The sequence below is a fragment of the Bos mutus genome, chromosome 18 (assembly GCF_027580195.1).
Source record: "Bos mutus isolate GX-2022 chromosome 18, NWIPB_WYAK_1.1, whole genome shotgun sequence".
Classification (NCBI taxonomy): Eukaryota; Metazoa; Chordata; class Mammalia; order Artiodactyla; family Bovidae; genus Bos; species Bos mutus.
In genome coordinates, this window is record NC_091634.1 from 5194785 (window position 1) to 5266394 (window position 71610).

General features: G+C 47.5%; 3 protein-coding genes and 1 pseudogene across 3 annotated transcripts; all 4 read right to left on the reverse strand.

Annotated features, from left to right (window-relative positions):
* Window positions 1-1395: 1395 nt before the first annotated feature.
* On the reverse strand, window positions 1396-24030 carry LOC102280334 (killer cell immunoglobulin-like receptor 2DL5A; annotated as a pseudogene).
* Window positions 24031-24486: 456 nt separating this feature from the next.
* Window positions 24487-30806, reverse strand: LOC102275967 (putative killer cell immunoglobulin-like receptor like protein KIR3DP1). The gene is given in 10 exon segments (XM_070386793.1): window positions 24487-24886; window positions 25627-25677; window positions 26647-26946; window positions 27987-28024; window positions 28026-28231; window positions 28234-28286; window positions 29187-29369; window positions 29372-29452; window positions 30594-30629; window positions 30773-30806. Coding segments are annotated over 10 exon segments (1140 nt in total). The 3' UTR covers window positions 24487-24728.
* A 31256-nt stretch (window positions 30807-62062) lies between these two features.
* LOC102277532 (leukocyte immunoglobulin-like receptor subfamily A member 2) lies at window positions 62063-65730 on the reverse strand. The gene is given in 7 exon segments (XM_070388393.1): window positions 62063-62755; window positions 62885-62935; window positions 63724-63856; window positions 63858-64024; window positions 64305-64583; window positions 64791-65096; window positions 65721-65730. Coding segments are annotated over 7 exon segments (1068 nt in total). The 3' UTR covers window positions 62063-62633.
* A 1006-nt stretch (window positions 65731-66736) lies between these two features.
* On the reverse strand, window positions 66737-70911 carry LOC102271687 (leukocyte immunoglobulin-like receptor subfamily A member 6). Its single transcript, XM_070387200.1, is given in 8 exon segments — window positions 66737-66937; window positions 67906-68208; window positions 68416-68712; window positions 68931-69232; window positions 69379-69664; window positions 69838-69873; window positions 70029-70163; window positions 70573-70911. Coding segments are annotated over 7 exon segments (1380 nt in total). The 5' UTR covers window positions 70063-70163; window positions 70573-70911; the 3' UTR covers window positions 66737-66815.
* Between the last annotated feature and the right edge of the window lie 699 nt (window positions 70912-71610).

Below are 71610 nucleotides of genomic sequence, written 5' to 3' on the forward strand. Positions count from 1 at the left end.
ATTTATACCAAAGAATAAAGGGAAGTATGACTTACAATGTATATATCTTAAGATATATATTTTATATATGATATGTGTGTATGTGTATATTTCCATGTATGTATTCCTCTCACAAATATGAATATATATATACAGTCCAACTCTAGTCAAAGCTATGGTTTTTCCAGTAGTCATGTATGGATGTGAGAGTCTGACTATAAAGAAAGCTGAGCATCAAAGAATTGATGCTTTTGAACTGTGGTATTGGAGAAGACTCTTGAGAGTGCCTTGGACTGCAAGGAGATCCAACCAGTCCATCGAAGAACTGACTGATTTGAGAAGACCCTGATGCTGGGAAAGATTGAAGGTATGAGGAGAAGCGGATGACAGAGGATGAGATGGTTGGATGGCATCATCAACTTGATGGACATGAGTTTTGAGTAAACTCTGGAAGTTGGTGATGGACAGGGAGGCTTGGCAAGCTGCTGTCTGTGGGGTCGCAAAAAGTCAGACATGACTGAGCAACTGAACTGAACAGTCGAACTCAGTGACTAAACAACAGCAACATATGTATATGTATATATATGCATGCACATCTATCTGTCTATCCATTCATCTAATAAAATATGACTTTGAGGACTTCCTGGTGGCCCAGTGACTAAGACCCTGCACTCCCAATGCAGGGGTTGCCAATGTTCAATCCCTGGTCAGGGAACTGGATCCCACATGCCAAAACTAAGATCCCTCATGAGCAATGAAGACCTGGTGCAGTCAAATAAATAAACAAACAAACAAATAACATTTAAAAAACAAACAAAAAAATCATGGCTTTGTCATTGTAAAAAATGAGCCTATCCCAGAATATGCTCCATGTTGCAGGGGGTCATGGCACACTGAACAGCTGGTTCTACAATACTGAGAGAGGCACAGACATTACATCCTAGACAAGGGCTTCTCAACCTCAGTACTCCTGACATCTGTGGCTAGACGATGATTCTCTCTTGGGGGTGGTGGGCTGTCCTTGCATTGAGGGTGCTGAGTAGCACCTCTGCCTTTACCCACAGGTGCCCCAGCAGCCTCCCCCACGGTCATGACAAGCAAAAACCGTCTCCAGACACCGACGAATGGCCCCTAGTGGGCAACGTTGCCCCAGCTGAGAACCATTGTCTGTAGCGTCTGCTGACACGTACAGGCTGAAGAACCAGAGACATCACAAACCTCTGTGCACCCCGCAGCATCCCACGTCCCTTTCTTGGGACATGTTATAAGGTTCTACAGGACATGGACACAAAGATCAGCCCGGGAGAAGCTCCCTAGAACATATTTCCAGGCACAAATCTCCGAAGAATTCCTTTAATCTGATGTGACCCAGAGTCTGAACAACCAAGTACCCGCCCCCTCCCCCCACCCCCACCAACACACACACATACTCAGAAACAAACCCAGCCTAGACACACTTCTCTTTCCTTCCAGCTCCTTCAGGAGCCCCTTGCTGCTCTGACAACAATGAGGACCTTGCGGTTTGGAAAAAGAAATTACTTTGTCATACTGATTCATAACGCTGTCAGCAACCCACATGGAAATTTAACTTCCCTCCAAAACTCATGTCTTTTTCTTTTTTTTTTTCATAACCCATTGGTTAATATGTTTGAAGGACTTTAAAAAAAAAAACCAATACAATATTGTAAAGTAATTAACCTCCAATTAAAATAAATAAATTTATATTAAAAAAATCTCCTAAACTCTGATGCCTTAATTTCTTGTATTCTTCTGTTCTTCCAACATCATCCAGATACAGCTAGCCCTTCATACTGGAGCTCCTTGTTTTGAGCCTTGGGGATAATTATCAGCAACGAATAGAGACACAGGGTCCACTGGGCCCCCTACAGTGCACCCGGAGGTGGTGGCTGTGAATGTGGTGAGAGTCACACCCACGTTGGCTGGGCCAGCAGGGCCCTTTCCGGCAGTCAGGGGTCTCTCATCTGAGGATGCCCAGGCCTGCCTGTGCATAACCTTTGAGATCCCAGTAGACATGGGAAGATCTTTACGGAGGATAGACATGAATTTAAGCAAACTCCAGGAGATAGTGGAGGACAGAGGAACCTGGTATGCTGGCGTCCATAGGGTTGCAAAGAGACACGGCTGAGAGGCTGAACGACAACAATTCCGGAAGATTCTAACAGGACAAAAGAGTACATGAAATTAAGACATCAGAGTTTGGGAGACTCATCAGGACTGGATGTACAGTTGTGACATGTTCATACAATGGATTCTTACATAGGAGGGAAAAGAAAAAATAGACTCACATGTAAAGGTATGATTATATCTCAAACATACAATGCTGAATGAAAACGTCTGGTCATGAAAGCACAGATTATATAATTTTATGCAGATGAAAATTCAATAACAACAGGGAAGGGAGATGATAGATAGATATGTGTGTGTTCAGTTGCTCAGTCATGTCCGACTCTTTGTGACCCCATGGACTGCAGCCTGCCAGGTTCCTCTGTCCATGGCACTCTCTAAGAAAGAATACTGGAGTGTGTTGCCATTTCTTCCCCCAGGGGATCTTTCCGACCCAGGGATCAAACCTGCATGTCTTGCATTGGCAGGTGGATTATTTACCGCTGTGCCATCTGGGAAGACCCTTTCTCTCCTATAGATAGCTTTCAATGGTTTTACGTGTTTGCATCTCCCACTGGACCAAGATCCACAACAAGATGAAGTTTTCTTCACTAATATTTGCTTAGAGACTTAGAATAGGCTATGCCGTACAGAAAACTATTGGAGGAATTAATTCATTGATTAAATATATCATGATTTCTAGGAGTTTATCAGCTGAATGTCAGAGAAAGTGTGTTATTTATGGTTTGCTTTCTAGAACACTTCGGTGATTTTGTTGATAACATTGGAAATGACTGAATCATCATGATAACCCCCTAGAATGGCTGGGGGAGGTTTCCAAGGGATTCTGAGGGTTTAGAGATAATCCTCTGATGAAGAGGGATGACCCTAAAGATGTTTATGTCTTCAGATTCCAGCTGTTGTTAGGATGGAGCTCTCAAGCTGAGTTTGAGAAAGTGTTACAGCTTCCATTGAAGACCTCCTGGGCATGTTACAGGGATAGGATTCAAGCTTTGAACTGCTCTTAGCATGTTGCAAGATCCATGTACACACTGGCATTAGTTGAGGGCTCTCTGGGCCTCTGGGACGTGGGACTAATGATTTTCTGTGTGAAAACTGAACAATCCAAGTCAGTGTATGTCACCTCCTTCAGTTCCTCTGCATCAGGGTCCTGCATAAAAGGGAATGACGAGTGAGGGTGTGCAAACACTTAGGGGAATGATGGGGGAAATGAGACTGCATTCAGAGGTTGTACCAAAGAGAACCTACCTCCCGATTCACCCTTCTGCCCACCTCAGGCTGGCTGTTCATTATAACAGCATCTGTGGGTGATAGAAGTCATTAAGACACTTGGGGGGGGGGCACTTCTGGATTCTCACTTTATCCATACAACACCAGTGGACAGAGAGAGACAGTGGATGTCTGAGATGACTCATCCTCCCCACAGTGTCGCTCAGTCGTGTCCAACTCTTTTCGACCCCACGGACTGCAGCACGCCAGGCTTCCCTGTCCACCACCAACTCCTGGAGTTTACCCAAACTCATGTCCATTGAGTTGGTGATGCCATCCAACCATCTCATCTCCCGAAAGCAGAGTCCGAGATTTTACCTCTTTGAAGTTCAAACGCCCACCGCATTGATAGCTCACCCCCCAATCTTTTAAAATATTTTTTGATGTGAACCATGTTTAAAGTCTTTGTTGAATTTGTTACAATTTTGCTTCTGTTTTGTGCTTTGGTTTTTTGGCCACCACGGGGCAGGTGGGACCTTAGGTCCCCGACCAGGGATCGAACCTGAAACCACTGCACTGCAAGGTGAATTTGTAACCACTGGACCACCAGGGAAGTTCCAACAACTGCCTACCTCTATCTCACTGGTTCTCTCCCCTGATTTCTCCCTTATGTCGATCCCTTCTCTAAATATTACTGGCTGCACTGGACCAGTGGAGAAGTATGCAACGACCTGTAAGCTGAGAGGAGGGGCAAGGGCATTGATGTTCCCTCTTGAAAGCTCTATCCTGGGACTTCCCTGGTGGTCCAGTGGTTAAGAATCTGCCTCTCGGGGGCGGAGCCAAGATGGCGGAGGAGTAGGGCGGGGAGAACACTTTCTCCCGCACAAATTCATCAAAAGAGCATTTAAACGTCGAGTAAATTCCACAAAACAACTTCTGAATGCCGGCAGAGGACATCAGGCACCCAGAAAAGCAACCCAACTCTTCGAAAGGAGGTAGGAAAAAATATTAAAAACAAAAAAAAAAGAGACAAAAGAGGGAGGGACGGAGTTCCGTCCCGGGAAGGGAGTCTTAAAAAGAGAGAAGTTTCCAAACACCAGGAAACCTTCTCACTGCCGAATCTGTGCCGAGCTTTGGAAGCACAGAGGGCAACATAACAGGGAGAAAAAATAAATAAACAATTAAAACTCGCAGATTGCGAGCCCTACGGTAACTCCCCCAGCGGAGAAGCAGCGCAGACGCCTGCATCCGCCATTAGCAAGCCGGGGCTGGGCAGGGAGGCGCGGCGCAGGCTGCATCGCTGAGAGTAAGAATCTGGCCTGAATACCCTGAGCGCTATCTGAGCAAAATAATTTGGGCTAGCAAACCAGACTGTGGGATATCTACCACGCGAAAAGCCAGCCCTAACCTAAGACCGCCAGGCCCGCGCACGGAACAAAGAATTGAACAGAGATAGCCGGCTGCAGATCTTCCCCCTCCGGTGACAGGCAGCCAGAGCCGGAAGGGGGCAATCGCAGCCCCAGAGAGACATTATCTATAAAACTGTAAGCAGGCTTCTTTGCTAACTAAAACTTCTTGGGGGTCTGGATGGTCAACATCTGCCTGAGAAGGTGCGCCGGTTTTACACCCAGATAACCGAGTGGCGGGGAGGTGATAAGTCGCAGCATTGGCGCTCGCCAAACACCTCATCACCTGAGCTGCTCGGACCTGGGAAGAGCACAAAATGCAGGCCCAACTGAGTCTGCGCCTCTGAGGACTACCCGAGTGCCTGAACCTGAGCGGCTTGGACCTGGGAGGTGCATGCAGCCCAGGCCAGCCTCGGATTGTTCCCGGTGGAACAACCTAGAGTCCAAGCAGTGTGGACAGGGAGGCTACACGCGCCGTGAGCGGGGGCATACCCAGGGTGGCTGAGGCACTGCGAGCCCACGCCAGTGTTATTTGTTTGCAGCATCCCTCCCTCCCTCCCCACAGCGCGACTGAACAAGTAAGCCTAAAAAAAAAAAAAAAAGTGTCCTCCACCGTGCCCTTTGTGTCAGGGCGGAAACCAGATGCTGAAGAGACTAGCAAACAGAAGAAGATATAACAGAGGGAAACGCCTTGGAAGCTACAGGCAATAGATCAAAACCCTGTGGTTACTACGGACTACATAGGAAGGGGCCTATAGATCTTGAGAAATATAAATCTGACCAAGGAACTAGCCAAAAATGAACTGAACCCACAACACCCACAAAAAAAAAAAAGTCCTAGATATATTTTTATTATTTTTATGATCATTCTTTCTTTCTTTTTTTTTTAATTAAAAAAATTTTAAGTCCTCTATTGTTCCTTTAATTTTCACTTTTATAACCTATTACTTTGCAAAAAAAAAAAAAAAAAGACCCTATTTTTTTTCTTCTTCAGCAAACTTCATATGTATATATTTTATAATTTTTTGACCTTGTTTTTTTTTTTTGTTTGTTTGTTTTGTTTTTGTTTTTGTTCTTTTCTTCTTTTTTTTAACATTATATTTTTGAAATTCCAAACTCTACTCTAGATTTTTAATTTTCGCTTTTTGGTATATGTTATCAATTTTGTACCTATAGTTTTTTTAATATAATTTCTGTGACTTTTTTTTTTTCTTCTCTGTTTCTTTCTCTTCTTCTTTTATATAACATTGTATATCTGAAATTCCAAACTTTACTCTAGATTTTTAATTTATGCTTTTTGGTATTTGATATCAATTTTGTACCTGTATTTTCTTTATAATTTTTGTGACATTGTTCGTATTTGTTTGTTTGTTTTCTCTCTTTATTTTTCTTCTTCTTTTTTTTTTTTTAACATTGTATTTTGAAATTCCAAACTCTACTCTAGATTTTTAATTTTTGCTTTCTGGTATTAGTTATCAATTTTGTACCTGTACTTTCTTTATAATTTTGACCTTGTTTATTTTTGTTTGTTTGCTTTTTCTCTCTTTCTTTCCTTCTTTTTCTTTAACATCGTATTTTGAAATTCCAAACTCTTTTTTAATTTTTGCTTTCTGGTATTAGTTATCAATTTCGTTTTATAATCTTTCTTTATAATTTTTTGTTGTTTGTTTTTTGTTTTTTTTTCTTTTTCTTTCCTTCTTTTTTCTTTAACATCGTATTTTGAAATTCCAAACTCTACTCTAGATTTTTAATTTTTGCTTTCTGGTATTAGTTATCAATTTCATACCTGTACTTTCTTTATAATTTTCATGACCTTGTTTGTTTTTGTTTGTTCATTTTTTCTCTCTTTCTTTTCCTTCTTCTTTTTTTTAACATCGTATTTTTTGAAATTCCAAACTCTACTCTAGATTTTTAATTTTTGCTTTTATGTATTTGTTACCAATTTTGTACCTTTAAGGACCCAATCTTCAGGACCCATTTTTCACTAGGGAGTGAGATTACTGGCTTGACTGCTCTCTCTCCCTTTGGACTCTCCTTTTTCTCCACCAGGTCGCCTGTGTCTCCTCCCCCTAACCCCTCTCTACTCTACCCAACTCTGTGAATTTCTGTGTGTTCCAGACGGTGGAGAACACTTAGGAACTGATTACTGGCTGGATCTGTCTCCCTCCTTTTCATTCCCCCTTTTATCCTTCTGGCCACCTCTGTTACTTCCTCCTTCTTCTCTTCTCTGTATAACCCGTGAACATCTCTGAGTGGTCCAGTTGTGGAGTGCACATAAGGAAGTGACTACTGGCTAGCCCACTCTCTCCACTATTGATTCACCTCATCTCATTTGGGTCACCTCTAACTCCCTCCTCCCTTCTCTTCTCCATGTAACCCTGTGAACCTCTCTGAGTGACCCTCACTGTAGAGAAACTTTTCATCTTTAATGTAGATGTTTTATCAATGGTGCTGTATAGAAGGAGAAGTTTTGAAACTACTGTAAAAATAAGACCGATAACTGGAAGCAGGAGACTTAAGTCCAAACCCTGACTCCAGGAACTCCTGACTCAAGGAACATTAATTGACAGGAGCTCATCAAATGCCTCCATACCGACACTGAAACCAAGCACCACACAAGGGCCAATAAGTTCCAGGGCAAGACATACCAAGCAAATTCTCCAGCAACAAAGGAACACAGCCCTGAGCTTCAAGATACAGGCTGCCCAAAGTCACCCCAAAACTATAGACATCTCATAACTCATTACTGGACATTTCATTGCACTCCAGAGAGAAGAAATACAGCTCCACCCACCAGAACACCGACACAAGCTTCCCTAACCAGGAAACCTTGACAAGCCACCTGTACAAACCCACACACAGTGAGGAAACGCCACAATAAAGAACTCCACAAACTGCCAGAATACAGAAAGGACACCCCAAACTCAGCAATTTAAACAAGATGAAGAGACAGAGGAATACTCAGCAGATAAAGGAACAGGATAAATGCCCACCAAACCAAACAAAAGAGGAAGAGATAGGGAATCTACCTGATAAAGAATTCCGAATAATGATAGTGAAATTGATCCAAAATCTTGAAACTAAAATGGAATCACAGATAAAAAGCCTGGAGACAAGGATTGAGAAGATGCAAGAAAGGTTTAACAAGGATCTAGAAGAAATAAAAAAGTCAATATATAATGAATAATGCAATGAGTGAAATTAAAAACACTCTGGAGGCAACAAATAGTAGAATAACAGAGGCAGAAGACAGGATTAGTGAATTAGAAGATAGAATGGTAGAAATAAATGAATCAGAGAGGACAAAAGAAAAACGAATTAAAAGAAATGAGGACAATCTCAGAGACCTCCAGGACAATATTAAATGCTACAACATTCGAATCATAGGGGTTCCAGAAGAAGAAGACAAAAAGAAAGACCATGAGAAAATACTTGAGGAGATAATAGTGGAAAACTTCCCTAAAATGGGGAAGGAAATAATCACCCAAGTACAAGAAACCCAGAGAGTCCCAAACAGGAAAAACCCAAGGAGAAACACCCCAAGACACATATTAATCAAATTAACAAAGATCAAACACAAAGAACAAATATTAAAAGCAGCAAGGGAAAAACAACAAATAACACACAAGGGAATTCCCATAAGGATAACAGCTGATCTTTCAATAGAAACTCTTCAAGCCAGGAGGGAATGGCAAGACATACTTAAAATGATGAAAGAAAATAACCTACAGCCCAGATTATTGTACCCAGCAAGGATCTCATTCAAGTATGAAGGAGAAATCTGAAGCTTTTCAGACAAGCAAAAGCTGAGAGAATTCTGCACCACCAAACCAGCTCTCCAACAAATACTAAAGGATATTCTCTAGACAGGAAACACAAAAACGGTGTATAAACTCAAACCCAAAACAATAAAGTAAATGGCAACGGATCATACTTATCAGTAATTACCTTAAACGTAAATGGGTTGAATGCCCCAACCAAAAGACAAAGACTGGCTGAATGGATACAAAAACAAGACCCTACATATGTTGTCTACAAGAGACCCACCTCAAAACAGGGGACACATACAGACTGAAAGTGAAGGGCTGGAAAAAGATTTTCCATGCAAATAGGGACCAAAAGAAAGCAGGAGTAGCAATACTCATATCAGAAAAATAGACTTTAAAACAAAGGCTGTGAAAAGAGACAAAGAAGGTCACTACATAATGATCAAAGGATCAATCCAAGAAGAAGATATAACAATTATAAATATATATGCACCCAACACGGAGCACCACAGTACGTAAGACAAATGCTAACAAGTATGAAAGGAGAAATTAACAATAACACAATAATAGTGGAAGACTTTAATACCCCACTCACACCTATGGATAGATCAACTAAACAGAAAATTAACAAGGAAACACAAACTTTAAATGATACAATAGACCAGTTAGACCTAATTGATATCTATAGGACATTTCATCCCAAAACAATGAATTTCACCTTTTTCTCAAGCGCACATGGAACCTTCTCCAGGATAGATCACATCCTGGGCCATAAAGCTAGCCTTGGTAAATTCAAAAAAATAGAAATCATTCCAAGCATTTTTTCTGACCACAATGCAGTAAGATTAGATCTCAATTACAGGAGAAAAACTATTAAAAATTCCAACATATGGAGGCTGAACAACACACTGCTGAATAACCAACAAATCACAGAAGAAATCAAAAAGAAATCAAAATTTGCATAGAAACGAATGAAAATGAAAACACAACAACCCAAAACCTGTGGGACACGGTAAAAGCAGTCCTAAGGGGAAAGTTCATAGCAATACAGGCACACCTCAAGAAACAAGAAAAAAGTCAAATAAATAACCTAACTCTACACCTAAAGCAACTAGAAAAGGAAGAAATTAAGAACCCCAGGGTTAGTAGAAGGAAAGAAATCTTAAAAATTAGAGCAGAAATAAATGCAAAAGAAACAAAAGAGACCATAGCAAAAATCAACAAAACCAAAAGCTGGTTCTTTGAAAGGATAAATAAAATTGACAAACCATTAGCCAGGCTCATCAAGAAACAAAGGGAGAAAAATCAAATCAACAAAATTAGAAACGAAAATGGAGAGATCACAACAGACAACACAGAAATACAAAGGATCATAAGAGACTACTATCAACAATTATATGCCAATAAAATGGACAACGTGGAAGAAATGGACAAATTCTTAGAAAAGTACAACTTTCCAAAACTAGACCAGGAAGAAATAGAAAATCTTAACAGACCCATCACAAGCATGGAAATTGAAACTGTAATAAAAAATCTTCCAGCAAACAAAAGCCCCGGTCCAGACGGCTTCACAGCTGAATTCTACCAAAAATTTAGAGAAGAGCTAACACCTATCCTGCTCAAACTCTTCCAGAAAATTGCAGAGGAAGGTAAACTTCCAAAGTCATTCTATGAGGCCACCATCACCCTAATACCAAAACCTGACAAAGATCCCACAAAAAAAGAAAACTACAGGCCAATATCACTGATGAACATAGATGCAAAAATTCTTAACAAAATTCTAGCAATCAGAATCCAACAACACATTAAAAAGATCATACACCATGACCAAGTGGGCTTTATCCCAGGGATGCAAGGATTCTTCAATATCCGCAAATCAATCAATGTAATACACCACATTAACAAATTGAAAACTAAAAACCGTATGATTATCTCAATAGATGCAGAGAAAGCCTTTGACAAAATTCAACATCCATTTATGATAAAAACTCTCCAGAAAGCAGGAATAGAAGGAACATACCTCAACATAATAAAAGCTATATATGACAAACCCACAGCAAACATTATCCTCAATGGTGAAAAATTGAAAGCATTTCCTCTAAAGTCAGGAACACGACAAGGGTGCCCACTTTCACCATTACTATTCAACATAGTTTTGGAAGTTTTGGCCACAGCAATCAGAGCAGAAAAAGAAATAAAAGGAATCCAAATTGGAAAAGAAGAAGTAAAACTCTCACTATTTGCAGATGACATGATCCTCTACATAGAAAACCCTAAACATTCCACCAAAAATTACTAGAACTAATCAATGACTATAGTAAAGTTGCAGGATATAAAATCAACACACAGAAATCCCTTGCATTCCTATACACTAATAATGAGAAAACTGAAAGAGAAATTAAGGAAACAATTCCATTCACCATTGCAATGGAAAGAATAAAATACTTAGGAATATATCTACCTAAAGAAACTAAAGACCTATATATAGAAAACTATAAAACACTGGTGAAAGAAATCAAAGAGGTCACTAATAGATGGAGAAATATACCATGTTCATGGATTGGAAGAATCAATATAGTGAAAATGAGTATACTACCCAAAGCAATTTATAGATTCAACGCAATCCCTATCAAGCTACCAACAGTATTCTTCACAGAGCTAGAACAAATAATTTCACAAATTGTATGGAAATACAAAAAACCTCGAATAGCCAAAGCGATCTTGAGAAAGAAGAATGGAACTGGAGGAATCAACCTACCTGACTTCAGGCTCTACTACAAAGCCACAGTTATCAAGACAGTATGGTACTGGCACAAAGACAGAAATATTGATCAATGGAATAAAATAGAAAGCCCAGAGATAAATCCACTCACATATGGACACCTTATCTTTGACAAAGGAGGCAAGAATATACAATGGATTAAAGACAATCTCTTTAACAAGTGGTGCTGGGAAATCTGGTCAACCACTTGTAAAAGAATGAAACTGGACCACTTTCTAACACCATACACAAAAATAAACTCAAAATGGATTAAAGATCTAAACATAAGACCAGAAACTATAAAACTCCTAGAGGAGAACATAGGCAAAACACTCTCCGACATACATCACAGCAGGATCCTCTATGACCCACCTCCCAGAATATTGGAAATAAAAGCAAAAATAAGCAAATGGGACCTAATTAACCTTAAAAGCTTCTGCACATCACAGGAAACTATCAGCAAGGTGAAGAGACAGCCTTCAGAATGGGAGAAAATAATAGCAAGTGAAGCAACTGACAAACAACTAATCTCAAAAATATACAAGCAACTCCTACAGCTCAACTCCAGAAAAATAAATGACCCAATCAAAAATGGGCCAAAGAACTAAATAGACATTTCTCCAAAGAAGACATACAGATGGCTAACAAACACATGAAAAGATGCTCAACATCACTCATTATCAGAGAAATGCAAATCAAAACCACTATGAGATACCATTTCACGCCAGTCAGAATGGCTGTGATCCAAAAGTCTACAAATAATAAATGCTGGAGAGGGTGTGGAGAAAAGGGAACCCTCTTACACTGTTGGTGGGAATGCAAACTAGTACAGCCACTATGGAGAACAGTGTGGAGATTCCTTCAAAAACTGGAAATAGAACTGCCTTATGATCCAGCAATCCCACTGCTGGGCATACACACTGAGGAAACCAGAAGGGAAAGAGACACGTGTACCCCAATGTTCATCGCAGCACTGTTTTTAATAGCCAAGACATGGAAGAAACCTAGATGCCCATCAGCAGATGAATGGATAAGAAAGCTGTGGTACATATACACAATGGAGTATTACTCAGCCATTAAAAAGAATACATTTGAAGCAGTTCTAATGAGGTGGATGAAACTGGAGCCTATTATACAGAGTGAAGTAAGCCAGAAGGAAAAACATAAATACAGTATACTAACGCATATATATGGTATTTAGAAAGATGGTAACAATAACCCGGTGTACGAGACAGCAAAAGAGACACTGATGTATGCAACAGTCTTATGGACTCTGTGGGAGAGGAAGAGGGTGGGAAGATTTGGGAGAATGGCAACGAAAAATGTAGAATATCATGTAGGAAACGAGTTGCCAGTCCAGGTTCGATGCACGATGCTGGATGCTTGGGGCTGGTGCACTGGGATGGCCCAGAGGGATGGTATGGGGAGGGAGGAGGGAGGAGGGTTCGGGATGGGGAACACATGTATACCTGTGGCAGATTCATTTTGATATTTGGCAAAACGAATACAATTATGTGAAGTTTAAAAATAAAATAAAATTAGAAAAAAAAAAAAAAGAGACAAAAAAAAAAAAAAAGAAAAACAATTAAAAAAAAAAATCTGCCTCTCAAGGCAGGGGATGCAGGTTTGATCCCTGGTCCAGGAACTAAGATCCTACATGCCTTGGAACAGTTAAGCTTATGCACCAAACTAGAGAGCCCAAGTGCCAGAATGAAAGATTCCGTGTGATGCAGCCAAGTTCCCTGGTGCTGCAATGAAGACCCTATGCAGCCAAATAAAAAAGGAAGGAAGAAAGGAAGGAAGGAAGGGAGGAAAGAAAGACAGCTCTGTGTCTGTGGCTCCTGCCTTGAGCACATACCTGTACACTGTCTTCTCCCTTCCCCACTTTGCCCAGATGCACTGGCCTCTCTTCCTGAGACTTACCCTTTGCATCAGGGCACCAGTGATGGACGAGGAAGGAGATAAAGCTGACAAGGAATACGAAGGCCACAGAGGGTCCAACCAGAGCATGCAGGTGCCTGGGGTTACCTGGAGGAAGACGTGAATCCATTACGAAACAAACCATAGCAGCTCTTCTTTACTGTTTGCCGGGTAAATGAATGCAGTATCTCTACCTTCACAATACCCTTGAGTCAAACAAATTAAATTATCCAGTGGAAGAAAAAAGCGAAATAAAGATCAAAGTAAGGGCAGTTGTCTTATGTCACATGCCCAGGAAACGACAAGACAGTTGAGCCCAGGGCTGCAGAACGAAGCTTGGCTGTGGTCTCATGAGCTATATTTAGGCTGATGCTCTGCGGGTGAGGGAGAGAGAAAAGACCAACCCCTCTGCCAGCTATTGCCGGACATACTTTGTTGTCCATCCCCCGACCAACAAAACCAGTCCTTTCAGAAATTAGGAGGAAAGTTGATTGGGAAGTTGTGCTGTTTCCCACCTTTGAGTCCAAGATCTGAACTCACTCAAAAGAATACTGGCAGCCTTCCTCGATGGTCCAGCAGTTAAGAATACACCTGCCGACGCAGGGGACATGGGTTCCATCCCTGGGCCAGGAAGATTCCACGTGTCCCAGAGCGACTAAGCCTGTACTGAACTACTGAAGCCTGTGTGCTGCAACTACAGAAAGCCCACGCACAGCAACAGAGACCCAGAGCAGCCAAAAATAAATAAAGACATAAAATAACAAAAAAGAACATTGGCATTCACCTTCCAGAATCTATCTGCATCTACACATACAATTGGAATTGGGGTGAAGTAAAGGTTTTGGGGTGGGGAAATGGACAGGGGGAAGTTTTGTACCATGTATACAGCACTTTCTTTGATCCAGGACCTGTGCTGTGTGGGGTGGCGGTGTGGGGAGTAATGTTTTCACCTTTTTGATTTGATCCCATCCTCATAGACAGCCTCAAAGGGAAGAGGTTCAATCTGGCTCTATTGTGGATAAAATAGAGGGTCAAAGAGGTAATCTTACCAAAGTAGACTAATGATGGTTTGAACTCAAGTATGTTTGGCATTCTAGTGTTTTATAAGACGGGCTTCCCGGGTGGCTCAGTGGTAAAGAACCTGCCTGCCAATGCAGGAGACATGGGTTCAATCCCTGAGTGGAGAAGACCCTTTGGAATAGGAAATGGCAACCCACTCCAGTATTCTTGCCTGGAGAATCCAATGGACAGAGGAGTCTGGTGGGCTATAGTCCATGGGGTTGCAGAGTCGGACACAACTGAGTGACTAAACCACCACCACAAGCTGCTAAGACTCCAGGCTTCCAATGCAGGGGTTGCAGATTTGATCCTTGGTCAGGGAAACTAAGATCCAACATGGAGCAGCTGATTTTTTAAAAAAAGGTTTAAAATAGGGAGATTATCCTAGATTATTTGGATGATCCCAGTGTAAACATGAAGTTCTTACAAGAAAAGAGAGAGGGAGAAGAAGAGTTGGAGAGAGATGTGATGAAAGAAAGTGGGTCAGAGTGAGGCACTGGCAGGTAGACATGACCAACCACTGTAGCTGTGAAGTTGGACGACGTGACCGTGAGATGTAGGGAAATGTAAGAAGCTTCTAGAAGCTGGAACAGGCAATGGATTCTTCCCCAGAACCTCCAGAAGGAATGCAATCCTCCTGTCGTCTTGATTTTAGCCCAGTGTCACCCATTCATTTTAGAGGGCTTCCCTGGTGGCTCAGATGATAGAGTCTGCCTGCCATGTGGGAGACCTGGGTTCAATCCCTGGTTCAGGAAGATCCCCTGGAGGAGGGCGTGGCAACCCACTCCAATATTCGTGGACAGAGGATCCTGGCAGGCTACAGTCCATGGGGTCACAAAGAGTCAAACACCCCTGAGCAACTAACATTTTCACTTTTATCCATTTCAGACTTCCCATTTATAGAACTGTAAATACTTTAAAACACCATGGTGTTATTATCCCCTGAGCCTGTGGAAATTTGTTGAAGCAGCATAGGAAAGAATGTCCAATGCATATTGTACATCACTTAAACGAGTACTTAATGAGTAAGAACTTAAACTGGAACAGTACTTAAATGAGTAGGTTAATGAAGGAACCCTAAACATGGATGGATTCAGTTCTTACTGTAGCTTTTGTGCTACTGAGAACTTTTGGTTTCATCCCGACAGACAAGAGCTCATTTCTTTTTATTTTTAAAGATTAAAAAAATTTTTTTTGATGTGGATCATTTTTTAAAGTCTTTATTGAATTTGTTACAATATTGCTTCTGTTCTATGTTTTGCTTTTTTGCCATGAGGCAAGTGGGATCTTAGCTTCCTGACCAGGGATCGAACTCACACCCCTGCATTGGAAGGTGGGTTCTTTTTTTGTATATACATCCAAATGTATTCATTTATTTTTAAAAATTTATTTTTGATTGTAAATAATTGCTTTACAATGTTGTGTTGGTTTCTGCCATTCATCAACATCAATCAGCTGTAGGTATGCATATATCCCTTCCCTAGTGAACCTCCCTCCCACCTCCCATGCCATCCCACCCCTCTGGGTTGTCATGGAGACCTGGTTGAGCTCCCTGGGTTACACAGCAACATCCCATTAGCTGTCTGTTTTACATCTGGTAATGGATATGTTTCAATGCTACTCTCAATTCGTCCCACCCTCTCCTTCCCCTGCCAAAGTCTGTTCTCTATGTCTGTGTCTCTATTCCCACCCTGCAAATAGGTTCCTCAGTATTGTCTTTCTAGATTCCATATATAAGCATTGCTATATGAACTTTGTTTTTCAGAACTGACTCAAATGCGTTCCTTTTTATGGCTGAAGGAAGGTAGATTCTTAACCACTGGACCACCTGGGATGTCCCAGTGCTCATTTCTTGGCAGACAGAACTTCTCAAAGAACTGGGCCATCGCCCCCACCAGTTGCTGCCTTCTTTTCCCTTCCTGAAGCCTTCACAGTTCTCATCTCCAGTTAGCAATGCAGAGAGATTAGTCATGGCATTATTCCTGGTGGGGAGGGGTGGGGTGGGGTCAGGTTTATTCTCATCCTCCTCTCTTCTCCTCTCCTGTCTGAGGAGGAGACCTCAGCTACAGAAAATTAGAGATTAAGAGCCCTTGCTGGGGAAAAATGTATATATGTGTATAACTGAGTCACTTTGCTGTATACAGCAGAGATCAGCACAATGCTGTAAGTCAACTATACTTCAATAAAAAAAATAATGAGTCCTAACTGGACAACAATCCATGGGATCACAAAGAATTGGACATGACTGAATGACTGAACTGAACTGAACTGGACCAACTGCACACAGACCCTTTGGGGTACCCCCTTTTGATGTGGTAGAATCTGGGGATCAGACAGGGTAGATGACAAGTCCAAGAGCACAGAGCTGGAAAGGTGGCTAACTCAACACCTGCAGGCTCAGTCACTCAGTCGTGTCTGACTCTTTTTGACCCCATGGGGTGTAGCCCGCCAGGCTCCTCTGTCCATGGGATTCTCCAGGCAAGAATACCCGAGCGAGTTTGAGTAAACTCCAGGGGATAGTGAAGGACAGGGAAGCCTGGCATCCTACAGTCCATGGGGTTGCAGAGTCAGACACAACTTAGCAACTGAACAATACTGGAATGGGTTGCTGTTTCCTCCTCCTGGGGATCTTCCTGACCCAGGGATCAAACCTGTGTCTCCTGCCTTGGCATGCAGGTACTTTACCGCTGAGCCACCTGGGAAGCCCAGCTGAGTCCATAATCTATTCAAGAGTTTCTCCCTCCCAGGGTTCTGCAAGCAGAGATCAGAGGAATCAGTTACTCACCGCTGTTGGAGTTTGGTTTTGTGTGTAGTGGCAGACTACTTGAAGAGTTTCCTAGAAAGAGGAACAGGAGAGAGGTGAGGGAAGGAGGCTGCCTTTTGTTTCATGGAAGCTTCTTTGTCATCTAATGCTGAGCTCCTGAGAGTCTTAGCATCCCTTCTCCTAATCCCTGGGGACTTGACTGCCTCCCTGAGCTTCAAGATGCCGAGAGGTGGACTTCCCTGGTGGTCCTGGCGGGTAAGACTTGGCCTTCCAATGCAGGGGGTGTGGGTTCCATCCAAAGATCCCACATGCCTCGAGGCCAGAAAACCAAAATATTTAAAAAAAAGAATCAGGGCTTCCCTGGTGGCTCAGAGGTTAAGAATCCGCCTGCCAATACAGGAGACAGGGGTTCTATCCCTGATCCAGGAAGATCCCACATGCCGAGGAGCAACTAAGCCCATGCCCTACAACTACTGGGCCGGCGCTCCAGAGCCTGGGAGCCACAAGTACTGTGCCCATGTGCTGCAACGACCGAAACCCGCACACCCTAGAGCTTGTACTCCACAACAGGAGAAGCCGCCACAAATGAGAAACCTGTGCACTGCAGCTAGAGAGGAGCCCCCGCTCCTGAGAAAAGCCTGTGCAGCAACAAGACGCAGTACAGCAAAAAATAAATAAATACAATTATGAAAAAAACATTTAGTTTGAATCAAGAGGTTCCTCACCTGTGACAGACAGGTACAGTGGGTCGCTGGAGTCTGACCATGAGTAGGGAGAGCGAGTGAAAGAGCCATAGCACCTGTAGACCCCGCTGTGGTCTGGGGTCCCAGGACCCAGAGGGAACTCTGCCTGGAGTGCTCCATGGGGGCCCCGCCCTCCAGCCAGCGGGCGCCCAAGGTTCACCCCTCCCTGAGCAGATGGAACTGGTCAAAGGCGCTCTCGGAGCTGCAGACCAAGGTCACGTTCTCCCCTGACCTCACCACGGGTCCTCCCTGGGCTGAGAGAGAGGGTTTCTTGGACAGACCTGGAAGGAGAAGAGGCAGTTTCGTGAGACAGGCTTTTCCCAAATCCCATGTCCTTCATCCCTGAACTGAGAATTCACACCCGCAGTTCTTCTCAACTCTCTCTCTCTTGCTCTCACTCTCTAATTCTCCCCTATCTCTCTCCTACTTTCTCTCTCTAGGTCTCTGAAATTGCCTCCCTCCTAATTTTTTTCCTTCTTGTATTTTTTTTTAAACACTCTGTACTTCTCCTTGGATTGGTTGATTTGATCTGTCTTCTTTGATTCTGAGGTTCTCATTCTCTATCTCGTCTCTATCTTTCAGCATTATTCATCTATCTATTCTGTTATCTGTCTATATCTCCATCCACCATTTATCTACCCATCTTATCATCTATCTATATATCCATCCATCGTTCCACCATCTATCTACCTTTCTATGTATGTATCTATCTACCTATTTTATCATCTATGTGTATGTTCATCCATCATTTTACCTATCTATCTATCATCTATTTCCACTTCCATGACTTCCTCAGCTTCTCTGTCTCTCTGGGTCTCTTTTGTAATCCCTATTATCCACCCCCAGATCACCATCTTTCTCAATCTTTGCACCCATCCACCCTCCCAAGTCTTTTATTTTTAGGGCTTTTCTGTCCACTCCCTTCTTTCTCATTAATTCTCTATCCCTTTTTCTTTCTATTTACCTTTATTTTTTTCATGTTTCTCCCACCGCCCTCAGTCCCTCTGGCTTATTTTCTGCGTGTGCGCACAGCAACTGTGTTTCTGCCTCTGCTTTTTGATGACTCTGTTTTCTCTCTGATTCCATGTCTCTGTGGGCTTTGACCTCCATAATCTTACAACGTTTGGTGTGACCTTGCACGTGGGCTTGAAAATACAGCATGAGAACTCATGAAACACACAACATACAGGAGCTGGCGTTTGGCTCCGTCACCAGGGACCTTGGTGTCCTGGGGCACAGTGTGGCTCAACCACCTGGAACGAAGCCACATCTGAGTGAACACAGTATCTGTGCATCACCCAGGGCATGAGGACACAGGGCTCCTGGAGAAACAGCCTGAGCCAGATCAACCTGGTCATGAAGTCCTGGGTAGATACATGGTGTATCCTTGGGTTCTTTGAGTAGAGAAGAGAGTGTAGAGTTGAAATGGAAACCAGGCTCCTAAACTGTTTCTGGTCTCTGAGCAAAGTCAGGGTGGAAGGGCACCCTCTCTGCTACCTGCCTTTCTGTCTGTGTCTCTCACTTCACTCTTTATCTCCATCTCTGAGTTCCTCTGTCTCTGCCCCTGCACCTGTCTTTTCTGTTATAACAGGTGGTCTGTACTTGTTTCTCCTCTTTCTTTGTCTCTTGGATGCAACTCTCACCAAGTCAGTTTCTCCCCATGAAAAGCACCCTTCTCTCATCTCCCACACCACCACCTGGGGCTTCCACGTCCTGGTACATCCAGTCTGTATGCCAGCCCTTGACATTCTCACCTGTGATCACCGTGTCCAGAGGGTCACTGAGGGGCTGACCACTCAGAGTGGGAGAGATTGAAAGCACAGAAACGTCTGCAGGAAAACCTCTTCATCTCAAGGTCACCTGCTTACCAACCTTAGTTCCACATGCGGTTTCATTTCCCTTGGAATGGGACGTAGCAATCGTAGATTTGGGATTTTAGGATGCGGGCATCACGGGGCACCATGATTCTGCCCACTGTGGGACCCAATTTCCTCTATTAAATAGGTTTTTATCTAGAATGCCTGGAGAACTTCCTGTCGTTCTGACTGGACCCTGACTCAAACTCCCACTGGGATCCGGGAGACCGGGACAACGGGTGGCCTCTCTGGACAAGAGCTCTCTGACCTGTGACCACAATCTCCAGGGTTCACTGGGTGCTGATCACACAGGGGGGAGGTGACTGTAGTGACCATGACATCTGTAGGTCCCTGCATGTGCTTCGGTCATGGGGCCCATGAGGAAGTTCTTCCAGAATATGATGCCCTGGAGCTCAGGGACATTGGTTCTGTCATCCTTGTGCAGCCTGAACCTGTCAAATCCGAGAGGGGAGTGACACCAGAGAGTCACATGCTGTCCTTGAGGAACTACGGGGCTTGGCCAGGCTGACAGGGAGGGCTTGTCATGACCACCTGGGGGAGAAGAATGCACGGTTTACAGTAGAAAATGGGGAACCCCTTCCCCTCGATGGACTCAGAGGACCCTCCCTCTTCCCACATCTCTAAGGCTCCTTTTCAAACCAGGGGAACCCGTGCTCCATGGAGATTCCCACACCACAGGGGCATAGCACACCCTACATGAAAAACATCTGCTGAGAATTTTGAGTGTGTGTGTATGCTCAGTCATGTCTGACTCTTGTGACCCCATGCACTGTAGCCCTCTAGGCTCCTCTGTCCATGTGGATCTCCAGACAAGAATACTGTAGTGGGTTGCCATTTCCTTCTCCAGGGGATCTTCCAACCCCAGGATTGAACCCACATCTTCTGCAGCCCCTGCATTGCAGGCAGGTTCTTCACCACCGAGCTATCCACAAAGCCCGAGAATTTTGAGTGTCAACTAACAGATTCTTCCTGGATGTTGATAATGTAAAATTTGTTTTATAAAACAAGACGGAGTAGACACCCAATGGAAAAACAACCTGTGTGAGTGAAATGATGTCAGCTCACATGAGAAACACAGGACATGATGGAGCCTGTGGTAGAACCTTCTGGAATCTCAGGGGGCAGGGCATAGGTTCTCCCCTTATTCTGAATGGAGGCCAGCAGCAGCAGTTCTCTGCAATGCCTATCCATGGAACTGCTGGAGAGCTTGAGTCATCACTTTGTCCTCCAAGGGTCTGTGGTCCCTGGCCCTGCTGCCTTCCCTCAGTCTACAGATAACACCAGTCCCTCACAGTCACCCCCGCTCTGAGCATCACAGTCTCCTGTAGGTGCCCATAGAGCCTGGCTCAGCAGAGGGAAGAGTATCTGGGGGAGGGTCTCTGGGCCAGAACTGGGGGCTAGACTTCCCTGAAAATGTTAGTCAACCAGTCATGTCTGACTCTTTGTGACCCCATGGGCTATAGCCCACCAGACTCCTGTATCCATGGAATTGTCCAGGCAAGAATACTGGAGTGGCTTGCCATTTCCTTCTCCAGGGGATCTTCCCAACCAAGGGATCAAACCCAGGTCTCCCTCACTGCAGGCAGACTCTTTACCATCAAAGCCACCTTGGGCTCCCATTTTCTACTTCCAAAAGACCACCCTCATATGGTTATGACTTCCCATGGTTGACCCATCACCCTACCTTCTGTACCATCTCCCTTCCTATTACAAGAGAGTCTTACTTGAGGAGGATGGCAACCACAGTTTGGGGGAAAGACTCACCCTCTTGTGCCCAGATGCTCTGGATCAAGAAGAAACCTGGAAGAAAGACTCATGATGGATGATCCATCTCATGTCAGACCTGGCCTTCTACTCCCCTGGCCTGTTCTGTGGGCCTTGTCAGCAAGGATGTTGCTCGCCTTGATGAACCCAACCATCAAGGTCCACTTTGCCCCTGTGGAGGCAGGGCTCTCTGTTAAGGTGGACCCAGTGCTCCAGGTCAATATTTGCACCAGGCTTCATTCTGTTCCAGGACTCAACAAGACATGTCAGGCTGACGATGGCAGACAGCATGGCGCTGCTCCTAATGATCAGGAGGCAGCAGCTCTGCAGATCTGAAGAGTACACAGGATGTTATGATGACACCCAAACTAACATCGTGTGCAAGCTGACCACAGGGCGGAAAGGTGACTCACACAGGCTCTTCGTACCTTAAAAAAGGCAGTGTGTGGGGGTCATGGCTGAAGGAGGAATTGGGCTTCCTGGAAAATGTTAAGTCCAGTGCTGTCTCTTCAGATTGTTTAACAAACTTGAACCACAACCTCTGGCCCAACCCACCTTTGGCTACATTTTCAAGTTTACCAAAAATGTATGCTGCAATATCTAATCTGCTATGACTTTGAGGCACTGGATTATTTTCTGTTTTCATTCTTGATATGATTTTCATAGAATTTCTTATTTCATTCCTATATTAAAAAATTTCCAAGCATTATATTTTATCTTTAATGTTCAACCATCTCTATGACATCCACAGTAAAAATGTCTTTACTTAAAATGCTAATTTCATGATTTTTAAAAATTTATGGATTTTCCTATATTGTATTTTCTTTTCCCTGTATGTATGCACTGCCAAGTTCCTGGAACATGTAACAATTTTTAAAAATTTATGAATTGTTGGCTTACAATATTATATTAGTTACAGGTGTATTACATAGTGATTCAGCATTTTCAGAGATTACACACAGTACAAAATATTATAAAATATTGACTATATTCCCTGTGCCAGACATTATAACCCTGTGACTTAATTATTTTATAAATAATGGTTGTTGGTATTTCTTAATCCAGTCTACATACTTTGCTGCCCCTCACACCCACCCCTCTCCCCCCTCTGGTAACCACTAGTTTCTTCTTTGAATCTGTGAGCCTGATTCTCTTTTGTTATATTTGTTCATCTATTTTTATTTTCTTAATACTTATTTTTGTTTATCTGGCTGCATCAGATCTGAGATGTGGAATGTGGTATCCTTTTAGTTGTAGCTTGTGGGATCTAGTTCTCTGACCAGGGATTGAACCTGGACCCCCTGCATTGCAAACCCAGAGTCTTAGTCACTGGACAATCACAGAAATCACTATTTTGATTTTTAGATTCCACATAGAAGTGAAAATATACAGCATTTCTCTTTCCCTGTCTGACTTATTTCACTAAGCATAATGACCTCCAAGTCAATCCATGTTCTCAACAGTCAGGATTTTGTTCTTTTTAGAAAACTGAGGGGGCTTCTCTGGTGGCACAGTGGTAAAGAATCTGCCTGTCATTGCAAGAGACCTGAGAGACCTGAGTTTGATGGGTCGAGAAGATCCCCTGGAGAAAGGAATGGAAACCGATTCCAGTATTCTTGCCTGGAGAATCCCATGCACACAGGAGCCTGGGCGGCTACAGACCATGGGTCGCAAAAATGACTGAGTTGACTTAGCATGCATGTATTCAGCCTAATATGGTTAGTGGCACCATACTGGCTATCTCAGAGTATACTTCATCTTTTTATTTTGCCAACTAGCATTATTATTTTTCATGGAAAGCATTTTATTTTAAATATAACGGTGTGCACATGTCAATCCCAAACTCCCAAACTATCTGTCCCCACTCCTCCCCTCTGGTAACTCTAAGTTTGTTCTCTAAGTCTACAAGTCTGTTTCAGTCTTGTAAATAAGTTTACCCTTGTAAAATGTTACTGAATAGAGGGGTTTACTTTTATTCATTTTGTTTTATTTTAAACTGAATAATTTGAAGAGTCAACTGGCAAATTTTTTATGCTTTATTGGAATTTTATAAAAAGTAGGATGATCATGATAAGCTACCTAGTATGAGCAATTGATTATAGCATCTCCCCAAAAGGTGAGATAGTTAAATAGAGTCCTAGAATAGCCAGGAGATTATTAAGAGGTGGTGGGATTTTTGAAGACGATACTGTAATTCTTGGACTCCACTCCTCACCTCAGAGCTGCTGGGCTGCTTTGGAGGAGGAGTGAGTGTCCATGAGGAACCCCTTTAAAAGAGATCTAGGTCCTCAATTTGTAACACTCTGTGTGCTCAGAGGATGGGGCCAGGTCAGGGCTCAGCATGGTCTTGGTTTACATTGAATTCTCATAGATAATGGGCTCAGTGGAGGGGTGCATGGGCCTCAGGGGAGTGGGAGTGAACAGTCTCTCAGAGAGGGTCCTGAGGTCCAAGTGGGCGTATATCACGTCTTCTGCTGCAGGGTCCTGAGAGGAGAGAGATGTGAATGATGGACTGAGATGTGATCTTCAAAGGCTGGGGCATTGGGCATTGAAGGGCTCAGACTATGGCAAGGGTTTGGGCTGGGAGGACTCACCTCACCATTCACTGTTCTGTCTTCCATGGGCTCTCCTTCCATGATGGCAACATCTGCAAATGGAAGAGAGTCAAGGCTCTTCAGGGTGGAGGCAGTTATTCCAGACCTCCATATCTTTGATAGTTACATCAAAGCCAGAAAAAGGCAGGGGTGTGCCCCAGGTTGCTGAGCCTGTCTACTCCACTAAATGAAAACAAAAAAAAACAAAACATTCCATATACAAGCCCAGCCATTCACAGACTGTCTCAGGAACCTGTGCAAACCCATGGACCCATCCTACATCTTCTGTTATGGACCATCCTCTTCTGTGTATCAGCAGATTCCCAAGATCATGTAGGGGAGAAAAACAGATGGTTGTAGTTGAAGGGAAGAACAGGGCTTGGAATGTCCCTGGTGGCCCAGGGATTAAGAGTCAACCTTCCAGTTCAGGGAGCGGGTTCTATCCTGGTGGGAGAACTGAGATCCCACATGCCTTGAAGCAACTATCCTCAATGCTGCAACTGCTGAGCCCACGAGCTCTGGAGCCTTGAACTGCACCCCAGCACCACAATGAGGATCCCCCATGCTGCAGCCAAGACCTGATGCAGCCAAGAATAAATCAACACATATTTTCATAAAAAGAACAGGGTTCCATGGGTCTCTGGAAGATGTTCCATCAGGGATTACAACAACAGAAATCAGTTTTTAACCTACAGGAAGTGAAAATGCCATTCTCTGCTATGAGCCCACCTCCCCCTGGGTCAGATGATGCTGAGCTCACCACCTTCAGACTTACGGTTTTGGGTAGAAAACCAGTGACAGACAAGAGCAGCGAGGATGATGCTGGTAGAGGTGAAGGCTATGACAAGCCCAAGGACAATGTACCATGTGCTGGAGTGTGCTTGAGGAAGCTGTGCTTCTGCCAACAAGCAAAGGGAAGAAGGTCTGGTTATTCATTGCATACACCCTGCCCCTACACACAGGATTTATTGTATCCTTGTGTCAAACTGTCAGCAGCTGTCAACCTGATCAGTTATGGTCTCCACTTCCCAGGAGGTACCAAAGCATCCAGGAGAGATGCTAGCAGTGGATGAAGTAAAGAGGCCACGCAAGACCAGCAGAGGTCTGAAACAAGGTCCCCCAGGCACCAATGCAGTTTTTCTCTGCTGCCCCATATGACAAGGCATGGTGATTTTGCATGAATGGAGACCCTTTAATCCACAATACATTTCCCCTCCATCCACATAGACCTGGAATGGAATCCTCAAGAAGATATGACACTTTTATTTCTGACCTGTGGAATGTTTAGTTCACAAAACACTAACAGAGGAATAACACATATATAAGGTGCTCCCTAAAATTCTTGCTTGCCCTGCCATCCATCCCCAAAGATCCTGGTGGAGGGAGGGTAAGCATCTCCCTTAAGCATGGGGTTAGGTCACTCTGACCCACTTTGTTCAATTTAGAAATTCCCAGTCACAGAGCATGAGAAGCTCAATGCCCCCTCTGGTTCTAGGCAGACCATGGTCTCAAATGCTGACATGACAGGGACGTTGAGGAGCCCAAAGTCACAGAGCTGGGAGGTGGCAGAACCAACACTCACACAGGAACCCTCTGTCTTCTCAGAAATTTGCTGAGATAGGAGACCATCTTGCTTACCTTCTGTGGTGTGTGGATCCATGGTTGATGGGCAAGTACTTGTAGTGGATCCTAGGGGAAAAAAAGACAGAAGGGTGAACAGTAACCTTCCTCATACTGACTGAATGAGGACTGTTGTTTCTGGAAGGTTGACCTCCTGCCTGCCCTTGACTCTGTCATCCCTCAGAGCACTGATGGGGAAGGGGAGAGCTTCTGGTCCCTCCCTGTGAATGCATTGAGTAGACCCTCCATCCTGGAGAAGGGATGGTGGAAGGAGGCAGGAAGGATATGCCTGGTGGTGAAAGACAGCTGTAAGCAAGAGACATTCTCTCTGCTCCAGGAATGAGTATTTATGCTCCTTAATTGGGAAATCACCTGTATGTCAGAGGTGCTTCTGGGAAAACATTAAGAGCAAGTGGCCAATGCAATCTCTGATCTTTCCAAATGAGCCTAGCCTCTCCTCCTCCAGGGTCTACCCTGGCTCTTTTGCTTTTTTGCATGGATAGACAGGACTCTGATGTGGAGCATCCATACAGGAAGTGGAAGAGGGTTGAGATGGATCTACTATCTCTCTTTCTCTCTGGTTCTCATTGCCTCCATTCCTCCAGAAGCCATAAGGTTCCCCTAACACCAACAAGGAGCCTTTGATATATGGCTCATCATACAGTAACATGTTATGCAAAAACCCAAATGGGCTTTTTGCCCACTGCAATCTCATTTTCTAGATTGTAAAGCACGGGACTCTTCATGGGTTCTCCAGGCAAGAATACTGGAATGGGTTGCCACTTTTAACTCCAGGGGACCACATTTTGTCAGGACTCTTCACTATGATCCTTCAGGCTTGGGTGACCCTGCATGACTGGCTCATAGCTTCAGTAAGGTACGAAAGGCCCCTTCACCACTTAAGGCTGTGATCCATGTGGAAGAGATAGTGAAGGACAGAGGAGTCTGTCGTGCTGCAGTCCACAAGGTGGCAAAGGGTTGGACAACATAGCGACTGAACAGGAACAACAAAGCATGGGCCAGGAAAAGGTTTCTCACCTGTGACAGACAGGAACAGTGGGTCGCTGGAGTCTGACCACAAGTAGGGAGAGCCAGTGAAAGAGCCATAGCACCTGTAGATCCCGCTGTGGGCCGGGATCCCAGGACCCAGAGGGAACTCTGCCTGGAGGGCTCCGCGGTGGCCCCGCCCTCCAGCGAGCAGTCGCCCAAGGTCCTCACCCTCCATGAGCAGATGGAACTGGTCAAAGGCTCTCTCGGAGCTGCAGACCAAGGTCACGTTCTCTCCTGACCTCACCACGGGGCCCCCCTGGGCTGAGAGAGAGGGTTTCTTGGACCGACCTGGAAGGAGGACAAGGAGGACAAGGAGGACCTTGACCTTAGAGCACAAAATAACTCTAGTCCTAAGTATAGTACTAACCGGAAGTGTGCAACAAGAGAAGCACTGCAATGAGAAGGCCGCCTACCGCCAGGAGAGAAAGCCCCACTAAGGGAGACCCAGCACAGGGAAAAATAGAGAAATAACTTTAAAAATGGAGTGTCATTTAATATCCTTTTTAAAAGAAAGAATATATGTATATGAATAACTAAATCACTCTGTTGTACAACAGGAATTAACAACATCTGAAATCCACTAGACTTCAACAAACATAAATAAGATAAAATAAATTTAAAAAATCAACCAGATGTGCTGTTCTCTTGAAATAAACGGAACCTACTAACTACTGCTGGGGACCATCAGAAAGCATGGCATTGACCCAGAAGAAGAGATTATGGAGTGAAAATTGCCAGAATCTCATTAATCTTTGACCACCTCTTTCTTGAGGGCGTGTTCAGCGCTGCCCTGCCCACCTCCAAGGGCTGGAAGGGATGGTTTAGCCGGGATGGTTGGAGGGACCACTCCCCCCGCCTCTTTGTGCAGAAGGACGCGTTAAACCACAACCCTGAGCAATGTCAGGGTGTCAACCTCCATCTCGATCACCCAGGGGCTGGACAGCAAGGGCGTCTGGTACCACAATGTGCTGCTGACAGAGGAAGGGAGCTCTGACATGAAAGCAGGAAACCAACCCCTTAACCAACCATCATTGGCTGCCTGAGCGGGAATTTCCCGGTCCCTGCTCTGGTACATTTTTCTCTTTGGTCGTTCTTTCACGTTCTTGCTCCTTCACTCTGTCACCAGCTGTGTCTTCTCCTTAGCACATGGCAGGGACTCTGTTCTCTTTTCCCTTCCGTGTTCACACCTCCTCTCTCTGGTTTGTTCCCTCTCCTGAGTTTGTGAGTGTCTCTGCATGCCTGTCATTCTCTCCCAGTACTGATGCTGGACTGGACACCAGACCTTCTGTGACACAGAGAGCAGAAGGGACTGGTCTGGCCACACTCACCTGTGATGATGATGTCCACAGGGTCGCTGGGGCTGACCACTCATAGGGGAGCTGCTGAGAGAGCTGTAGCATCTGTAGGTGCCCACACTTGCCAAAGTCATGGGGCCAATGACGAAGTCAGCTGGGGCATGCCCACCAGTGAGCATCTCTCCACGTCTCTGGAAATGCCCTGTGCTGTTTTCTTGGTGCAGGATAAACTTGTCAAACACCACCAGTGAGTGACAGCGGAGGGTCACATTCTCTCCCCTGCCTGCACGAGGGGCCCTGGGTGGGCTGAGATGGAGGGTTTTGTGAACACACCTAGGAGCAAAGAGGTTGTGAGCTTCAGTGAGTCACCCCACCTTGGCCCTTCCCTGACATCTGAAGGTGTAAAACTCCTCCCCATTTGCCAGCAAAGCCAATTACCCTTCCTGTGTGTTTTGTTGCATTCTCTTTAGCCTTGTTCTCAGGCTCTGGCTCATGCTTTTTCCTTCTGGCTCATGTTTCTCTTTGCTCAAGACCTCCAGCCTCCTCTGTGCTCATTCTAAGCTCTTTAGCTGTTGGATCTGCTCTCGGGTTCATGCATGCATACTCAGTCACTTCAGTTGAGTCCAACTCTGTGCAACTCCATGGACTGTAGCCAGCCAGGCTCCTCTGCCCATGGGATTCTCCAGTTGAGAATACTGGAGTGGGTTGCCATGCTCTCAGCTTCATCCCATCCCTAATATGTGTGGTGGGGCTGGGGTGGGTCTGAGGATGCATACCCTGGCTCCCTTCACACTCATCTAGAATGTGGGTGATGACTGCAGGACGTTGGGGTGGAGGTGGAGAAAAAAGGGAACATTTCCCCATCTGTGACCCCACCTCATGCCTCTGAGACATTCCTGGGACTCCTCCCTGGGGCTCCAGCTCCTTCAAATGGGATTACAGCTCCCTACTGGGTGGCAGGTGCTGGATCAGGGTCATGCCCCATCCTCCCTGCTGGCAGGCAGTGGCAGCATCCTGTCTAACTCATGCCTAGGGAGGCTCCTCCTTCCTGCCCTGGGGCACCCCATCCCTCTATTCAACACCCTGAGTTTAAACTCTCAGAGTGGGTTCTCTTTCCCTGGTTTGGTCCTGGCTGGGAATCCTGAGGAAGTCTTGGGCTGCACTGGGCACGTGGACCTAGGGAAGGATTGCCTGCAGGCACGGCTGTCCTGGGCTGGGCTGGACCCCTCCTACCTGAGACCACAATCTGCAGGGGGTCACTGGGTGCAGACCAGTAGGCTCCAGAACATGTGTAGGACCCGGCATGTTCTCTGGTCACCGGGCCAAGGGTGAAGTTGTTGAAATGATGTCCCTGGAGCTCAGGCAAACGCCTTTTCCCATCTGTTTTGAACAGTCTGAATCTCTTAAGTGGAGAATGGAGTGACACTGAAGAGTCACAGTCTGTCCTAAGGGAACCACGGGGCTTGGCCAGGCGGACAAAGACAGCTTCTCATATTCACCTAGGAGAGAAGGAGACACAGGCTTTGAGAAGAAAATGGGAACAGTCAGCTCTCCCCACTGCCCTCGTGGGTGGGCTTCCCCTTTAATTCTTTGAACTCTCCTCCCCTAAAATGCATCACCCTGATGCTCAAGGACACCTGGGGCTTGGGGACAGACAGAGACACAGTCAATCCAGGACAGGACATCATGGAAATTCTCAGGACATGAATCACTCTTTGGGTTGACAAAATGTTGAAAACCTTTCTCTCAAAACACAAAAAACCTGGGGATTCCTGGGTGTCCAGTGGTTAGGACTTGGCACTTTCTCTGCCAAGGGCCCAAGTTGAAACCCTGATCAGGAACTAAGATCCCAGCAAGCTGCATGATGAAGGCAAAATAAAACACCACAGAAAAATTGATGCATGGACAAGAAGCAAAAGGACTTCCCTGTTGCATTTGTTGTAGCTCAAAATGGTAAAGAATCTTCCTGCAAGGCAGGAGACCAGGGTTCAGTCCCTGAGATGGCAAGATCCCCTGGACAAGGAAATGGCAACCACCTCCATATTCTTGCCTGGAGAATCCCATGGACAGAGGAGCCTGGTGAGCTACAGTCCATGGGGTCAAAAAAGGAGTCAGACATGACTGACTAACACTAACACAACTAAGCAGTGAAAAAGCCACTTGACTAAAAAGAAGGAAGTAAACCTTGAACCTCGCTCCTTTGTTAGCTAACCTACATCAAATGTGTGACAAGGTCCAGGTGGCCCTGCCTGATGACCAGACCCTTCCCTGGGGTCAGGTCTAGCAGGGTGGTCCTGCAGATCCTGTTGTTAAGGGCCAGTTGGAGATGCCAGGAGCCAGCTTGTAGGGGAGGGTCTGTGGGGTGCAGCCTCTTGCTCCCCTCTCATGATAGAAATGGCACTCAGTGGGCCTAGCTCCCAGCTCCCAGACTTCACACTGTGCCTTCAGGTCCAGAGTCCAGAGCTGGGCTAACCTCTGGGGAGAGTGAAGATGACTATCAAGGCCAATAGGAGGACCTGGGATCCACAGGGCACACGGCTCTCACTGTACTGACAGGGGTCTCACCCCAGCCCCCAGTGTCATCTGCATCAGCCCCAACTGCTCTGCTCAACAGAGAAATAAGGGATGGGGAGGACTCACCCACAGCTGCCCAGATCCTCAGACTCACACAGAATCCTAGAAGGAAAAGCCTGTCAGAGATGGCTTGTCCTGATGGACCCCACGCTCCTTGCACCCTCATCCAGGGAACCTGGTCAGTGGTGTGAAGACCCCCCGGATTTCCACCATAACCCTCTCCAACTGTGTCTTTCTGGACTCACCGAGACTCAGGAGGCTGAGGAGTGTGGGGCACATGGCTCTGCTTCTGTGAGACAGGAGGCAGAACTGAGCAAAGCTGACAGAGTCACAGGATGCGGAAGGCGGGCGGTGTTGTTGGTACAGTCAGCCTGGGTCATGTCACATGGGAAGATGGCCAGCCTCTTCTCACTCCAGGGATGGAAGTCTGACCTGAGCCGCATCACGGAGCACACCTCATGACCCAATCATCACTTTTTGTTTCCCTAAACACTATAAACCTAAGAGGATTCAGACAGATCTTGCTGCCTTTAGGAAGTAGAAACGGTGATTCAGTGTATACCATGCAGGATGCTTTTCCCAAGCTCATGATAAATCTCATTAACCTTAACTCTTCAAAGAAGAGAAATCACATGTTCCCACCTCATATGTCAGGCTCAGTGCAGGTTGCCAATTAAAGACTCATTAATAGAGACTTTTATTCTGCATTCTTATGAGAGGACCAGACATGCATATTATGGTTCTTTGAAAATATTTAAAATATTCTATATTGTAATATATGTGATTAAGAAACTAACTGTGTTAGTTTCAGATGTACAACAAAGTGAATCAGTTATACATATACATGCATCTATTGCTTTTCAAATTCTTTTCCCACTTAGGTAGTTACAGAATATTAAGTAGAATTCTCTGTTTTATACAGTAGGTCCCTGTGGTCATGCATTTTTAATATAGCCTTGTGTATATGTCAGTCCCAAACTTCCAATCTAACCTCCCCCTGACACTATCCCCCTGGTAACAGTAAGTTCATTCTCTGTGAGTCTGTTTTGTAAATAAGTTCATTTTTTTAGATGTCACAAATAAATGATATCATGTGATATTTGTCTTTCTCTGACTCTTCTTCATCTGAAATTATTTCGTGACTGTGAGTGGAAACTTTGCACACACAACACTCTCTCTGTCTCTCTCTCTTCCTCCCTTTCCAATCCAAGGACCACACATGTACACAAAGATAATGTGTGTAAAGATGACTGTGGTGTTTTTTTGGGAGGGGGATTTGTTCTGCCTGAAAAGGTGGACAACCTTGCTTCCTAGATACTCAGATGAACACAAAATATGTCAAGTAGAGACTTCCAAGCTCCAGAATGCTTGAGTGAGGGGCGTGTCCACAACAATCAACTCCAAACTGGGGCAAAATGGCCCAGCTGTTTCAGGACTCCAAGGGCAGACATACACCCAGTTCAGCTGTTGTTCATAGACAGGAAAGAACCTCAGTAAGGGCAGCGATTCCACACCATTTTGCTGGGGGTGGGGGTCGTTAAGATTAGTGATGCTTTGTAAGTAATAAATCTGGTCTCCTCTTGATCATTATGTATGTAATGGAGTAACAGTACAGTCACCCTTCTTAAAATTTCCTCTTATTTACTTAATATCATGTTTCAGAATTGATCTGTATTCTTTGTCATTTCAGTTTGTGCATTTTTACTGCCATGTAATGTTTCATTGCAGATATAGAAACCACAAATTTTTAAAAAATAAAAAAATTATTGAAGTATAGTTCATTTCTGCTGTACAGCAAATTGATTCAGCTTGACATATATATTCTTTTCCATTATGATTTATGCCAAGATACTGAATAAAATTCCCTGTGCCATACTGTAGGACCTCATTCTTTATCCATTCTATGTATAAATAGATTTCATCTGCTAATCCCAAGCTCCAGTCCTTCCCTCCTTGGCAACCACAAGCCTGTTCTCTGTGTCTGTGAGTCTGTTCCTGTTTCATTGATATGTTCCTTTTAGATTCCACACATGGGTGATATCACAGAAAATTGTCTTTCTCTTTCTGTCTACTTCACTTAATATGTTAATCTCCAGGTTCATCCATGCTGCTGCAAATGGCATGATTTCATTTTTTTAAATGTCTGAGTGGTATTCCATTCTCTGTCTGTATAAGCATATACATCTTCTTTATCCATTCATCTGTCGATGGACAATTAGGCTGTTCCCATGTCTTGGCTATTGTAAGTTTTGCTGCTATGAACATAGGGGTGCATGAATCTTTTCAAGGTATAGTTTTTTTTCCAGATATATGCTCAGGACTGGAATTGTTGGATCATATGGAAACTCTGTTTTTACTTTTTTTGAGGAACTTCCATACTGTTTTCTACAGTGGCTGCACCAGTTTCCACTCCCCAACAGTGTAAGAGGGTTTCCCTCTTCTCCACACCCTCTCCAGCATCTATTATTCATCAACTGTCTAATGATGGCCATTCTGATCGGTATGAGGTGGTACCTCCTTGCAGTGTCGATTTGCCTTTCTCTACTAATGAGCAATGCTGAGCATCTTTTCATATGCCTGTTGGCCATCTGCATATCTTCTTTTAAACCACAGATATCAATTGTGAGAGTGACGTCTATGGATTTTGTCTAAAATGAATGACACCTCTGCTAATGTCTCATGAATGTGCTCTGAGTCCAACCTCACGTTGTTTGTCAAGGGACAGAGTGATGAGGTCTTCAGGAAAGGAATAGTGACTTTATTTGGAAAGCCAGCAGACCAATGAGATCATGAACTTGTGCCCCAAAGAATCATCTTACCTGAGTTAGATGGGCTTTTTTGGGAGTGAGAGGGATGGTCAAACAGTGTTTACTGAATGTAAAATAACCCTAGCCCATGGGGAAGAAAATTCCAAGAAAAGAGAAACAATACAGATTAAATACCCATACATGAACTCACACTTTCACACACACACACACACACACACACACACACACACACTAAAAACAGGAGGAGGTGTGGCTGGTTGTTGCAGTGTTTTAATTAACTAGTTAATGGCTGTGCTGGGTCTTCATCACTGTGCACAGGCTTTCTCTAGTTGTGGGAAGGGGGCTGCTCTTTGCTGTGTGCAGGGTCTCTCATCACTGTGGCTTCTCTTGTTGTGGAGCACCCGCTCTAGGCACATGGGCTTGAGGCCCACTGGCTTAACAGCCCCAAGGCATGTGGAATCTTCCCAGTCTTGGGATCGGGCCCATGTCCCCCACATGGGCAGGCAGATTCCCAACCAGTGGACCACCAGGGAAGCCCTGTTGCAAGCTTTTTTCCCCTTAATTTATTTATGTTTAATTAAAGGGCAATTACAATACTGTGATGGTTTCTGCCATACATCAACATGGATCAGCCATAGCTATACTTACGTCCCCTCCACTGTGGAAATCTTTTAATCCTGGAATCCTTTGTTCTCCAAGCTGTCCATGCAGGTCTGGTCATAATGTCCCTTTAAGCCCCTGACAATGCAAAAGGTTCTGTCTGTTCTGTCACTTTTTATCTCTATACGAATGGGAAAGTGTTATACCTTTTAAGTTCAGAGCCTTGAGAATAGTTTAGTCCCTCAGTCATGTCTGACTCTTTGTGATCCCATGGGCTGTGACCCACCAGGCTCCTCTGTCCATGGGGGTTCTCCAGGCAAGAATGCTGGGGTGGGTTGCTATTTCCATCTCCAGGAGATCTTCCCAACTGAGGGATTGACTCAGGTCTCCTGTGTTGCAGGCAGATTCTTTATCATCTGAGTCACCAGGAAAGCCCACCAGTAACATAATGTGATTCAATATTTCCTCCCACAATTAACATTGCCATTGTTTTCCATTTACTTTTATCATGGACATGGTGGGATTTTGGCATCATGCTTTCACTCTCAGTGTAGCATAACACTGACATGGAATATACCATAAATTTAAAAATAGAAGAATCAATACAATGCTAGATTTCTAATTTTTTAAAAATTTATTTAAAAGGCTTTACTGTATATTTTATCCCCTGAGTCAAAGGAATGCCAAAACATAAAATGGAAAATAATTTGAAAAAAACATTGCCATTGTTTTCTTGTATAAACTGAAAACACCTTTTGTATGCTAGATTTCTAATTTTTAAAACACTAAAAATGGAATATATAAAAATTTTAAAACAAGATGAAAGTAAATGAATACAATGCTAGATTTACTTTAAAAATTTGATATGGAACAACAAAAAAGATTTATCTTGTAATAACCTAAAATGGAAAATAATCAATATCTTGAAAAAAAAAATGGAAAATAATCTGAAAAATAATGTGTGCTTGTATAACTGAAAATCACCTTGCTGTGCACCTGAAACATTGTAAGTCAACTACACTTCAATAAAATATGTATATGATGAGATTAAAAAATGGAACCAGTAAAATAAATAAATTTTAAAACAAGATGAAAGAAAATGAAGTCACTCAGTCGTGTCTGACTCTTTGCAACCCTATGGACTGTAGGCTGGCAGGCTCCAATGTTCATGGGATTTTCCAGGCAAGAATACTGGAATGCATTGCCATTTCCTTCTCCAAATAATGCAGGCCAACTGCAGCATACTCCCTGATGGTCTGTGTACTCACTCTCACATTCCAACTCTGCATAGGGTGTATTCACATGGGCACCCTGAGCTGCCCAAAAGAGTCTCAGCCCAGATGGTGGGTTTGTGGAAGGTCCCTGGAAGGAAATCAGAGGCTGAGTCCCAGGACTTCCCCACCCCTCACTCCCCAGCTCAGCTCAGGAGCCCTTCCAGGTTTCACCAGCATCACTCTAGAATCCCAGTGCCCTGACCTTGCCCCCCCACCCAAGTTCCTGGGACTCAAGTGAGATATGGGTCCCAGGAGACCCAGGAGGACTCACCTGCAGGGTTCAGGGTCCTCTGGCCCAGACTCAGCCCTGGAAGTGAAAGATTTGCCACCAAAAGCTTGGGCTAATTCTCTCCCCATCAGGATCCCTGGCCCCTCACGCTGTCTGAACCCTGAGGTTCCCGTGAACTGGGGGCAGGGTGGGCATCCTGTGCCCTCCTGCAGTGCCCTCCCTGCTCTGCACAACTGGCCGAGGAGGAGAAGCTCAGAGAAGATGGAAGGCATGTCTGCAGCTCTGAGTGCCCAGCTGCCCCCTGCCCCTGCCCTGTACAGATGAGGAGACCACGGGGCCCTAGAGGACAAACAGGATGTGGTCCCTGGGGGCTGCTGCCACCCCTCAGGGTTCCCACGGCCATGGACTCACAACAGGGTGCAGGCCCCTCCGTGGACCTGGCTGCTGATGTCTCCAGGCAGGGCTCAGGAGGCATCTCAGCCCAGACATGAGGTCTCAGCTCTTTCTCTTTCTGCCTGGTCTAACCCCCTGCTCCAGAGGGTGGGACCCAGGTTTCTCATTCTGAATCAGCCCTGGACAGTTTGGCTCCAAATAAGACTCAGAACTTTATTTTCCCAGTCCCCTCCAGAAATGGAATTTACTTCTCATCTTTGGTCATTTCATAAATTATTGCAGAGCACCTACTATGTACCAGGCATTGGTGCCACACAGCAGAAATACACCCAGGACCCAGGTTAACCCATCTTCTGTAGTTGGTTGAAGAACTGAGATTCTGCAGAATGCAGGCATCAAATGCTAACATTCAATTATTTTTTTAAAAGAAGATATATAAGAATAACTGGGGTTCATGTCTACACTGTTATGACACCCCGCACCTAAAGGAACATGCAGAAAAGAAGGAAGATTATGAAAATCCCATGGATGGAGGAGCTGGTCCCATGGGGTCACCTAAAGGGAGGAAATGGCCAAAAATCCCAGAGACAGGAGAGCAAATAAGGATAATTAGGGGAAAAAAATGGAAACAGTGACAGTAGCAACACAGGAGCCCCAGAATGTCTTCACTTTAAGTGATCCTGACATTTCTTGGTAAAAGAGTTCTTGGGTGGTTTAGTTCTAAGCCAGGAGAGACATCACACACAGAGAGCTCAATGAGCAACTAAGGCTCTGTGGAGCTTGATTTTCACCCCATTGGCCAGCTCAGTTCACACCGGGGTCCTCATGGTGTTATCCTCTTCAGCCCTCCGCTTGGTTGAGCCAAGCCACATTGTGCCAACAGTTGATAACTTAAAAGGCACAAGATTCTCAAATCCTTGGCTTTGGTGAAAAGAAGCAAAAAAGACAAAACATGCAAATATCGATGGATTAACACAACATGTTCAAAGCCTCCTGGGGCAAGTGTTCTCTCTGCAGCCCTCAGTGATCTGGAGTGGAATGTCCAGTAGAATTCTCTGTGATGACGGGACTTTTTAAACATCTGCTCTGTCCAGCACCATGGCACCTGGCCGCATGATGCTACTGAGCACTTGAAATGTGGTGGGTGTGACTGAAGAACTGAATGGAACCCCAGCAAAGAAAGTTCCGTGATCCTAATTTGGCTTAGCTAAGAGAAGGCAATGGCAACCCACTCCAGTTTCCTTGCCTGGAGAATCCCATGGACAGAGGAGCCTGGCGGGCTACAGTCCATGGGGTCGCAAAGAATCGGACAAGACTGAGCAAGTAAACAAGACAAGTCATGCTTTCAAGAAAAGTAGAATTCAGCAAAAAAGTAGAATCCCGGGGACGGCGGAGCCTGGTGGGCTGCCGTCTATGGGGTCGCACAGAGTCGGACACGACTGAAGCGACTTAGCAGCAGCAGAATTCAGCAAGAGGCGCACTGACAGTGAATTATTTCTAACAGCGACACCCTATGGCCGACTTTGAGAACTGCATCTTCCCTGATCCCCTGGGATCACCAGGAATCAATGTGGGACCCCAGTGTACTCATAGACTCTCTTCCCATCTCTAAGATTTACCATAGTCAAGTGAATCACCATCTTGGGCTTGGTGATACTGATACTTGTTAAAGAAAATAGTTCCCTGTGCTATACAGTGGGACCTTGTTGTTTATCCATCCTGTATATATAATAGCTTGCATCCACTAACCCCAAACTCCTAGTCCGTCCCTCCCCCAACTCCCACCTTGGCAACCATAAAGCTGTACAGACCTGCTTTTTATTGTTGTCTGACTTTCCTCATTTCTTTCCATTCAGGGAAAAGCTGAGTCCTCCTCTCCTTTCAGCCAGTCCCTTAGCGACTCCACTTTGTGGTACATCATGACAGGCAGCTCCTCCCATCTTTTTTTTTTTTTTTTTTTTTTTCAAGGACATTTATTGTTAAGGAGTCTTGTGGTTGGCAGTCAGCTCAACAGTGTAATCAAGGTCTTAGAATTTTTCTGTTTTTTCATTCTCTGCTTTCGTTAGCTTGTTGAATCTGCTTGTTCTTTTTTTTTTTTTTTTTTTTTTGCCTTATGGTGGCAAGATGGCTATTGCAGTTCCAGACATCACATCTTTGTTCAAAACAAGAAATAGGAGAAAGCCACCCTGTCAGCACACCCACCTTTAGTGTCTGTTCTCATGCCGTTTTTCAAAATCAAGGTCAGATCAGATCAGTCGCTCAGTCATGTCCGACTCTTTGCGACCCCATGAATCACAGCACGCCAGGCCTCCCTGTCCATCACTGACTCCCGGAGTTCACTCAGACTCATGTCCATCGAGTCAGTGATTCCATCCAGCCATCTCATCCTCTGTCGTCCCCTTCTCCTCTTGCCCCCAATCCCTCCCAGCATCAGAGTCTTTTCCAATGAGTCAACTCTTCGCATGAGGTGGCCAAAGTACTGGAGTTTCAGCTTTAGCATCATTCCTTCCAAAGAAATCCCAGAGCTGATCTCCTTTAGAATGGACTGGTTGGATCTCCTTGCAGTCCAAGGGACTATCAAGAGTCTTCTCCAACACCACAGTTCAAAAGCATCAATTCTTCTGTGCTCAGCTTTCTTCACAGTCCAACTCTCACATCCATACATGACCACGGGAAAAACCATAGCCTTGACTAGACGAACCTTTGTTGGCAAAGTAATGTCTCTGCTTTTGAATATGCTCTCTAGGTTGGTCATAACTTTCCTTCCAAGGAGTAAGCGTCTTTTAATTTCATGGCTGCAATCACCATCTGCAGTGATTTTGGAGCCCAGAAAAATAAAGTCAGCCACTGTTTCCACTGTTTCCCCATCTATTTCCCATGAAGTGATGGGACTGGATGCCATGATCTTCGTTTTCTGAATGTTGAGCTTTAAGCCCACTTTTTCACTCTCCACTTTAAACCTTCATCAAGAGGCTTTTTAGTTCCTCTTCACTTTCTGCCATAAGAGTGGTGTCATCTGCATATCTGAGGTTATTGATATTTCTCCCAGCAATCTTGATTCCAGCTTGTGTTTCTTCCAGTCCAGCGTTTCTCATGATGTACTCTGCATATAAGTTAAATAAACAGGGTGACAATATACAGCCTTGACGTACTCCTTTTCCTATTTGGAACCAGTCTGTTGTTCCATGTCCAGTTCTAACTGTTGCTTCCTGACCTGCATACAAATTTCTCAAGAGGCAGATCAAGTGGTCTGGTATTCCCATCTCTTTCAGAATTTTCCACAGTTTATTGTGATCCACACAGTCAAAGGCTTTGGCATAGTCAATAAAGCAGAAATAGATGTTTTTCTGGAACTCTCTTGCTTTTTCAGTGATCCAGCAGATGTTGGCAATTTGATCTCTGGTTCCTCTGCATTTTCTAAAACCAGCTTGAACATCAGGAAGTTCACGGTTCACATATTGCTGAAGCCTGGCTTAGAGAATTTTGAGCATTACTTTATTAGCGTGTGAGATGAGTGCAATTGTGCGGTAGTTTGAGCATTCTTTGGCATTGTCTTTCTTTGGGATTGGAATGAAAACTGACCTTTTCCAGTCCTGTGGCCACTGCTGAGTTTTCCAAATTTGCTGGCATATTGAGTGCAGCACTTTCACAGCATCATCTTTCAGGATTTGAAAGAGCTGAACTGGAATTCCATCACCTCCACTAGCTTTGTTGGTAGTGACGCTTTCTAAGGCCCACTTGACTTCACATTCCAGGATGTCTGGCTCTAGGTCAGTAATCACACCATCGTGATTATCTGGGTCGTGAAGATCTTTTTTGTACAGTTCTTCTGTGTATTCTTGCCATCTCTTCTTAATATCTTCTGCTTCTGTTAGGTCCATACCATTTCTGTCCTTTATCGAGCCCATCTTTGATGAAATGTTCCTTTGGTATCTCTGATTTTCTTGAAGAGATCCCTAGTCTTTCCCATTCCGTTGTTTTCCTCTATTTCTTTGCATTGATCGCTGAAGAAGGCTTTCTTATCTTTTCTTGCTATTCTTTGGAACTCTGCATTCAGATGTTTATATCTTTCCTTTTCTCCTTTGCTTTTCACATCTCTTCTTTTCACAGCTATTTGTAAGGTCTCCCCAGACAGCCATTTTGCTTTTTTGCATTTCTTTTCCATGGGGATGGTCTTGATCCCTGTCTCCTGTACAATGTCACAAACCTCATTCCATAGTTCATCAGGCACTCTATCTATCAGATCTAGGCCCTTAAATCTATTTCTCACTTCCACTGTATAATCATAAGGGATTTGATTTAGGTCATATCTGAATCGTCTAGTGGTTTTCCCTACTTTCTTCAATTTAAGTCTGAATTTGGCAATAAGGAGTTCATGGTCTGAGCCACAGTCAGCTCCTGGTCTTGTTTTTGCTGACTGTATACAGCTTCTCCATCTTTGGCTGCAAAGAATATAATCAATCTGATTTCAGTGTTGACCATCTGGTGATGTCCATGTGTAGAGTCTTCTCTTGTGTTGTTGGAAGAGGGTGTTTGTTATGACCAGTGCATTTTCTTGGCAAAACTCTATTAGTCTTTGCTCTGCTTCATTCCGTATTCCAAAGCCAAATTTGCCTGTTACTCCAGGTGTTTCTTGACTTCCTACTTTTGCATTCCAGTCCCCTATAATGAAAAGGACATCTTTTTTGGGTGTTAGTTCTAAAAGGTCTTGTAGGTCTTCATAGAACCGTTCAACTTCAGCTTCTTCAGCATTACTGGTTGGGGTATAGACTTGGATTACTGTGATATTGAATGGTTTGCCTTGGAAATGAACAGAGATCATTCTGTCGTTTTTGAGATTGCATCCAAGTAGTGCATTTTGGACTCTTTTGTTGACCATGATGCCTACTCCATTTCTTCTGAGGGATTCCTGCCTGCAGTAGTAGATATAATGGTCATCTGAGTTAAATTCACCCATTCCAGTTCATTTCAGTTTGCTGATTCCTAGAATGTCGACATTCACTCCTGCCATCTCTTGTTTGACCACTTCCAATTTGCCTTGATTCATGGACCTGACATTCCAGGTTCCTATGCAATATTGCTCTTTACAGCATTGGACCTTGCTTCTATCACCAGTCACATCCACAGCTGGGTATTCTTTTTGCTTTGGCTCCATCCCTTCATTCTTTCTGGAGTTATTTCTCCATTGATCTCCAGTAGCATATTGGGCACCTACTGACCTGGGGAGTTTCTCTTTCAGTATCCTATCATTTTGCCTTTTCATACTGTTCATGGGGTTCTCAAGGCACGAATACTGAAGTGGTTTGCCATTCCCTTCTCCAGTGGACCACATTCTGTCAGATCTCTCCACCATGACCCGCCCATCTTGGGTTGCCCCACGGGCATGGCTTAGTTTCATTGAGTTAGACAAGGCTGTGGTCCTAGTGTGATTAGATTGACTAGTTTTCTGTGAGTATGGTTTCAGTGTGTCTGCCCTCTGATGCCCTCTTGCAACACCTACCATCTTACTTGGGTTTGTCTTACCTTGGGCATGGGGTATCTCTTCACGGCTGCTCCAGCAAAGCACAAGATACACAAAACATAAAATTTACCATTTGAACCGTCTTAAACTGTACACTTTATATAGAGTTATATAGAGTTTCACAGGTGATGCTAGTGGTAAAGAACCTGCCTGCTGATGCTGGAGACATAAGAGGTGCAGGTTCAACTCCTGGGTCAGGAAGATCCCCTGGAGGAGGGCATGGCAACCCACTCCAGTATTCTTGCCTGGAGAATCCCATGGACAGAGGAACCTGGTGGGCTACAGTCCATGGGGTTGCAAAGAGTTGAACACGACTGAAGTGACTTAGCACAGCAACCCAGTGTTATACAACTATCACCACTTAGTTCTAGAACATTTCATCACTTCCTAAAGAAATTGGGAACCTGTTAAACAGTCAGTCCTAATTGTCCACCCCCCCCCCTGCCCCTCGCCAGCCATGGGCAGCCATAAATCCACTTTGTGTCTCTACAGACTTGCCTATTCTGCATATTTCATAGAAATGGAATCATATACTGTGTGCTCTCTTGTGTCTGGTTTCTTTCACTTGGAATGTTTGTTTGCAAGGTTCATCGTGTTGTAGCATGAGTCAGTGCTTCATTCCTTTTTATGGTGGAATAATATTCTGTTGTAGAAATGTACCACATTTTGTTTATTCTTTCTTCAATTGGTGGACACCTGAGATGTTTCCATCTTTTGGCTATTATGACTAATGCTGCTATAAACGTTCATGTACTTTTAAAAAAATTATTTATTTATTTTAATTGGAAGATAATTACTTTACAATATTGTGATTGTTTTTGCCATACATCAATATGAATTGGCCATAGGCATACCTGTGTCCCCTCCCTCCTGAACCCTCCTCCCACCTCCCTCCCCACCCCATCCCTCCAGGTTGTCACAGAGCACCAGCTTTGGGTGCCCTGTGTCATATAATAAACTCACACTGACTGTCTATTTTACATAGTGAAATGAAAGTCACTCACTCGTGTCTGACTCTTTGTGACCCCGTGGACTATACAGGTCATGAAATTCTCCAGGCCAGAATACTGGAGTGATTAGCCTGTCCCTTTTCCAGGGGATCTTCCCAACCCAAGGATCGAACCCAGGTATCCCACATTGCCAGCAGATTCTTTAACAGCTGAGCCACAAGGAAGCCCAAGAATACAAGAGTGGTGTAGCCTGTCCCTTCTTCAGGGGATCTTCTCGACCCAGGAACCAAACCAGCATCACCTGTGTTGTAGGTGGATTATTTACCAACTGAGCTATCAGGGAAACCCATCTATTTTACATATGGTAATGTATTTTTTTATCTTATTTATTCTGGCTGCATTGGGTCTTCCTTGCCATATACAGGCTGTCTCTGGCTGATGCGTGCACAGGCTTCGTGCTATGCAGCATGTGAGATCTTTGTTCCCTGATCAGGGATTGAACCTGAGGCCTGTGCATCGGAAAGCAGATTCTTAGCCACTGGATCACCAGGGAAGTCCCAGTGCTTCTCCTTCTTGGTTTCCTTCCTCTGCTTCTGTCTCCTAGGTGTGCTTCTATATTTTTCCCAACAGGGTCTGTTAGACAAGCAGGAGCAGCTGCTGTTGTATCCTGGTAGCCCCAGGACTGTCCACACTCTCGTGTCTGTCCACCCTTGCCAGGTCTGTGACCTGTCATGTGTCTCCCTTCCCTCCCTCCAATCTGATCTAAGTCTCTCTCTGCTCAGCTGAGGCTTCCCTGGCTTAAGAGGATTGGAGCATTTGCTAAATGGACCAGGGCAGGGTCAGAGAACCAGCTGTGGGGAGACCCTGGAGCCAAGACTGTCACAGAAGACAGCAGAGAAACTGGAGACAAAGGAGCATATAATTGGTGCAAGGATACCAGACCGTCAATCCCAAATGCAGACTTTGTAGATACTGAGTCCATGCATGAATGGATCTTTGATTTATGACAAGTTAACCAGTCTCTCCATACACTGACAGCAGTAAATTCATGAGGATAAATGAGAAAGGAATCCCTGACTCACACCACACACACACAATCAATTGTAGGAGTCTTAAGACCCAAAGTGGCTCAGATGATAACCTGCCTACAGTGCATGAGACCCAGGTTCGATCCCTGGGTCAGGAAGATCCCCTGGAGAAGGGAAGGGCTACCCATTCAAGTATTCTTGCCTAGGAAATCCCATTTCCAGAGACATTTCCTCTCTCTTGGCTCCCAAAACAGAGCCTGGCGAGCTACAGTCCATGGGGTTGCAAAGCACTGGACCTGACTGAGCAATTAACATTTTCACTAAGACCTAAACATGGAAGATGATACTGGTAAGATTTTAGAGAATACATTTATGACCAATATCTTTCTTATGATAATGAAAGATTTCTTTAAACAATCTTTGAGGTGGATTGAAAGTAGTAGACCAAGGACCCAGAACTGATACCCCCAACAAACTATTTTCAGTCTGTGATAAGGCAAGTTGACATTGAGTGTCAGGTTTTCTGAATTTTTATGTCAACTTGAGAATGAGGCTTCTGAAGGTTATTTTAAGTCTTTATTAATAAATTCATTTTGTTTTACAGCATATCAGTGTGCCACTGATGGAGACCAAAAAAAAAAGGAAAACACTGGTTGACCACAACAGATAAGGAGAGGCACTGAAATAGACAGGAAAATCAGGAAATTCTACTTCCAAAGAACATGAGTGGGAAAAGAAATGTTTGCAACACTTTAATGGTAATTAAAGTTTTATCCCCAAAAGGGATAAAATGATAAATTCAAACAAATTAAGAAAAATTAACCAAAAAATTCAAAAAATAAAAAAGGGCACTCTGCAAGTATTCCTAATGCCTAATAAACATGAGTAGGGCTCAGTTTCTCTCTCATCAAGGAATCAGTATGAAAAATCACAGAGAAGTCGCCAGACAGCAGATGGGCAACCATCACAAAGGCTCACATCCTAAATGTCCCTGGGATCAGCAGGAGCTCTGGGCGATCGAGGCCGGTCAAGTGTCCCCTGGGAAGTTCCTGCGGGTGGCACCCACCAAAGCCAAGCGCACACCGGGAGCAGCAATTCCATGGCTGGCTTAGGAACCAGCTGAACTGCCCGCGTGTGCCCTAAATAAAGTGGCGGGGACACTCAGAGCAGCGCGACCCCCGAGGGCCGCTTCTCGGCGAACACAAATGACCCCCTCCCGCAGGCCGGATACACTTAGGTGCGTCTCTCCCGACAGTGACTAGCCGTTACTTGGTGATTGGCCAAGCCGCCAGGGTTTCTGCACCCCAGTGCAGGCCAAGGTCTGCAGGACTTTGCTGGGACAGATGACTCTATAGATTCAGAAATTCTGGGGGCCGGAGTCGTTCTCATCCGCAGAGACATCTCCCTTTTGGTACTCCGAGAACAAGACGGAGGGAGGTTCGTGGGATGGTTCTTGGAGCGGGAAGAGGTCTGTGAAATCAAAGATGACAACAGAGTCTGGCAAGGAGTCCGAAGCGGCGCAGGGGTCCTGAACCCAGTCTGGAGTCGGGGCTGAAGTCAGACCTGGGGTCGAGGCTGGAGCTGCCATAGGGAAGCCGTCCTGGGCGCCCTGAGCCAGGGCACAGCTGGCCTGGCCTTGGCTAGGGACGCCGCCGGGTGCTGGTGCGCTGAGCATGCTGGCGGGGCTGGGCGGAGAGGGGCTGCGGAACCCCGGGCCTTCTGGGGGCGCAGAGACTGCAGCCGCGGCGGCAGGGATAGAGGCAGTCCTGGGAGCGGGGTCGTCGGGAACTCCACCGTCGGTGGAAGCGCTGCGGGAACCCTGGCCAGGCCCCTGGGTCAATCGCTTCAGCCGAGCGTTTTTGGCCCGGCGGTTCTTGAACCACACCTGGAGACAGAGGGGCCGGGGAGGAGGCGTCAAAGGAGGGGCCGTGCGCATTTGCGGCCTCCGGGGGTGGGTGTGAGGCTGCCCGCCGGTGGAGCAGAAGCCGGCCTCGGTTCCCCCAGGCCCAATTAGAGGCTCCTGGAGTTTTCAAGAGGCCGCAGAGGAGACCTGAAGAGGGCAGGAGTGGCCAGCCTTGGTCACTCAGGAGCTCGAGCGCCAGGAAGACGGTCTGCCAGAGGGGCTCCCTGGGTTCCCAGAGGCCCTGAGATCCGGACCCCAGGAGAGCCCTTGCTTCCTGAGTGACCCAGGGCCCGGCTCGGGCCCCTTGGACCTTGGAGGGGCGGAAAGCTGGCCCCCGGATGCGGCACGTGGTAAGTGCCAAGGTGGGAGCTGGCCCTGGTATAGCTGTGGGCACGGTGGGTGGGGGTGGGATCTGACCTGCACTTTGTACTCCTCCAGGTTGAGCCTGGCCGCCAAGTCCTCACGAGCCCAGTAGCTCGGGTACTGGTTGTTTACGAAGTGTTCCTCAAGCTCGCGTAACTGTTCTTTGTTGAACACCGTGCGCTGCCGCCGCTGCCTCCCTGCAGGTCCTGAGAGCCATTGGGGGAGAAGGAGGGTCAGACGAAGCCCACCTCCAGATGGTCCCCAGCCCCCCTCCCCCGGCCTGGCTCAGGCCCTGGTGAGCGGACGAGGGGCTCACGCTTGCCGGTAGAGGCTGGTGCAAGGTTAAGCGTGTGGCATCCGGCCTGGCCGCCCCTGGTGCCAGCCTGGTTCTCCTCCCACCCCAGCCCTCACACATCTCTGGGCCTCAGTGTCCACATCCTTGTGATGGGCCTGATCTCAGCCCCAGGGCCTCCAGCCTGCGAAGGCAGGCAGGATGGGCTCTCCTGGGCGCCAGGTCCCCTCACTATCCAAGGGCTGAAGTGACCCTGATGTTTGCAGGGGGCCGCGGTGGGCTGGCTCTCTGTTCATCTTGTCCAGATAACGTAATTCCATGCCCCAGACTCTGCAGCGTCCTCCCCACCACAGGAAGCCCTCTCGGACAGCTGGGCCTTCCTCTGGGTACCCAGGAGACCTCCGGCCTCGGCCATGACCCCCAGCCTCTAGCCCAGGCCTTTCGCCCTGGCCCGTACTCACCCATGGTAGACTGAGGTTCTTGGTTCCTCACTGCTGCTCTGCTCTCCACCTTTGGGGCTCTGCAGGAAGGTCTGAGGCCAGGGCCCTACAACCCAGCTTTGTATACTGTGCCCACCTTGACACACCCTACAGGATCCACCCTCTTTTGCCCCACCCCCTCGCAGGAGATGCAATTATCAATTAATCCTTTCATTGCTGAGCAATCACTGCTCACTGAGTCCTGTCCTGGGGGCTGCTAGGAAACCTCTGGGGTCCCGCCCCCTTTCCCGTGTAAGTGAATGAGCTGGGTTTCCACGTCTGACTCAGGAGCTTAGGTCCCTGGAGTCCAGCCCCTCCTGTTTAGACCTGGGTCTAAACATCAGGTTGAACTCATGGCTTGTGCCACGGTCTCCTGGGAATTCCTGCACACTCTCGCTTCTGGTCAGAGGAAAGCACAACTTAGGATGCCCATCCCCAGGGACTTTGATTATCAGCAGTGGAATGAAATTAAATAGGTGATCAATACAACATGAAACACAGCAAAGAGATCTTGTTATTTATGTCACTGTGAACTGTCACTCGGGGTTGCATTTCACTATAAGTGGACATTTACCTGGCTTCCTTTTTGCCAACATTCTACCATAACTGGACATCTTTTTTGCTTCTTGGGCACCTAGAAACACACTGGTCACCAGGATGGTTGATGGCGGTACTGTCAACAGGGGAGAATCCAATGATTTCCTTAGTGTATAAGATGTGACCAGAGGCCATCTTCTGATGATTCCTTAAAGGAAATTAAGTGTACTTTGTTGATTAGATTGGTAAAGATTGAGAAGAGGGTCCTTGCCTGGGATTGGTAGGGGAAGGTGTGGGTATCTGGCTTTCTCATGCTTTGCTAGTGTGGGTTGGTGTTTGGGATGGACTTGATGATATCTTGATGATATGTTGTTTAGTCTCTAAGTTGTGTCCGACTCTTTGTGACCCCATGCACTGTAGCCCACCAAGGCTCCTCTGTTCATGGAATTTCCCAGGCAAGAATACTGGAGTGGCCTGCCATTTCCTTCTCCAGGGAATCTTTCCAACCCAAGGATTGAACCGAGGTCTCCTGCATTGGCATGAAGATTCTTTACCATTGAGCCAGCAGGAAAGCCCAATATCTGCCAATACCCTCAGCTAGAGGTTATCAGGAAGATGCTGGGGGTGCCTCTGTTCTGTCCAGACAGCTGAGTGGGTGCTCCCATTCTCTCGTGGCCAGACCCTCATGGGGTCAGGGGTCAGAGGAGAGCATGGCTACAAAGCTTACAGTCCAGAGTGCTGGAAGTACATGGGGGATCAAATTCAAAATTAAATAAAACATATAGATATCTTCAGGCTTCCCAGATGGTGCAGCAGTAAGAACCCGCCTGCCAGTGCAGGAGATGCAAGAGATGTGGGTTCGATCCCTGGGTCAGGGAGATCCCCTGGAGGAGAGCATAGCAACCCACTCCAGGATTCTTGCCTGGAAAATTCTATGGACAGAGGAACCTGACAAGATACAGTCCCATGGGGTCACAAAGAGTCAGACACGACTGAGCCACTGAATGTAGACATCGTTATTATAGGTCTTGCTCATTATTTTGGTGGCTACTTTGGGTTGAATGTAGGGAAGTTTAATAGTCCACCAGCTAGCTCTTTCTTATCTAACATATTTTAATCCTCATAAATATGCCAGTGGAGAGCAGGAAAGTGAGGTCCTTGCCCTCAAAGGTTCTGCAATGCAACATTTATCCAGCCAAGAAAAGCATGAATAGATGGAGAAACTCACTGATAGTCCCTTATGAAATGATATAATTTATTTATAATATTTATTTACTTGGCTAAGCTGGGTCTTAGTTGCAGCATGCAAGATGGTCTTTGCTCATGCGGGATCTTTGGTCACAATGCTCAGAGTCTCTCTAGTTGTGTTGCACAGGCTTCAGTAGTTGTGGCACTCAGACTTAGTCACCCTGAGGCATGTGGGCTCTTACTTCCCTGACCAGGGATCAAACCCATGTCCCCTGCATTGCAAGGCAGATTCTTGACCACTGGATCATCAGGAAAATACCAGAAGTATATAGTTGGAAACGTTGATGGCTGCATTACTCACAAGAGCCAAAAGTAGAAGCTAAATGGAAATGACCACCCATTGATGAAGGGATAAGCAAAACATCATACACTCACACAATGGAATACTGTTTAATCATAAGAAGGAATGAAGTACTGACAGAGACTACAACATGGAAGAACCGTGAGAGCATCACACTAAGTGAAAGAAGCCAGACCCCACAGGTCACGAATTGTATGATTCCAATCATAGGTGGTGGTTTAGTCATTAAGTCGTGTCCAGCTCTTGTGACTCCATGGACTTGCGAGCCTGCCTGGCTTCTCTGTCCATGGGATTCTCCAGGCAAGAATGCTGCAGTGGGTTGCCGTTTCCTTCTCCAGGCAATCTTCCCAACCCAGGGATAGAACCCTTGTCTCCTGCATTCCAGAGCAGAAAAACCCAGGGAGAAGACAGACTGGCCGTTTTCAGGAATTGGGGATGCTGGGGGGCAATTGGGATTCCCCAGTGGTGGCTATGGGGTTTCTATTTAAGGTGATGAAAAGTTCTAAAATGAATCATGGTGAGGGATACACAACTCTGTGAGTAAAGTGAAAACCATAAAATTGTATACTTTAAAAAGTTTTATTTATTTAGTTTTGACTGTGCTGGGTCATCAATATTATGCACAGGCTTTCTCTAGTTACTGCCAGCGGGGGCTACTCTTCCTTGCAATGTCCTTTCTCACTGTGGTGACTTCTCCTGTTGCAGAGCACAGGCTCTTGAGCATGTGGGCTTCAGTAGCTTCGGCTCCCGGGCTCTAAAGTGTGGGCTCTGTAGTTGTGGTGCACGAGCCTAGTTGTCCTGAGCGAGGCGTTTGAAATCTTCCTGGACCAGGGATTGAACCCGTGTCCCTGCATGGCAGGCAAATTTTTAACCACTGGGCCACCAAAGAAGTCCCTGAATTATATACTTTAAAGCAGTGGTACCCAACGTTTTTGGCACCAGGGACAAGATTTGTGGAAGACAGTTCTTCCCCAGACTAGGGATGGAGGGCTGGTTTGCAGATGATTCAAGTGCGTTACATTTATTGTGCACTTTATTTCTGTTATTATTACATCAGCTCCACATCAGGCATTAGATCCTGGAGGTTGGAGATACCCTTTTTAAAGGGGTGAATTTTGTGTTATGTGAATACATACCGATAAAAATATACAAATGAATGTAATGCTAATTTCATTGCCCACTGGATTGATCAAGACAGCTGGGACACAGGAGGAGGAATTTGGCTTTCTCTCCCTGCTGATGGGACATATGCTGGTAAACAATTTTTGGAGGTATTGAAGACAGAATTGGTAACATTTGATAAGGATCAAATGAGTGCAGTACCCACTGACTCAGTAGTTTTTATCCTAAGAGATTTCTTCTGGGAGAATTCTTGACTACTGTGAACAAGCATGAATATATTTGCTTGAACTATCAATCAGCTGAGTTGATTGGATTAATTCATGTCCGGAATAAGAAAATGATTAAACAATTCATAACAACTTCAGAAATGCTAATTAACAGTTAAAGGGAAGGAGGGGTAGAACTTTGAATAGCAATTGATGATTTTCAGTGTAGTTTTTACTCTGTTTACCTGATGTGTCTTCTTTCTGCTGAAATATATGTGTCTGGAACACATCTTGTTAGACTTTTTATTTTTTACTCCCAAATCCAGTCTAGAAAACTTGAGGTTTATGACTAATGATGTGTTGCATGATTGAATGAAGGTACAGTTTCTGACATGGTTCAGTTCAGTAGCTCAGTAGTGTCCAACTCTTTGCAACCCCATGGACTGCAGCACACCAGCCCTCCCTGTCCATCACCAATTCCTGGAGATTACTCAAACTCATGTCCATCAAGTCGATGATGCCATTCAACCATCTCATCCTCTATTATCCCCTTCTCCTCCTTCCTTCAATCTTTCCCAGCATCAGGGTCTTTTCCAATGATTTAATTCTTCGCATCAGGTGGCCAAAGTACTGAGTTTCTGCTTCAACATCAGTCCTTCCAATGAATATTCAGGGCTGATCTCCTTTAGGATGGGCTGGTTGGATCTCCTTGCAGTCCAAGGGACTCTCAAGAGTCTTCTCCAACACCACAGTTCAAAAGCATCAATTCTTCTGTACTCAGCTTTCTTTATAGTCCAACTCTCACATCCATACATGATTACTGGAAAAACCATAGCCTTGACTAGATGGATGTTTGTTGACAAAGTAATGTCTCTGCTTTTGAATATGCTATCTAGGTTGGTCATAACTTTCCTTCCAAGGAGTAAACGTCTTTTAATTTCATGGCTGCAGTCACCATCTGCAGTGATTTGGGAACCCAGAAAAATAAAGTCAGCCACTGTTTCCACTGTCTCCCCATCTATTTGCCATGAAGTGATGGGACCAGATGCCATGATCTTCATTTTCTAAATGTTGAGCTTTAAGCCAACTTTTTCACTCTCCTCTTTCATTCATCAAGAGGCTTTTTAGTTCCTCTTCACTTTCTGCCATAAGGGTAGTGTTATCTGCATATCTAAAGTTATTGATATTTCTCTCAGCAATCTTGATTCCAGCTTTTGCTTCCTCCAGCCCAGCGTTTCCCATGATGTACACAGCATAAAAGTTAAATAAGCAGGGTGACAATATACAGCCTTGATGTACTCCTTTTCCCATTTGGAACCAGTCTGTTGTTCCATGTCCAGTTCTAATTGTTGCTTCCTGACCTGCATATAGGTTTCTCAAGAGGCAGGTCAGGTGGTCTGGTATTCCCATCTCTTTCAGAATTTTCCACAGTTTATTGTGATCCACACAGTCAAAGACTTTGGCATAGTCAGTAAAGCAGAAATAGATGTTTTTCTGGAACTCTCTTGCTTTTTCAATGATCCAGTGGATCTTGCCAATTTGATCTCTGTTCCCTCTGTCTTTTCTAAAACCAGCTTGAACTTCTAGAAGTTCATGGTTCACGTTTTGCTGATGCCTGGCTTGGAGAATTTTGAGCATTACTTTACTAGTGTGTGAGATGAGTGCAATTGTGTGGTAGTTTGAGCATTCTTTGACATTGCTTTTGTTTGAGATTGGAATGAAAACTGACCTTTTCCAGTCCTGTGGCCACTGCTGAGTTTTCCAATTTTGCTGGTATATTGAGTGCAGCACTTTCACAGCATCATCTTTCAGGATTTGAAATAGCTCAACTGGAATTCCATCACTTCCACTAGCTTTGTTCTTAGTGATGCTTCCTAAGGCCCATTTGACTTCACATTCCAGGATGTCTGGCTCTAGGTAGTAATCACACCATTGTGGTTATCTGGATCGTGAAGATCTCTCTTGTATAGTTCTTCTGTGTATTCTTGCCACCTCTTCTTAATATCTTCTGCTTCTGTTAGGTCCATACCATTTCTGTCCTTTATTGAACCCATCTTTGCATGAAATGTTCCCTTGGTATCTCTAATTTTCTTGAAGAGATCTCTAGTCTTTCCCATTCTATTGTTTTCCTCTATTTCTTTGCATTGATCACTGAGGAAGGATTTCTTATCTCTCCTTGCTATTCTTTGGAACTCTGCATTCAGATGCTTATATCTTTCCTTTTCTCCTTTGCTTCTTGCTTCTTTTCTTTTCACAGCTATTTGTAAGGCCTCCTCAGACAGCCATTTTGATTTTTTGTATTTCTTTTTCTTGGGGATGGTCTTGATTCCTGTCTCCTGTACGATGACACGAACCTCCGTCCATGACATTACATGGAAGTAATGTCAAAAAATGAACAAAATCAGACACATTGTTCATTTCTGAGGATGTATACATTCAACAAGCAAAAAGATCTATAGCATACATCTATAATATATTTAAATTAACAGCAAAACATGGGGCAAAAATGAATTACCCAGGGACTATGGCATATTTTGGGCTTCCTGGTGGTTCAGTAGTAAAGAATCCACCTGCCAGTGTGGAGACGCAGGAGATGTGGGTTCCATCCCTGGGTTGGGGAAGATCCCCTGGAGGAGGAAGTCGCAGCCCACTCCAGTATTCTTGCCTGGGAAATCCCATGGACAGAGGAGCCTGGTGTGCTGCAGTCCACAGGGCTGCAAAGCATTAGACATGACAGAGAGACTGAGAACACAGGCATGGGGAATGTTAAATGTTCATCTCTCTTTCTAATTGCTTAGTTATTATTATTATTTTTTAATTTGAAAGCAGGAAAACAAGAAAAATGCCTCGTTCTGGATCCTGTTGGATCATGTGGGTGCCCTCTCCTCTGTTCTTCTGACCTGATTCATCCCAGGGCTGGATGGAAATCCAGAGGGCAGAGCCCACCCAGGGACAACTGGGGAAGGATGTAGGGAGAGAGCAAGAGTTCCTGAGAGCATCTCCTTGGGCTTCCCAGGCTGCTGTCCAATTCATAGATTCAGGTGGATAGAGAGGTTGCCTGTGGCCCAGAATCTGCTTGGGCAAAAGAGAAGGAGCTGGGAAGAGAGTTGGTAGAACTATGTGCTAAGAGGAAAAAATTAATTTATTCATTTTGATTCAATCAGAATGAGAAACAATGGCTGTCTCTCCATCCATCCATTCCTTGACTCCTTCTGCAGCCATCTCCCTGGCAAGCCCAGACTGGGTGTTCCATCTCTGCCTCCAGCCTCAAGGATGTTCATGGACAGGGAGACTCCCTGCTCTCCCCTCAATGAGAGGCATCACTCCACATAAAGGATGAAAAAGAGAAAGCTAGATTTTGAAGACAACACTGGGGAGAAGGAGATAAGATGGGAACAGAGAATTGGATCTCTGCTTTCTGGAACCTCTGGCCTGTCTTTCCATCATTGGGCTTCCACTTTGTGTCTCCAGACACTGTTCTCTACCTCCATCTTCATTCTTGAAATACAGTCCATCCCCCATTTTGTGTGTGTGTGTGTGTTGCAGATTCCATATTTGCCAATTCGCCAAACTCATGTCCATTGAGTCAGTGATACCACCCAACTCTCTCATCCTCAGTCACACCCTTCTCCTCTTACCCTCAATCTTTTCCAGCATCAGAGTGTTTTTCAATGAGTCAGCTCTTCATATCACATGGTCAAAGTATTGGAGCTTCAGCATCAGTCTTTCCAATGAATATTCAGGGTTGATTTCCTTTAAGATTGACTGGTTTGATCTTGTTGTCCAAGGAACTCTCAAGAGTCTTCTCCAGCGCCACAATTCAAAAGCGTCAATTCTTTAGTGCTCAGCCTTCTTTATGTCCAACTCTCACACCAACACACGACTACTGGAAAAACCATAGCTGTGACTACAAGGACCTTTGTCACCAAAGTGATGTCTCTGCCTTCTAATACACTCTATGTTTGTCATAGTTTTTCTTCCAAGGAGCAGACATCTTTTAATTTCATGGCTCCAGTCACCACCCACAGTGATTTTGGAGCCCAAGAAAATAAAATTTGTCACCGAGGCTCTTTAGTTCCTCTTTGCTTTCTGCCATTAGGGTGGTGCCATCTGCATATCTGAGGTTATTGATATTTCCCCCAGCAGTCTTGATTCCAGCTTATGCTTCATCTAGCCCAGCATTTCACATAACATACTCTGCATAGAAGTTAAATAAGCAGGGTGACAATATACAGCCTTGATGTACTCCTTTCCAAATCAGGAACCAATCCATTGTTCCATGTCTGGTTGTAACTGTTGCTTCTTGAGCTGCATACAGGTTTCTCAGGAGGCAGATAAGGTAGTCAGATATTGCCCTCTCTTTAAGAATTTTCCACAGTTTGTTGTGAGCCACACAGTCAAAGGCTTTAGCTTAGCCAGTGAAGGAGATTCCCTTGGTGCCATTGACTCTCAGGCTCCTGGAAATCAGAACCATGGACAGAGGCGAAGAGGCCACCTTCACTCTGCCCTGCACACTGTGGGGCGGATTCCCTTGGTGCCCTTGACTCTCAGGCTCCAGGAATCAGCACCACGGACAGAGGCAAGGAGGCCACCTCCTCTTTTCTCCCTGCCCAGCTGGGTGGCTTCCCCTTAACACAGTTCTCACTCTGAGCAGCCAGTGGGGACCAGTGAGCTCAGTTACACTTGGGACCTGAAGCCCCCTCCCTTCGTCCCCACCCCACCCTAGACCCTGTGGGAAGCAACCTGTAAAGGTTTAGTGGGGAAGGGGGAGCAGGAGGTCACCCAGGGCCAGGAAAACTCCATCTCCTCTAGGCTAGGAGGACTCGGTTACTCAGCAGACGTGGAGCTCACGCATGTGGGTGGGGTTTGCAGGCCCCAGCTGCTCCCTGGAACAAGGACAGAAGGAGGGTGTGGGAGTGTGTCTGGGTCTTCATGCTGCTTTTAGCTCCATGTCTTCCCTCAAAGCCCAGAACGTTCCACTTTTCAGTCCCCTCTGCACACCTAGCACTGCCTGGACCCTGGGGAGGGAGTATGTGGAGTAGACTGAGAGGGACCCCCTTGTATTATCCATCCCTCTGTGAGGTGGGGTCACCTGTGGCTGATATCCCCATGTTTCCCTTCTTTGCAAGCATCCCAGAGCTCCCCAGGGGCAGGGCTGAGCTGTGGGTCTGACTCCTCAGTGGGTATGGGCAGGGGTCTCCTCACCTGAGACCTGGAGCTCCAGGGGGTCGCTGGGGAGCAACAGCAGGTGTGGGGCAGTGTTGTGTGAGTTGTAGCACCTGTAGGTCCCACTGTGGGCTGAGGTCACAGCACTCAGGGTGAAGTTGGCCTGAACGGGTGGAGCCAGGTTCTGCAGATGAAGGTGCTAGGGAGGAGTGAACGGCCCCTCTTTGGACAGATGGAAGGTGTCTGACCAGACCTCAGAGTGACTGCAGGGTCACATCCTCTCCCCGGGGCACTGAGGCCCCTGGGCGGGTGGAAAGGGAGGGTTTCCTGTGCATTCTTGGGGGAGGACAGAGGTGATGTGTAGAGAGCCCCTCCCCATACCCCAGACCCTGAGCTGAGGGCCCTCCCAGCTCCTCTCGGTCTGTCTGTGTGGGTCTCCTTAATCTTTGTGCCTCTCACTCCTGTTTCCATGTTCCCTCCCTAGACCCCTGCCCCACCTGGGCCTCTGCTCCAGGACGCTCTCCCTGGACCCGTCACCACCAGGGCTGACCCTGGTCCAGTGCCCTAAGCACACAGTCGGGACCCGGGCCACGACAGGGGCGCCTCACCTGTCATCAGGATGCCCAGGGGGGCGCTGGGGGCCGACCACACATAGGAGAGGTTGTGTCCACTGTAGCATCTGTACCGGCCCCCGTGGGTGCTGGAGAAGGAAATGGCAACCCACTCCAGTATTCTTGCCTGGACAATTCCATGGACAGCAGAGCCTGGTCAACTACAGTCCATGGGGTCGCAAAGAGTCCAATATGGCTGTGTGACTAACACTTTCACTTAACACTTTCCGTGGGTGCTGTTCACATGGCCCAGGGGGAAGCCGGGCTCTTCTGACCTTCTAGACGGAGGGGAGGGTTGAGCCCCTCGTCCTTGGTCAGAGCGAATCTGCCAAAGCTGGCCTCTGAGCGACACCAGAGGGTCAGATTGTCTCCAGGGAGCATGAGCAAGCCGGGCTTGGGGGAGAGAGAGGGCACCCTGTACACTCCTCGGGGGAGGGGCTGTGTCAAAGGGGGACCTCCAGCCCACTGACTCTGGGTGTGGGTTGGGAGAAGAGGGGTCCACCTGAGCCCACACTCTGCTCCTCTGCCCGTGAGGAGGCTCCCACAGTGGGAGGGACCCCGCCCTCCACATTACCTGTCAGCACTAGGGGCAGGGGGTTGCTCCGCTCTGACCAGCCATTCCTACTCTGACATGCACACTGACACTGCCCGGTAGTGCTCGAGCTCCTGGCCTGATGGAGAAGCTGGCCTTGTTACTGGAGTCCTGTGGGGGCCGAGTAACCAGAGGGCTGGCTGGGTGGGAGCAGGAGGTCTGGTGGGGACTCACCTGGTCGTACCTGGTCCCCCTGCTCCCAACACAGCCCTGGAAGAGAGCTTCCTGCCAGCACCCATCCTCCAGCACACACTGTAGGTGTTGCAGGTCTGGTGTGGGCCCCTGCACACTGCGGTCAGATCTGCGGCTGAGTGCATCCCCCTCCCCTGGAACGTCTTTCCCCTTTAAGACTTCCGTGTCCTGGGGTCTCTCAGGACCCAGGCTTGAGGACAGTGAGGGTCTGTGTTGTGGCACTGCCTCTCATGGTCCCCACTCTTTCAGTACAGTTCAGTTTCAGTCGCTCAGTCATGTCCAACTCTTTGCAACCCCATGAACTGAAGCACCCCAGGCCTCCCTGTCCATCACCAACTCTCAGACTTTACCCAAACTCATGCCCATTGAGTCGGTGATGCCATCCAACCACCTCATCCTCTGTTTACCCCTTCTCCTCCTGCCCTCAAGCTTTCACAACATCAGGGTCTTTTCCAATAAGTCAGCTCTTCACATCAGGTGGCCAAAGTATTGGAGTTTCAGCCTCAGCATCAGTCCTTCTAATGAACACCCAGGACTGATCTCCTTTAGGATGGGCTGGTTGGATCTCCTTGCAGTCCAAGGGACTCTCAAGAGTCTTCTCCAACACCACAGTTCAAAAGCATCATTCTTGTGTGCTCAGCTTTCTTTATAGTCCAACTCTCACATCCATACATGACTACTGGAAAAACCATAGCCTTGACCATACAGACCTTTGTTGGCAAAGTAATGTCTCTGCTTTTGAATATGCTATCTAGATTGGTTATAACTTTCCTTCCAAAGAGTAAGCATCTTTTAATTTCATGGCTGAAGTCACCATCTGCAGTTATTTTGGAGCCCAGAAAAATAAAGTCAGCCACTGTTTCCACTGTCTCCCCATCTATTTGCCATGAAGTGATGGGACCAGATGCCATGATCTTAGTTTTCTGAATGTTGAGCTTTAAGCCAACTTTTTAACTCTCTTCCACTTCCATCAAGAGGCTCTTTAGTTTTTCTTCAATTTCTGCCATAAGAGTGGTGTTATCTGCATATCTGAGGTTATTGATATTTCTCCCAGGAATCTTGTTCTAGCTTTTGCTTCCTCCAGCCCAGCATAGAAGTTAAATAAGCAGGGTGACAATATACAGCCTTGACATACTCCTTTTCCTATTTGGAACCAGTCTGTTGTTCCATGTCCAGTTCTAACTGTTGCTTCCTGACTTGCATACAGGTTTCTCAAGAGGCAGGTCAGGTGGTCTGGTATGCCCATCTCTTTCAGAATTTTCCACAGTTTATTGTGATCCACACAGTCAAAGGCTTTGGCATAGTCAATAAAGCAAAAATAGATGGTTTTCTGGAACTCTCTTGCTTTTTCAGTGATCCAGCGGATCTTGCCAATTTGATCTCTGTTCCCTCTGCCTTTTCTAAAACCAGCTTGAACTTCTGGAAGTTCGTGGTTCATGTATTGCTGACGCCTGGCTTGGAGAATTTTGAGCATTACTTTACTAGCATGTGAGATGAGTGCAATTGTGTGGTAGTTTGAGCATTCTTTGGCATTGCCTTTCTTTGGGATTGGAATGAAAACTGACCTTTTCCAGTCCTGTGGCCACTGCTGAGTTTTCCAAATTTGCTGGCATATTGAGTGCAGCACTTTCACAGCATCATCTTTCAGGATTTGAAATAGCTCAACTGGAATTCCATCACTTCCACTAGCTTTGTTCATAGTGATGCTTTCTAAGGCCCACTTGACTTCACATTCCATGATGTCTGGCTCTAGGTGAGTGATCACACCATTGTGATTATCTGGGTCGTGAAGATCTTTTTTGTACAGTTCTGTGTATTCTTGCCACCTCCCCTTAAGATCTTCTGCTTCTGTTAGGTCCATACCATTTCTGTCCTTTATTGAGCCCATCTTTGCATGAAATGTTCCCTTGGTAGCTCTAATTTTCTTGAAGAGATCTCTAGTCTTTCCCATTCTATTATTTTCCTCTATTTCTTTTCACTGATCACTGAGGAAGGCTTTCTTATCTCTCCTTGCTATTCTTTGGAACTCTGTATTCAAATGGGTATATCTTTCCTTTTCTCCTTTGATTTTCACTTCTCTTCTTTTCACAGCTACTTGTAAGGCCTCCTCAGACAGCCATTTTGATTTTTTGTATTTCTTTTTCTTGGGGATGGTCTTGATCCCTGTCTCCTGTACAATGTCACGAACCTCTGTCCATAGTTTTTCAGGCACTCTATCAGATCTAATCCCTTGAATCTATTTGTCACTTCCACTGTATAATTGTAAGGGATTTGATTTATGTCATGCCTGAATGGTCTGGTGGTTTTCCCTACTTTCTTCTATTTAAGTCTGAATTTGGCAATAAGGAATTCATGATCTAAGCCACAGTCAGTTCTTGGTCTTGTTTTGCTGACTGTATAGAGCTTCTCCATCTTTGGCTGCAAAGAATATATAATCAATCTGATTTCGGTGTTGGCCATTTGGTGATGTCCATGTGTAGAGTCTTGTCTTGTGTTGTTGGAAGAGGGTGTTTGCTAAGACCAGTGCATTCTCTTGGCAAAATTCTATTAGCCTTTGCCCTGCTTAATTCTGTACTCTAGGGCAAAATTTGCCTGTTACTCCAGGTGTTTCTTGACTTCCTACTTTTGCATTCCAGTCCCCTATAATGAAAGGGACATCTTTTGGGGGGTGTTAGTTTTAAAAATTCTTATAGGTCTTCATAGAACCGTTCAACTTCAGCTTCTTCAGCATTCCTGGTCAGGGCATATACTTGAATTACTGTGATATTGAATGATTTGCCTCAGTCTTTAGATGACTTAAAAAGCCCACAGACCTAGAAGGACAGACAGACACATGGGGTGTGTGACAAGGTTCAGCCTCTGTGTTACAAGTTCCTCATCGGTGGCCTCACAGGAAGAAAAACAGCCCCAGTCCCACCCAGGGCCGGACTCCACCCTCCCTGCAGGATGGTGCCCAGCAGACAGCAGGCTCTGGAACTTTCCAGACCATATGTGAGTCTCACCAGATCCCACACACTCTGCCTACACCTCATGCCAAATCCAAACCAAAAGAGTGACAGAGGGCTGAGATGCAGGGCAGGGCCCAGGAGCAGCCCTAATTTGATTCTAATTGTTTAATTTTCTTTCTTTCTTTCTTTCTTTTTTTTTTTTTTTTTGCTGTAAAAAGCTTTATTGTTTCCATTTGGTCTAAAGCTTGGGAAAGGGCTCCAAGGTGGTCTACAAGCTGCCTCATGGCAGCAGAGAGGCTTCAGGAAGAAGCCGTGACACCAGAGGGTCTCCTCAAAGACCACTGGGATGAGATGGGAAATGTCCATTTTTCCCATCACCACTTACTGAAAATATTGTTTTGTCTCTATTGTATATCCTTGCCTCCTTTGTTGAAGATTTTTTTGACCACGAGTGTGTGGCTTTATTTTTAGACTCACTGTTTTGTCCCAGCGACATGTCTGTTTTTGTGCCAATACCATGCTGTTTTGATTACTGTAGCCTTGTAGTATTGTCTCAAGTCCGGGAGGGTTATGCCTCCTGCTTTTTCCTCAGCATTGCTTTGGCAATTTTGAGTCTTTTGTTGTTCCATATAAGTTTTAGCATTATTTGTTCTACTTCTGTTTTTTAAAATGCCATGGGTAACTGGATAGAGATTGCATTATATCTCTAGATTACTTGGGGTTATATGGCTGTTTTAACTACATTAATTCTTCCAATTCAAGAGTAAGGGATATCTTTCCATTTCTTTGAATAATCTTCGATTTCCTTTATTAATGTTTTATAGTTCTCAGTGTAGTCTTTCACCTCTTTTGTCAGATTTATTCTTACATATTTTATTATTTTTATGCAGTTTTTAAAGGGGTTGATTTTTTACTTTCTCTTTCTGATATTTCATTGTTAATGTAAAGAAATGCAACAGATTTCTGTATGTTGGTCTTGTATGCTAATACCTCTTTGAATTCATAGTATTTTTGTTTGGAGTCTTCAGGGTTTTCATGGTATATGAAGTATCATGTCATCTGCATGTAATGATATATAAATCCCAGCCATAGCAATTAGATGAGAAAAAGAAATAAAAGATATCCAAATTGGGAAGAGACTTCCAATGCTATGTTGAATAAAAGTGGTGGTCATCCTTGACTTGTTCCAGGGTTTAGTGGGAATATTTTTGGGTTTTCAGCATTGAGTATTACATTGGTTGTGGTTTGTCATAAATAATTTTCCCCTCTATACCCCTTTGGAAAGAGTTTTTATCATGAATGGATGTTGAATTTTATAAACTGCTTTTTCTGGATCTGTTGAGACGATCATGTGGTTTTTGTCTTTTGTTGTTGTAGTATAGCATTTTGATTTGTGTATATTAAACCATTCTTCTGACCCTGAAATGAATCCAACTTGATCATGGTGTATGATCCTTTTAATGTGTTGTTGGATTCAGTTTGCTAATATTTTGTTGAGGGTTTTTGCATCTGTATTCATCAATGATAGAAGTGAGGTGAAAGTCACTCAGTCGTGTCCGACTCTTTGCAATCCCATGGACTGTATAGTCTATATAATTCTCCAGGCCAGAATACTGCAGTGGGTAGCTTTGGCCTGTAATTTTTCTGTTTTGGTCCTAGCTTTTTCTAGTTTTGGTTTCAAGGTGACAGTGGCTTCATAGAATGACTTTAGGGATGTGTCCTCCTCTTCAACTTCTGAAAGAGGTTAAGAAGTATCAGTATTATAAATTATTCTTAGCTTGGTAGAATTCCTGTATGAAGCTATCCAGTTCTGGACTTTTGTTTGCAAGGAGTTTTTATTTTTAATATGATAGATTCTATTTCACTTCTAGTGACCAGCCTTTTCATATTACCCATGTCTTCTTGATTGAGTTTTGGCAGGCTGTATGTCTCTAGAGACTTGTCCACTTCTTCCAGGTTGTCCAATTTGTTTTTCTTAATATTCTCTTATGAATTTTTGTATTTCTGTGGTATCAATTGTTATTTCTCTTCTCTCATTTCTTACTTTGTTTATTTGGGCCCCTTGTTGTCACCTTTTGGATTTGATGTGATGGAATATGCTCCTATAGTTTTATTTCACTTATTCACCATCATACTTAAAAATTGAACTGTGTTACTGTAGAAGTTTAACTTTGTGAATTTTTCTGTCATATAAAATTTTGTCATATAATCATTCATTTTTGGTGGGACTGATTTCTGTAATTTTTTTCTAATATGAGCAATCCATCTATCTGTCCATATGCTCCTGCTCATACACTCATGGTTATGCAGATGTTTTCCTCTAGGTTATATAACTGTGGACCAGAGCTGGGTCTCTTCCTTTCAACTGGTAATTGTTATTGAGTCTCCAAACTGACTGGAGTAATTAGTACACCTCCCAGTGATGTGCCAGGATTCAGCATACTCAGCATTTTCTCCTACAGTTGTTTTCTCTTCCCTCATTTTATCTTTCCCTCTCTTATAGATGAACTAGGATATTTTGGCATCTGGTTTAATGGAAACTGGGGCAAAAAGTGGAAATTATCTAACCATGATGTTTAATATAAAGGACAAATCTGTACACATGGGGGTCATCAGTGAGGGGCCGGCTGGATCAGACTCGCTTCTTGGGGAAAGTCAGTCTGCTCCTTCCCAGCCTGCCTTCAGCACATTCACCCGAGCACCTTGAGGTTGGCCACGAAGAGTGTTTACACTGAAGAAACAGACAAAAACCACAAATCTGGGCTTTTTACAAAGTAGATATATTGCTAACACCATTTACCAGCACAACACCTGACTCACTTCAAACGACAACGTGTTTGTTCATACTGACAGTGTCTGCAGAAACGACACCAGGTGCCATCTGACGAGGAGAGAGGGGCTTGAGGGGTCCAGAGTGGGGTTCAGGGAAGAGTTTAGGATCTATCTGTTCCAAACGGAGCCCCACTTCCACCCATTTATTCAGTTACTTAAACGACGTTCTGTTTCTGAGAAGGGATGGAGGTCATTGCGCACACCAGAGACGGCGGGCATTAACAATGAGGCTCACGTCCTCCATGAGAGCGGACAGAGCCTGCAGGCGTGCAGCATGAAGACCCGCCTCTGCCATGTGGGATGCACCTCGGGCTGGGGGTGAGAGGAGCCGAGAGTTGGGGCGTCCTCCCCAGGAGGGAGTGGGCCCCGGTGAACAGAGGCCGAGCCCCCCGGGGACACCCAGGCCTCCTCCCGCCCCGCGGCGCGTCCCTCCCCCAGGGTCTCTGCAGACAGCGCACCCAGCACGCGCCGCAGAGGCTCTTCCAGAAGCTCCCAGGCCGGAAGCTTGCATCCTGGGCTCCAGCGCTCCAGGCGGTGCAGGGCCCTCGTGTTCAGCTCTGGGTCACGTCTCGGGCTCCTCCGCGGTCGTGCCGAGCCTGGCAGAGCAGGACCCCGAGGAGCAGCAGGACCGAGGCCGCGAGGCCCATTCGGATGAGATTCTGCACCGTGTAGTCTGGGGTGAGGGCGTACAGGTCAGCGCAGGCCCATCACTCCCGAACCCGGGTGTGGGCCCAGGGCACCTGCCTCCCGGGAGATGATGTGGCCCCCAGCCCAGCCCTGTAACAGACTTTGTCTTACTCACCACTCTTGGAGTCTGATTTGTTTTGTGGTGGGCTGATACTGTCAGGGGCTCCTGAGAAGCATAAAGTGAGTGGTGTGGGTGAGGAGTTGGGGAGACCCCTCTCTTGGTTCTGTGTCTTTCCCTGTGGCGCCCCATCCCCATGTGAACTCATTTTGACTGTCTCAGGCATTTCTGAGGACAGGACTCTGAGCTCAGACAGGACAGCATCTGGCCCCTCACCTGAGACCACAAACTCGAGGGGATCACTAGGGTGTGACAGCTCTGGCCACCATGGACCCACCACCCCCTCCCTCACTGACTGCTCTGGGGGCCTCCCCCCTGGGAGAAAGGAGCTGATCCTCAGAGCTCCTGGGGGTCAGGACAGGGGCTGCCCTCCCCCAGGCTGGGCCCTAGCATCCCCCCTTGCATGAACCCCACCCTTCATCCATGTCTCATTCCCAGGAGCCCCACGGTCCCCCGGGACACCAGCTGAGCCAGGGCCTGTCCGCTTGCTCCCTTGGGGGCCACGGGCTCTGTTAGCCCCTCTCTTGTGCTGCTCTCTGGGCGAGGGGCCATGAAGACTGGAGACCAGAGGAGGGTGGGGACCGAGGGCTCTGGCCTTGAGTCCTACTGGTTGACCCTGAGGCCTGTGTAGCTCAGCTCCATCATCAGGAGCGGGTCTGGACGCCTGGGATGAGGGCAAGGACGGGCAGGGAAGGGAGGCCTCTGGCTCTTTCCGGCCCCCTCAGAGTTGATCCCCACCTTCTGTGACCCCCTACTCCCACTCAGCCCAGAGCTCCCCTGGGAACAGGGCCCTGGCCTGACCTGGAGGATGCAGAGGACCAGGGCTGGGCCCTCACCTGAGACCTGGAGCTCCAGGGGGTCGCTGGGGAGCGACAGCAGGTGGGGGGCGGTGCTGTGTGAGCTGTAGCACCTGTAGGTCCCACTGTGGGCCGAGGTCACAGCACGCAGGGTGAAGTTGGCCTGAACGGGTGGAAGCCGGGTCCTGCAGACGAAGGTGCTGGGGAGCAGCGAGCGACCCCTCCTTGGACAGATGGAAAGTGTCTGACCGGACCTCAGAGCGACACTGCAGGGTCACATTCTCTCCCTGGGGCACTGAGGCCCCCGGGCGGGCGGAGAGGGAGGGTTTCCTGTGCATTCCTTGGGGGGACGGGGGTGATGAGCAGAGAGCCCCTCCCCACACCCCGGACTCTGAGCAGGGGGCCTCCCTGTGACCCTCCCAGCTCCTCTCAGCCCGTCTGTGTGCGTCTCCTTAATCTCCGTGCCTCTCACTCCTGTTTTCACGTTCCCCCCCAGACCCCTGCCCCACCTGGGCCTTTGCTCCAGGACCCTCTCCCCGGACCCGTCACCACCAGGGCCGACCCTCGTCCAGTGCCCTGAGCAGACAGTCGGGACCTGGACCAGGACAGGGGCTCCTCACCCGCAATCAGGATGTCCAGGAGGGCACTGGGAGCCGACCACGCGTAGGAGTTGTGTCCGCTGTAGCATCTGTACTGGCCCCCGTGGGCGCGGCTCACGCGGCCCAGAGGGAAGTCGGGGCTCTGCTGCCCTTCTAGACGGAGGGGCGGGCTGAGCCCCTCGTCCTTGGTGAGAGCGAAGCTGCCAAAGCCGGCCTCTGAGCGACACTGGAGGGTCAGGTTGTCTCCGGCGAGCACGAGCAAGCCAGGCTGGGAGGACAGGGAAGGTGCCCAGGACAGGCCTGCAGACAGGGCATGGAGGCACAGGGCTGCACACCAGCCCTGCTCCTGGGGCTGCAGAGAGAGCTGTCCCCACTCCCTCCCGAGGCTCCCGCCCACGTCCTGCCCCAGGATCCCAGTGTCCCTGCCCCTGTCTCTCCCAGGGCTCATGGGGCATAAGGCTTAGGTCAGGGGTCTGTCTAGGAAATAGAGGGGCCTGGGGGCCTCACCTGTGACCTGGAGATGCAGAGGGTCACTGGGGCGCGACCACAGATAGGGCTGAATGCTGGGAGCATCATAGCACCTGTAGGTCCCCCCGTGGGAGGTGGTCACGGGGCCCACAGGGAACACAGCCTGTTCCCGGCCCTGGTTCCCATAGCTCCTTGACGTCTTGTGTCGGAGCGGGTCAGCGCCTCCCTCCTTCAGCAGATGCAGAGAGCCCGCTGCATACTGTGAACTGCATATGAGGGACACTCTGCCTCCTGCGGCCACCACAGGGCTGGGCTGGGCAGACAGGGAGGGCGCCCTGTACACTCCTGGGGGCGAGGGGCTGTGTTAAAGGGGGACCTCCACCCAGTGACCCCAGGTGTGCGCTGGGAGGGGAGGGGCCTCCTGAGCCCACACTCTGCTCCTCTGCCCATGAGGAGGCTCCCATGGGAGGGACCCAGGGACCCACCCCTCCGTCTTACCTGTCACCACCAGGGGCAGGGGTCACCTCCCTGGACGGACAACATGCCTGAAAGTTGGTCTGTATTACTGTGGCAGTTCAACTTTTCTCTCATATAGAAGTCCGTTGCAGGGCTTCCCTGGCAGTCCAGTGGTTAAGAATCCACCTTCCAATGCAGGCAACATGGATTCCATCCCTGGTCAGGGAACTAAGACCCCAAGTGCCGAGGGGCAATTTAAACCCGTGTGCTGTGACTACTGAAGCTCGCGCTCCCTGGAGCCTGCCCACCACAACTAGGGTCTGCAGTGAAAGATCCCACACGAGGCAACAAGATCTCACATGCTGCGACTGGAACCTGACGCAGCCAAATAGATCAATAAAATATTTTTTAAAATGAAATTTTAAAGCTCCATCGCATGTATACACCAAAGCATTCATGTTTGTGAGGTTGTTTTCTGTGATCTGTCTGATATGAGCGACCCTCTGTCCTTACTCTCCTGCATGTGTACTGGTGGTTAGGCACAATTTCCCCCTCGGTTACATAACTCTGGGTGGGGGCTGTGTGTCTCTCCCTTTTAACTGATGGTTGTTATTTCCTCCTCAAATTACTGAGGCAATTTGCACTCCAAGCTGTAAGGTATTGGAGCCAAAGTGCTCCATGTTTTCTCCCGCAACTGGTACTTGCATTGTTTTCTCTTTCCCTCTCATCTGAATGGATTAAGGTTTTGGCATCTGATTTCATGGAAAGTGGGGCTTGAAACTGACATGGAAATGATCTAACCTAACACAAAGGACACATCTGTGCGCGTGGGGCCATCGGTAGGGGCTGGCTGGATTAGACCCGCTCCTGTGGGAAAGTCAGCCTGCTCCTTCCTTCCCACTGGGCCTTCAGCGTGTTCACCCAGGCTCCTTGAGGTTGGCCACGGAGAGCGTTTGCACCAAAGGAGACACACAGCTTGCACACCTGGGCTCTTTATAAACTGTTGTATTCCTTAGCCGTTTACCAGCAGAGCACCTGGCTGTCACTTCAAACGCCAGGGTGTCCCCTCGCAGTGATGGTGTCTGCAGAAACGACACTGGGTGTCACCTGATGAGGAGAGCAGGGCGTGAGGGGTCTGGGGGGTTCAGGGAAGAGTTCTGGATCCATCTGTTCCCAATGGGGCCCCACCTTCACCCATTTATTCAGTTACTTAAATGAAGTTCTGTTTCAGAGCAAAGGGATGGAGGTCATTGCACACACCAGAGACGGCGGGCATTAAAAATGAAGTTCACATCCTTCATGAGAGTGGACAGAGCCTGCCGGCGTGCAGGGTGAGGACCTGCTCCTGCCATTGGGATGAGCCTCAGGCCCGGGGGTGGTAGGAGCCGGGAGTCGGGGCGTCCTCCCCAGGAGGGAGGGGGACCCCTGTGAGCAGAGGCTGAGCCCCCAGGGGCCTCCTCCCGCCCCCGCGGAGCATCTCACATCTCTCCCCCAGGGTCTCTGCAGACAGCGCACCCAGCACGCACCACAGAGGCTCTTCCAGAAGCTCCCAGGCGGGAAGCTGGCGTCCCGGGATGCTGAGCTTCGGGCAGTGCGAGGCCTCGGTGCTCAGCTCCGGGCCGCATCTAGGGCTCCTCCGTGGTCGTGCCGAGCCTGGCAGAGCAGGACCCCGAGGAGCAGCAGGACCGAGGCCACGAGGCCCATCCGGATGAGATTCTGCACCGTGTAGTCTGGGATGAGGGCGCACAGGTCAGCGCAGGCCCCGTTACCCAGAACCGGGGTGTGCACCCAGGGCACCTGCATCCCGTGAGAGGACGTGGCCCCAAGCCCAGCCCCTGACGGGGACAGTGTCCTCATCCCCACTCGCAAGTCTGACTGCGGTGCTGGGGGAGGGTGTCAGCGGGGCCCGAGTGTCCTGAAGAGAGGCTGTGGGTGGGCCATGTCCTCCTCGGGAGCCTCCCGGGGCCTCTCTATCTTACTGTCTCAGACGTTCCTGTCAGGACCCTGAGCTGCCGGAGCTCAGACAGCACAGGGTGGGGCCCGCCCCTTAGCTGTGGTCTGTGGGGTCCCGGGGTGGGGGCCGCCCCTGAGCAGTGGTATGCGGGGTCCCATGGACCCACCACCGCCCACCACAGGCGCTCACTCAGCCCTCTGTGTCTGCCGGCTGGACTCTGCCCGGGGAGGGGGCAGGATGGGGTGGGGCGGGCCTGCTCCTCCCCAGACTGACCCCCATCCAGCAGCCTCAGGCCCCTGCAGCCTGTGGCTCCCAGGCCATCTCTGCCCGACTCCCCGCCGGCCCTTGACGATTGAGGGGCCTTGTCCCCCCACAGAATCTCAAGGCGCCCTGGGGTGGGCTCTCTCCCCTGAGCACAGAGCCTCGAGATTCCCCAGGTTCGGATTTGGGTCTGTGGCTGGGAGACTGGGTCCTGGGAATAAGCCCAGGAAGGCGTACGCCGGGCTGACCCAGGGTCCCCACCTCACTCCCCTCTGCCATGCACGGCCCTGTGGCCTCCCCGAGACCCTCACACTGCCCACCTGGCCCTCCGAGACCCCAGTGCGGGAAGAAGGGGCAGGGCGCGGGCTCCGAGGCCCCTCAAGCAAGGGGCCCCTCCCTTAGCGCCCCCTCCTCCACCACCGCCTGGCGCTCCCAGGGCAGAGCCCCGAGCTGCCGAGTGAGACGGACAGACCAGGGCCTCACCTGAGACCACGAGCGCCAGGGGCTCACTGGGCTGTGACAGCAGGTAGGGGTCTGTGCTGAGTGAGCGGTAGCACCTGTAGGTGCCCCCGTGGGCTGAGGTCACAGGGCTCAAGGAGAACTCGGCCTGGTACCGCCCGTCTTGGTCCTGGGAGCGCAGACGCAGGGGGCGATCGGCTTCCCCCTCCTTGGACAGAAGGAAGGTGTCCGTCCTCTCTCCTGACTGACACAGCAGGGTCACGGTCTCCCCCAGGGCCACCTAGGGGCCCGGCTGCACCAAGAGGGAGGGGCTGTCTCTGAGCCATCCTGCAGAGAGGAAGGGGGTGCGGGCACCGGCCCGCGGGTTCTGAGCTAGACTCTGCGGGCCTCTCTGGCCCCTCAGTGCTGTCTCTGTTTCTCCGAGTCTCTCTGTCCCTCCCTGGGACCCCTCCCCCTGGTCCCAGCCTCACCCCTGGGGCTCCCCGGTGGGGCCTGTGCAGAGTCTGGTCCCCGACTGACCTGCTGGCTCCTCACCTGCCACCAGCAGCTCCAGGGTCTCACTGGGGGCCGACCACTCGGAGGAGAGGCCGTGTCCACCGTAGCATCTGTACTGGCCCCTGTGGAAGGTGCCCACGGGGCCCAGGGGGAAGTAGGCCTGATAGAGCCCACCCTGGGGCCTCTGGGCAGGGCGCTGGGGGAGGTCCTGTCCCCCCTCCTTGGACAGAGCGAATCTGGTGTAGCCGACGTCAGAGCGACACTGGAGGGTCAGGTTCTGTCCAGAGGTGACGACAGGGCCCTGTGGGATCAGGAGGGAGGGCTTCCCAGACAGCCCTGGGGAGAGACACGCACTGGGTTGTAGGGACTGCTTCCCACATGGACCCCCCTTCTCCCGTCCCGGCCCCAGGCCTCGCTGTGTCTCAGTCTGTGTGTCTGTCCTGTGAGCCCCACGCTCCTCTCCCCACCCTCTCACAGGGGCTCCCCTGGGAGCAGAGACCCCAGTACATTGTCTTGTCTGCACAAATGTATGGGGTCAGGACGGGATTCCTCACCTGGGACCAGGAGCTCCAGGGGGTCGCTGGGGGCCGACCACACCCGGGGGGTGTCCCTGTAAAAGCCGTAGCATCTGAACATCCACCCGTGCCCGGGGGTCACAGGGCCCACTGGGAACAGGGCCTGGGTCTGCCCGTCGGGGCTTCACTGTCCATCCAGTGTTCAAGAGACCTCATCTTCTCCTTTCTTGGTCAGAAGGAATCTGTTAAATCCCCAACGGGAGCCGCACTTGAGGGTCATGTTCCTTCCTGAGGTCACCACAGGGCTCGGCAAGGCTGAGAGGCTGGGTTTGCCGTGCAGGATCCTAGGAGAGAAGGAGGCAGCTGGTTCCGTGGGGCCCCACCCTCCCCTCCCCTCCCCTCCCCAGGGCTGGGCTGTGAGAGGGACAGCCCCTGAGAGCAGACCCCCTTCTCGAGGGCAGAGCCCGAGGCCCCCGAGTGTCCCTCACCTGTCACCACCAGCTCCAGGGGGTCACTGGGCTCTGACCAGCCAGTGGGGGTGCTGTAGTAGCACCGATAGCTCCCTGCGTGGTCCTGTCCCATGTGTTGGATGGAGAACCTGGCCTTGTCCCGGGGCTCCAGGGGTTTCTGTCTGTCCCAGAGAACCGGGCTTCCCTCTTTATCAAGACGGAACCCCTGGGCCCACAGGGTCCCCCAGCACCAGATGGTCACAGGGCTCCCCCAGAGGACCACAGAGCCGGGCTCAGCCCAGATGGTGGATTTGGGGAGGGTCCCTGGAAGGAAATCAGAGGCGGGCTCACCAGGCGTCCACCCCAGGCCCTGGCTCTCAGCCCAGACCTCCCAGACTCCCCCTCCATGAGCCCCGAGCTGCCCTCCCCCTGCCCACAGCCTGGGGGTGACCCTTGTCCCCACGAGAGGAGGGAGCCAGGCCCTGAGACAGACTCACCGGCCTGCACTTGGGTCCTCAGGCCCACACTCAGCCCTGGAAGAGAGCGCCCTGTGAAAGGTCTGCCCTCAGATCTGAGCAGCGCCTCTCCTCCCCGGGAGCCTCCTGGGCCCTGGGGTCCCCTGACGGAGCAGGCTTGCTGGGGGGGGGTCCCTCCAGACCAGGGCTCCCCCTGCGCCTCCTCATCTCACCGAGACAGAGCAGGGCGGGGAGCGCGGGGGCCATGGCGTCTCCTCCCTGCGGTCCAGGCTGTGAGGATGGAGGAGACCTAGGTGTCCTCTGGACAGACAGACCACAGGGTGTGTCCTCTCCAGGGCTGGTGCTTCCTGTCATGCGATTGTCACATCAGCATCCCCGCAGGAAGGGACCGACCCTCCCCAGAGCCGGGCCCTAGTTTCTGCAGGCTGAGGCTGGAGTGGGCAGTGGGTTCGACAGACATTTCAGACCACTTCTGGGGCCTCCCGTAACTCTAAGCTGCCCTAAGCCTTCCTGGTCTGATGGCTTTTCTCCCCCCAAGCATCTGCACCTATTTCTCGGTGTTGGCCATGTGCCTGGCTTAGAGGTACGTCTCTGGGCACGACAGATTCAGACCCTGAGCTTGCAGAGTTCAGACTGGCAAACAAAGAAGCAAACAGCAACGGCCACCAAAACCCCCTCAGATACTCTGTGTGTTTGCTTCCTGTGGCTACAGAGCAGCTGCTGGAAGTCACCGAGTTAAACCGACACAGTAATTACCTTCCACTCTGGAGGTCAGAAGTCCACACTGGAAACCCCGGCATTAAAACCGCAGTGTCGTCAGGCTGCGTTCCTCCCAGTCACTCGGGGGAAATGTCTCCCCTCACCTTCTCAAGCTTCTACAAACGACCCTCTCCCTGGCATCACCCCTCCCATCTTCAAAGCCGGCAGTCACAGCTCTCCAGCTTCTGCTCTCAAGTCACATGTGTTCTGGCTGTGTCTTCCTTGCCTCCTTGTTTCACCCATAAGGACCTTGGTGGTGACAGGGGACCCCCTGTTCCCCGGATAATCCAGGACTGTCTCCCTATCTCCACCACTGAGAAGGCGTGTTAGGGGATCTGAAAGGGAAATTCAAGGCTCATCCTCAAATAACCAAATGATGATAATAAACACATGACTCACTCTCCTTCCCCATGGAGTGGGGCTGAGCAGGGTGACGAGTGCTGAAATCACAGCGACTCTCCTGCCCACCCTGGACTGATCAGAGGGACAGGATGACAGAGCCTGGGAGGCCACGCTGACCATGAGGATGCCGTGGGCAGGTGCCCGTCACCCCCAGCGTGCGTTTCAATGCTGAAATTTTCACCAGAAGTCGAGCAGCTCTTCCCCTACATGTCAGTCTCCAAGGCCATCCCACAGAAGATGTAAGAATCCTTTTTGTTCAGCAAACAATTTCCACCCATCATAAACCCAGACATGTGCTCCAGGCTTGGTCCAAATGTGCCATGAGGTGATGAGAGCCCAGTGCTGGGCTTAGGGCTGGGCGGTCAGAAGATCAGCGGCTCCTGCCCAAGGTCTGAGCCCCTCCTGGTCTTGAATGGCTTGTGTTCCTCTCGAGTCTCTGGCTCAGGGCCACCTGTCTGGACACAGTGAAGTTTCCATCAGTCTCCCAACCAGAGACCCGGGCTCCTCCCCTCACAAGGGTGATGAGACCGGTGCCGGTGCTGGGCGCTGGGAGAGGGGGAGCCGCCGAGAAAGGAGGCATGAGGCACACAGCACAGGAGCCAGACCACTCTGGTCAGATGCGGGCTGTGCACT